We start from the raw sequence: 70,547 nt of genomic DNA, 5'->3' as shown, positions 1-70,547 counted from the left end.
ATTCTCTTTCCCTATCACTTCATTACCTTAGTTCATCTAAGACTCTTTTCCATAGCTGGCCAAACATCCCATTCTCGTTGGGTATCCTATCTAGATCCTAAATTCTCAAGATCTCATCTTTTACGAGACATGACTACTCTGGAGTCTTTCAGAGTACTCCCTCTGCTCCTACTCTTGATTGGAGCTCTTACCTTGTTCGGCTCTCTCGTAGCCGAACAGACTGCCTGGACCGGCTACTTCACATGTAACTTGGTCCTTGTTTAACTATTTGGACCAATGTAACGGTATGTCTCTATCTGTCGAACAGTCAGTTTAAACCAATGACTTCTCATGCCATTGATCCATATCGCCGACCACCGCTCATGGTGATTTTTATCGTGTTTAACCCGTGATCCCTCGTATCACGTGCTTGATTATTACTTTATCTGTTCGGGAATACCTCTCTACAATTGCTCCCCAGCTTTGCTTGTTGTCGCTGTTCGGGGGTTACAGGTAAAGCTAAAATTAGACCTTGAGCTGAGCTCTTTGAGTCCCGTGTAAATATAATACCCAAACCCACTGATGTTTTTTGGCGGTTTTATCATCATGCTGTCTCGAGGAAAGGACTCCACGTGGCGTATTTCATACACTTTGCATTTAATCCATTCTGCCATTTCATAAACGGCGTCAGAACGGCCATCCGTTCGAACCTTTCTTTCCCCGTTACTTTTTATGTAACGGCGCGAGAGGAGACGTTTCGTCTCCATTCCTTTTCACTCTAAACCCCTTAAAGGGATATTTTTTGGGTTTTTCACCCAAAACTCGAATTCCCTCTTTCTCTCTCTAAAACCAGGCGAAATCTACCCACCTCACGTCCGCCATCACCGTCGCCTGCAAACTTCTATTGCGTCCCAGGGAATCTTCATAATATCTTTGTAAGATCCTCATTCTTACTTCATTTTTGCATTCCATTCTGAGATCTCAAAATCTCTAGTTCCTAGGGCTAGTTCATACCCTTTTTTTTATAGCTTTCTTTTGAGTATCTCAATGGCGGATGACAATGAAAACCTTCCTAAACCCAGCAAGTTTAGAAAACTTTGTGAAATTCCTACTGCCATGGCAGCATTTAGGGCAGAATATAACATTCCAAACAACGTGGGCCTCAAACTCGCCCCATTGGGAGCAGATAGGGACGGGGGCTCGTGGTATAGAATGTGTATCCCTATTGTGGGCATCGTCGAAGGTGGGGTCCGATTTTCCCTTCACCCACTACTCCGCCAGATCCTGAACTGGTACCGTCTCACCCCTATGCAAGTTTGAACAAACGTTTTTAGGCTGATAATGGGAGTGGTAGCTCTGAATAGGATTCTGGGGACCCAACTAGGAATTTGGGACATTCAGTGGTGGTATAGCCTCGTGCTAAACCCTGAATACAATACATATTACTTCAAGGTTAGAAGAGCAGAAAAGCGTCTTGTGCTAAATTTGCCTGATTCTGCTCGTGATCACGAGACTGACTTCCTCTACATTACCAAAGCATTCGAGCCACTAGGGGAAGATGGCCAGGTCGTGGGCCTCCATTGCCCCCATATTTGGGGCTACCTACGTATACTCCTGATTTTCTTTTGCTTTTCTCATAGTGTTTCTCCACTGCTTTCCCTTGCATTGTTTGTAAGGCATGCCTGTGCTTTAATCTGTAGCGGATAACGGCAACAAGCGTCCCAGACGTGAACCGAGCTCCGTCCGATCAGCGGAGATCAACAGGGTCTTAAGGTATACAAGTGAACCTGGTACTTTGACAGCTGGTCGGGGTCGTGACGAAAACGTTTTATTGGGCTATGACCCTGCTTATAGAGGGTTTATAGATAGAAGGCTTGCCAACCCGAGTACCAGTGCTGCTTCAACTTCAACTGCTCCCCAGCCGAGGAACTCAAGATCCAGAGCCGACGCGACATTTGCCGGACAGCCAAATGAAGTTCCAATCTCTGAAGGCATCCCCCTCCCCCGCGTTGTTCTCAGAAGGTCCTCCCAACGCCAAGCCAAACAGCCAGCTGTTAACCGTGATACCAGTCAATCATCCTCATCCGGTTACTCCTCATCTCCTCCAAGATCTGGTACGATGTCTCCACAACCTATGGATCTGAGCTCTCTTTTGACTGTGACATCTCGAGGACGTGGAACTGGCCGGGTGGCTTCTACTGGGAACGCTCCTCATGCACCTCGTCGCAACAGAGGAGGTTCTACCCGCTCCTCTTTGTCTACTCGAGGAGCGGATACTGCTCTCGATGTCAGTGACGCCCATCGAGATAAACGTCCTAGATCTGAAGACCCAACTGGTACTGCTTCACAGGCTGATACAAACACCCATCGCCCCCCGTCACCAACTACTCAAGTACTTCCCTAGACATGGGCTCCCTCATTCATTAGGGGAGACCGTCCCGTTCACGTCGGGGACAGTGCTAGTTCGTCAGAAACAGCACTCGCCCTGGCTCAGGGGTTGCTGCTCCCAGTAGATATGCAGAAAGAATCCGGATCCCCACCTGATCGTCTTGTAGCCACTGGTCTCGTCAGTGGTATTAAGGTAACAACAAAAACTTTCCTTCAATCAAGTCTACGACCTTTCTTGTATTATATTTGATCATTAACTCTTTTGGTACTTCTCAGTTTATTCAAAAGATGGTCGTACTGGGCCAAAAACTCCAAGAGATCGAGCAAGAGCGCAACAGGCTTTTGAGAGATAACACAAGGCAGCTTCAAACAATGACAAGGCTGGAGAGAGAGAGAGAGACAAGGCGAAACTGGAAACAACAGGAACCAAGAAAAAGCTTGAAACTGCTGAGGAGAGTCTCAGCCAAGCACTGTCTGAAATTGGTAGTACAAAAAATGCAGCCTATGAAGATGGATACCAGAAAGGCTTTAATGCTACCACCTCCAGCTATGTTGACCAAATGCCTGTAATTCAAGATCAAAAATGGGCTGCGTGTTGGGAAGCGTGCCCGACAAAAGTGGGGGTTGTAGAAGATTCTCCCCTCTGGGAGGATAATGATTTGCCAAGCACCCGTGCTCAGAGCATTCAGGAACCAGCGGAGCATCCAGAGGACAATATCGAACAACAGATCGAAGAATTTGCTGATGCTGAGGAAGATACGCCTACCGATACGCATCCTGTTCAATCACCTGTTCGGGATTCAACCCTTGAACCCATTAACCTAGAGGAGAATGCAACTAAAGGTGATACTACTGCGGAAGTCAGCGCAGAGGTACCAGATGAAACACCTCCGGAGGTCCAGAACCTGGATTAACTTGGTAAGGTTGCGTAAAACACTTTTAAACATTCTGGCCGGTCACTCGTGACCGTGATATCCTAGCCCTGCGTGGCACCAGTACTTTCTATACTTTTGATAACACAGGTATTCGGCCCCTTGCGGCATAACTTTATACATTTTGTTTGGTCCTCACATTTTGCATGTGTTTGGATGCAAACAGGCTTTATCTAAGTGTTTCATACTTAGTTGAATATATGCTTATCTCAAGTTATTCATACTTGTGTATACATAATAGTGCATGTTCTCGTATGCTCCCCAAATTTAAAGAAAGAGCAAGTGTTTTCATACTTAGCAATCCTGTATATCTAAGTGTCCCATACTTTAGTAAACTGTACAAGTGTCTCATACTTTGTATATTCTAAGTGTCCCGTACTTAGTAAACTGTACAAGTGTCTCGTACTTTGTACATTCTAAGTGTCCCGTACTTAGTAAACCATACAAGTGTTTTCATACTCGTACGTGGCATTCGTGCCAGTTCCCTGCTCCCTAATACGAATGGGGGAAAACCAAGCCCGTAGTTCGTATTCTTAGAACAAACACTAAGAATTCAATATTATACTGAAAAAGTGATTTTATTCATAATCTTTGAAACTCAAGGGGGCGTTATTCGTACCCCTTGCAACTAACAAGTAATAAAAACAAAGGAGTTCTACTCGTAACTCCCACACAATCACGATGTGCAGCCCTAAAAGAATGAAGGCCTTTAAACAAAAAACTTCCTCAAATTATGGACATTTCAAGGCCTTGGCACTGGGTTTCCTTCCAAATCTGTCAATCTGTAAGCCCCTATGCCCACAACCTCAATCACTCGATACGGGCCTTCCCAATTAGCCCCTAACTTGCCCTCGTTGGCCACCTTGGTGTTACCGAGCACCTTTCGAAGTACAAGGTCTCCAACATCAAACTCTCGTGGGTGGACATTTTTGTTGTAGCTTTTCGTCATCTACTCCTGATATGAGGCTAAATGAACCAGAGCCCTTTCCCTCATTTCCTCGGCAAGGTCAAGCTCAATTTGAAGCGCCCTGTCGTTGCCCCCACTCTCAACCAATGCAGTTCTATTGGTTGGAAGGCCAATTTTTAGAGGTATAACTGCTTCTGTACCATATGCTAATGAATAGGGGGTCTCTCCCGTAGACCTCTTAGGCGTCGTTCGATGCGCCCATAGTACTAATGGTAATTCATCTGTCCATTTCCCCTTTGCTTTATCCAATTTTTTCTTGATCCCGTCAAGAATGGTTTTGTTAGAAGCTTCTGCCTGCCCGTTACTCTGAGGGTAGGCTGGGGTTGAGTAGTAATTTCGTATCCCGTATTGGGCACAAAAAGCTTTAAACTTTTTCTGAAACTGGGACCCATTGTCTGTAATCAATGAATAAGGGACCCCAAATCGAGTAATAATACCTTTCCATACGAACCTTTCTATCATAGGTCCAGTGATCTTAGCCAATGGTTCTGCCTCAATCCACTTAGTGAAATAATCCGTTGCCACTAACAGAAATTTCCTATTGCCAGTTGCTTTTTGGAGTGGACCCACGATGTCCATTCCCCATTGGGCAAATGGCCAAGGACTTGTCAATGGCACTAAGTCTTCTGCTGGTGTTCGAATCATTGGTGAGAATTTCTGACACTTTTCACAGATTTTTCACATAAACCTTGGCATCTTCTTGCATGTGTGGCCACCAATAACCTTGGGTAATTGCTCGGTGGGCTATGGATCTGCCCCCAGCATGGCTTCCACAGGTTCCCTCATGAATTTCGTGTAGGAATTTTTGCACCATTTTAGGATGCACACAAAGCAAATAGGGACCTGTAAAAGACTTCTTGTACAATTTTCTCTCTGGGGACAGCCAAAACCTAGCAGATTTGGTCCTTATCTTGTGAGCCTCCTTTTTGTCAGAAGAGAGTATTTCATCTCATTAAAACTCCACAATTGGGTCCATCCAACTTGGTCCTTGGTTCATGTCCAAGACCAACTCCACACTTCTCTCAATGCTCGGCTCACTCAGATACTCTATTGCCACCTTCCTTTTAAACTCAGTTGGTACAGCTGCAGCTAACCAAGCTAATGAATTTGCGTGAGCATTCTGTCCAGAACTTGTCTGTTCAATATATACCCTTTCGAAGGTATCAAGCAGATCTTTGGCTGCCTGCACATAGGCCGCCATCTTTTCACTCCGGGTTTCGTATTCCCCGGACAGTTGATTGACCACGAGCTGTGAATCACAATATACCCTAACTCATTTTACTTTCAATGTTCGTGCACTCCTTAATCCAGCTAGGAGTGCCTCGTATTCTGCCACATTATTTGATGCACTGAAACCTAGCCGAACAGACAGCTCCAACATCACTCCATCAGGGGGGAAGAGCACAATCCCAATCCTTGACCCTGTGTTACATGCTGATTCGTCAACAAATAGCCTCCATTCCAGGGGATTCTGTTCGGCTGGGGCCTGGTTCTTCTTTGCTAGAGCCCCTGTTACCTGCTCCTTTCTCGTAGGAGGTAAAGGTGCTACTGCAGGTGAGAATTCTGCCACAAAATCAGCCAACACTTGGCCTTTGATTGCCGTGCGCAGCTGATAATCAATATCGTATTAGCTTAGATCGATGGACCAAGTTGAAATTTTTCCCGAGAAGTCTGCTTTTCGTAGTAGCGACTTCAATGGGAACTTAGTATAAACCATAACTCTATGGCTCTGGAAATAATGTGTCAACTTTCTAGTCACTGTTCTTAACGCCAGAATCAATTTCTCGAGGGGCAGATATCTCGTTTCTGCATCTAACAACGTTTTGCTCACATAATATACAGGGATTTGCTTGGATCCCTTATTTCTTAATAGGACTGCATTTACAGCATGCTCAGAAACAGCTAAGTACAAAACTAAAGACTCACTTGGCTCTGGAGTCGAAAGAAAGGGGGCAGAAGCCAAATACCCCTTCAGATCCTAGAAGGCTTATTGCACTCTGCTCCCCATTTGAATCCTTCTCTTTTCTTTAACAGCTGAAAGAAAGGTCTGCACTTGTCACTTGACCTGCTAATAAATCGATTGAGGGCCGCTGCCATCCCAGTCAACCATTGGACTTCTTTCGCTGTCCTAGGACTCTGTAGATTCTGTAAGGCCTTTATCTGATCAGGGTTTGCCTCAATCCCCCTTATGGTTACAAGGTGGCCTAAGAACTTTCCAGAACTGACTCCAAACGCACACTTCGAGGCGTTGAGCTTCAATTTGTACTTCCTCAAGATTTCATAAGCCTCTTTCAAATCTGCTATATGGCTTTGTCCAGTTTTACTTTTTACCACCATGTCTTCTATGTAAACCTCCATAGTTTTGCTGAGCAATTTTCTGAACATGATGGTTGCCAATCTTTGATATGTTGCCCTTGCATTCTTCAATCCAAAGGGCATGACACTATAACAGTACAACCCTCGTGGTGTAATAAAAGAAGTCTTTTCTTGATCAGGCCCAAACATGGCAATTTGATGATATCCTCGATATGCATTGAGGAAACTCATTCGTTCGTATCTAGCAGTTGCATCAACCAACTGGTCTATCCTTGGAAGAGGGAAGCTGTCCTTCGGGCATGACTTGTTTAAGTCTGTGAAGTCCACACAGACACGCCATTTTCCATTCTTCTTCTTCACAACAACAGTATTGGATAGCCATTCTGGATAGTAAACTTCCCTTATTGCTTTGGCTTCCAACAAACGATCTACCTCTTCAATTACAGCATCAACATGCTGTACGGCTGCCCTTCTTTTCTTTTGCATGACTGGCTTATGTTGTGGATCTACATTCAAGTGATGACAGATAACATCTGCATCCACCTCAGGCATTTCCTCTGGTGTCCAGGCAAATACATCAACGTAAGTCTTTAGGAAACTTATCAATTCAGCCTCTTCCTCTGCTGGCAGTGATTCCCCAATTAAAAAATACCTATCAGGATCAGTCTCGTTGATCTGTATTTTCTTCAAACCCTCAATTACCCTCTTAGTTGGGTCCTTTTCGATATCCTTGATAGTCGGCTGATCCGGGACTTCTACCGTATGGACATGGTGGGCGTTTTGGATTCTCTTTACGATGGACACCAAGCACTGTTGAGCTACCTTTTGGTTACCCTCGATCTTTTCAATCCCATTGGATCCCGGGAATTTTACGATCTGATGGAAGGTGGAAGAGACTGCCCTCATCTTGTGTAACCATGCTCTCCCTATAATCACGTTATAGGAGGATGACACATCCACCACCAGGAAGTCAGTTCGTAGTACCACTGTCCCAGTCCGAACAGGCAAAGTTACCTTTCCTAATGGCCAAACTGCTCCTACTCCGAATCCAACCAAGGGGGTTACTAACTGCATTAAATCTGCTTGAGTCAGTCCCAACTTCTTGAATGCATCGTAATATAGCACCTCGGTGCAACTCCCTGAATCGACCAGGATTCTTTCCATGTCATATTCCCCAACTCGTTGGGTTATGACTAAAGCATCATTGTGAGGTACCTAGACTTCTCCCAGATCCTCATCTGTGAAAACTATGCCCTCGTTGCATGTCTCTTCGTCACGCCCTCTTTTCTTTCCCAACCGCATCACATGTTGGTCATGTTTGATCTGTCTCTCGAGTAATCTCACCTCATTCCTCGTATAAGGCTCGGCCAATCCATGTATCATATAGATTATACCCTTTGGATTCTGCTCGTAATCCAATTCCATTGTTTTTTCTTTATCCTTGGGATCTTCCTAGATAAATTCCTTGAGATAACCTCGCGAGACCAAATCATCAAGGTGCCTTTTAAACATTTCACAATCCTCAGTCATATGGCCCCAATCCTTATTGTAGCTGCAGTGCTGATTCATAGCACGTTTTGTATCTTTATTCCCACCCAGACTTGAAGGCCATTTGAAGTAAGGTTGATTCTTTATTCGATAAAGAATCCTGTAGATGGGTTCCTTCCAGACTGTGTTTATTGAGAAGAAAGACTTGGGATCCGAAGCTTGTTTATCCTTGTACGGCTCTTTCTTTGCCTGCTCATAGTCTTTCCTCTCTCAGTAGGTTTTGGGTTTTGGCTTATCTGCTTTCTTCACAGGCCCCTTTACCTGCTCGGCCGCCACCTCACCATCCTCCCGAAACATGTCATCCTCGTTTCTGGCGTGCTGCTCTATCCGCTCCATTAACTTTGCCAGTGTTTGCACTGGACTCATGTTCAGGGACTTACGCAGCTCCCCCCGAACAGGTAAACCTGTCTTGAATGTGGCTATTGCGTACTCCTCGCTGCAACCTTCAATCTCGTTGAAGGTTTCCCAGTATTTTTTTGCATAGTTCCTGATCGGCTCTTCCTCGCCTTGTTTCATAAAGGAGAGGCTTTCAAAAGTCTTTGGAGCTCTTCTGCTTGTTAAGAACCGTGCAGTGAATTCCTCGGCCAACTGCACCCATGTTCGGATAGAGCGTGAACCCAACTTATGAAACCAGGACAAGGCTACAATCCCCAAACTTGATGGGAACATCTTGCACATAATTACATCGTCTCCCTCATGCATAAACATTGCCTACTGGTAATGCTGTATGTGTGCCACGGGATCAGCATCCGTCTCGTAGAGGATGAACGTTCCGTGTTTCATTCTGCTTGGCAACCTAGCCTCTTGCAGCTTTCTTACGAAAGGGGAGGATGCAATATTCTTAAGTGCTTTCCGTGCTGCTTCTCGTGTAGTCATGGTTTCATCCTCTATTTCCTTACCTTTGTTGGGTCTAGTCCTTTCCCAATCGGAATCAGGTCTCTCGTACCTGTCCCTGTGATGTTTTCTAGTCCTTTCATCCTCAGGGGTAGAGCTTTGGCCCCAGCTCCTCCTTCTTCTTGAGGAAGTCTTTCGCTTTTCTGGTGTTCGGCACCTACTTCTGCTTCTTTCTTTTCGTGGAGAAACTTTATGTCACCTTGGAGTGGGACTTCTGCTTATGCTCCTTCTTCCTCGTGAAGGAGTCTGTTGGTATTTCACCATAGTGTACGTATCTCCTCTGGAATTTCTCCATGAGAGTCCAGAGTCCTCCGGATGTTCTCGGATCCTTTCTAGCTCCCGGATCTCATGCTCTCGTTTTTTGATCAAACGAGCATACTTCTCGATTTCCTGCCTTTTCTTATCGAGGACATCTTCGCTATAGTGCACACTTTTAGAGTGTGCAACTGATTCATCCCTTTGATGGGATTTACTCCTTCTCGTGGATCTCAAGGTTGTCCTTTCCTCTCTGCTCTTAGAGTTTTCATGGACAGTGAGGGGGCGGCCCTTACTTGTGGTCCTCTTGTGTCCACCTTCGGGCTTTTTCGGAGCCGTAAGTGGAGATTTATCCCTTCCTACACCTAGCAGGTTCTTCGGATCGTATGGTGTTGCTGGATCTACTTCCACCATGGTCGTATTTCAAAGGGAACTCTTTCGTTTCCCACAGACGGCGCCAATTGTAGGGGGATGAAAACAATTGATACCTTGAACTGACGTTTAAGGTAGCAATTTGATTGCAAACGGCTTCTCGTGCCTCTTGCCCAGAACCCTAGTTTTGATGCCTGAACCCTAATCTGCAAAATAGACAAGGGGTGAGCGCACCTTTGCCTCTCATGACAAGATCTTAATTTTCTTTTGTGTGCTTGAACTGGCCCTATAAATTTAAAGCAATAGAAGCCGATTCTCACCACACCCAGCGGAGAAACCTCGTAAGTGTTCTTCTCCTTCTTTGTTGCTTGGTCTTTTTTTTGTCTTCGTCTCGTTTCCATTCTCTTTCCCTTTTATTGTTTCTTGTCAGAGAAAGAAAAGAAAACATGCCTTGTATTCTTCTTTGGCAAAGCAACGTGGTCCTCTTTTTTTGACCTTTTCTTTATTAGCTTCCTAAATACCAATGCAAAATCCATGGAGTACACTGTCTTCCCGTAGCACACAACTCAGTCTTCACGTAAAAATAATTTCGCTTTCCTCCGAACTCGTAGCTTATGATCACCAGAACCAATTTGCTTTCTCTGATTTTGGAGGCTTTGTTGATAAAAAATGAGCAAGTCTACAGTTCCCGATCGGGAAATCCTGATCAGAATCCCAACGCCCCGCTGGGAACGCTCCGGCCACCGGACGGCCGATCCGAGCCGTCCAAAAATTCTATAAAAAAAAAACCGAGTGGCCCTGCGCAAGAATAAACGGCATCTGACATGTGTAAGTGGCCGATCCAAGCACTCCATTTTTGTGTTTGGATCGGCCAAAAATGAAGTGTTTGGATCAGCCAAAAATGGAGTGCTTGGATCGGCTACTTACACACATCGGATGCCGTTTATTCTCGCGTACGCCCACTCGATTTTTTTTTTATAGAATTTTTGGACGGCTCGGATCGGCCGTCCGATGGCCAGAGCGTGCCCAGCAGGGCGTCGGGATTCCGATAGGAAACTGTAGACTTTCTGATAAAAAATATTAGGACCTGTGCATCCTTTTTCTCTTTATCTTATCACGACCTTGTTTGCACAAATTTTTGACCGCACATAATTAGGAGCCAAGGAATTAACCCATTAAAATATTGTGTTCCCTTCTGCGGCACGATCAGAGACTTCGCTGGCTATCTAACTTATTTGGAACTGTGATTTCTTTTTTTTTAGGCTGCCATGTTTCTGTTTCGGTGAACTTCGACCGCACAAAACAAACTTTTCCTTTCTAAAGGTACGATTAGGACTCGGGGTTTGGACTTGCGAATGCCTTATCGTTTTTTTTTTTTTCGAACGCCTTTGATTTGCTCACGCATCCTCATTCAGTAAACAACTTGTCTCAATGCAAAAATAATTTCGCTTTTCTGACTTTAAGCCATGCGAGGTCCAAAACATGTGAACCGCATTTTTAGAATCAGAAAATTTTCCGAAACCGAGTAAACCCTTTATTTATTTATTTTTTTGCAGTGAGCAAAACAAAAACGTTGTATTCTCTGGTTTGTATGTTACTGCCGTATTTTTGCACAACAGCTGAATGCTTTCCCACCGTATTTTTGCACACCACCGTATTTTTGCTCACGTTATATGTGCTCTCCGTTCCTTTAATTGGATTAATTTTCCAAAGCTCACCCCTTTTTTTTTATGCCACGAAGTGCACCTTTTCTGTTGTGGCCAAGACTTGAAGAACTGCTCGATTAGGATTTTCAAAATACCGAGTAAATCCTTTTATTTTCTGCGGCAAAAGGTTGTAATAGCTACGCAACTTTTCTCGGAATTTCCGATCATGTACTTGTGTAGACAATAATTTTGCAATAGCAATAGAATAGCTGGCAATTTATTTTGTCCTATACTATTGGGTTTTGCACGGCCACTGCCACAGCTTCTAGTCCCATGAAAGAAAAACACTCTGATATGAACTTGCATGGCCAATAATTTTATAAGAGCAAAGGGCAGTCCTTAAAATGCAGGGAAAATGATGTCTTTGCAAAATCATTACTCATCAGACTAATGCCTCTTCTGTTTCGATTATCACAGTTAATTGAATTTAATTTCCTCTTTTCTTGCAGATACAAAGAATTTGTTGCTTCGTCAGAGAGCTTTTGGGTCTCACTTTTCTGAACAATATTTTCACCTATCTTAATTTTAATAGCCACGCATTGGATTCCTTTATGTTTCTGACCATTGCCTTTTTTTGTTGCAGACTCAGGATTTGTTGCTTCTTTGAGTTTTAAGCTCCGCAGCCATTGTCCGTTCGAGTTTTGAACTCCGCAGCTATTGCGCGCCCTCTTCGAGCTTTAAGGCTTCGTTGCTGTTATTTCTTTGAGCTCTGCTCCGCTGCTTATTCGAGCTCTTCTCCACAACTTCGTAGCCATTGCCTCTTCAAGTGTTAAGGGTCCGCTGCTGTTATTTCTTCGAGCTCTGCTCCGCCGTTTCATCGAGCTTTAAGGCTCCGTTGCTGTTATTTCTTCGAGCTCTGCTCCGCAGCATCTTCGAGCTCTGCTCCGCCGTCTCTTCGAGCACTGCTCCGCGGTTTCTTCGACCTCTGCTCCGTGGCATCTTCGACCTCTGCTTCGCGAAGAGATGGCCTTGTTCAACGATCGTTCGATAAATGATGATCAATTTATATCCATCAATTACGAAGGCGCTGCCCCAGCAACTCAAGTTGACCTCTAGGTTCATGATCCGGCCATTGGAGCTCTTGCAACAGATTGGGATCATTCTCCTGATTCACACCATCTCTCACGATGGTATACTGAATCATCTCGAGAACTATTTGACCATGGGAAGTCCACTTTTATCTCTGACAGTGCACTATTACTGCGATCATCTCTACACAAGAAGAACAATGATTCTGAGCACTTCCTTTTGTTAGGCGATCGAATCATCAACAAAGATGCTAAATGGGGTAACACGACTCCTCAGTTTGGGGAAATTTCCTTCATTGACGGATATTGGGAGTGGTTAGAAGATGTGCTCGCACGGAATAAAGACATGCTAACTAGTGCGAAGATATATGACGGTGTCTTTGCATCCTTATTTACTTATGTTCGCAACACAAACCTTATTCGCTCATTTTGTGAACTTTGGTGTCCCTCAACAAATAGTCTACATGTACCAATCGGAGAAGTGTCTATTTCCCTATGGGACCTACGCCTAACTGGGGGACTTTCAATTGATGGAATCTTCTACGACGAGGTCGTGCCTTCTGCTAGAGAACTCACTGGTGTTGACAAAAAGGATGTGCCACTTCTTCCTCCAAGTTGCAAGTACTTATTTTTGGCGTACCGCAAAATTTATTGTGCAAGCGAGACTTCAAATGTTACTGTGCATGACTGGGTAAAGTTCTGGTTCAAAGAGGAACCCCGTTACAAACAGCCGCCTGCTAGAGTTCCGAAGAAAAGGTTGGGCGAGCCCAGGACATCCAACAATCCAACTGGCTTTATTGGAGAGAAAAAGCCGCGCTCCAAAGATACAGAAAAGGTCTTTGACGACTTGGGTGTTGAGAAGGACATGGAAGAAGAAACCAATTTGACTGCTCTTCTATCTTGTTGGCTATGTGTTTTTGTGCTGCCTAACAAGGAAGTTGATCAAATTCGTCTAGGCGTCTTCAAAGTAGCAAGTATGATGGCTCAAGGAAAGAGGTTTTCTTTGGTAGTACCTGTCCTTGCGAGCATATACCATGGTTTGAGAGAGATCACATCTTCACCTAATCCAAGCAAATGTGGCGCAACGTTTCCCATCCATTATGTTTATGGGTGGCTTGGTCGTTATTATGATAGTTACTTCTTGTCTGCTTCCACAAAATTTGATTGTGGTGCCCGGATGGTGAGACTTGCCGGGGAAAAGAAGGCTAAACATTTTAGCTTTCAAGAAGCTTGTGATCTTTTGAAGAGCATCACGCCATCGACTCTGTCGCTCTTAGCTTTAGGTAAACCACAACAAGGGATTGTCACCGACCATGGAAAGCATTTGGACTCTTGGAATGATTACGTCATTAGTCTCAGATCAAGCTACTTGACTCTTCGTCGTAGTAATGAGCATATTGTTGAGCCATACAGCCCTCACCGACTTGGTAGACAATTTCGATTTTGTCAAGACATTCCTGGAAAGTTAAGAGAAGAACTCTCAACCGGCACTTTGGAAGCAATATACCAACTTTGGGAGTCCTGCACGAGATTAATTAAACACAAGGGCTGAATTTATGATTCCGCCGCATTCATCCGAAGGCCTTGCCACTAAAGAGTATGTCGAGTGGTGGGAAAAATCTTCGAGCAACTTCTGCAAAGATAAGCTTGCATGTGAGAAGCCAAAATCACCTCTTACTGCTCCAAAAGGGAAGAATGTCATCACATTTCGCACAACGAAGTCAAAGTTGGCTAGAGAAGGTACTCCACCTCCTTCAAAATTTAAAGAAAAGGAAGTGACCGAAGTAGTAACTAAAGAAAGTAAGAAGGCTGCAGTAGTCAATCCAAAGACTCCTTTGAGTATTCCAGCGTCTAAACCAAAGCCTATTGTTAGCAAGGCTTTAGAACCAACGGGTGAAACCAAAAAGAGGACTACCGTAGTTCTTTCAGAAGGAAGTAGTTCCGACAAAGGTGAGCGCCATTGGAAGCGTTTGAAAAAGAAAGCAACAGATTCTAATTCGCGATTGAAAGAGAAAGTGATGGTTTCTGATTTGGAGAAATTGGACTTTAATTTGGATGGCGTCCTTGATGATTTGCCAGACACTTCAAACCATGTTAAGGTATTGGGTAAACGAGTAAGCTTTAACCACTGCCTTCTTTTGTTCTTTACTTTATTTACTCTTTAAAGAAGTTTGGAAATTTTCTTTTTCATCAAATGTCTTAATGAGTTATTTCCTTCTACAGTTGGAAAACCAGTTTGCATCAGATGAGCGTGAAGATTCTGTTGATGGTCCAGACCCTTTTGATCTTGCATTGCGACGACAAAAGAATTCTGTATTTGGGGCAAAGGAAATCCGTCCTCCATCTTCTTCCAAGCCTTCTACTTCCAAGCCTCCTATGTTAGGTCGTGCGGCGCCGTCGACTATTACTGCATTTGATACAGTGAGTATGATCAATTGCGGTCGTCTTTTGGCCACGAAGATTTATGATAGCAATATTAAGAGTATCTTGGGAAGAACTCCTTTTGAGAAGCTTACATCTTTGAGACCAAAACTGCAAGTGATTTATGCTGAATTTTCAAAGCTTGAATTGGATTATTCTCCGCTCCAAACTCAAATAGAGAAATATATACAGAATACCACCAACTATGTTTCCATGAGGTCGAATTTTGCTAGCGGTATGACTTCAGAGGCGAAGGAGCGACGATTGGCAAATGTTGATACCAAGAGAGGTCAACTAATAGAGGAGCTAGAACAGTTAGACTTGGAGGCGAAAAAGCTCAGAGAATCGCTCGAAGGGATTGATGCACAAAGATCTCAGAAGTAGCATGTTGCCTCAACTTTACAAGCAGAGCGAGCCATTATAGAAGCGACTGAAGTGATGGAGCCGGCAGACATGGAAGTGGCTAGCAATTTAGAGCAACTTCTGAAGTCTAAGTTGGAAGAGATCCAAAATTTGGCTTGGCTGGACTAGTGCTTATTTTGCTTTCCTTTATAGTATTTCTTTTATTTAGGCTTGTTTAGTTTACTAAATGGATGTTCCATTTTCTTAGCAAACTATGCCTTTGCGTTTATAAAGTTTTAGCATAAGGCAATCACTATATTATTTAAATAAAGTTTTTCTCATACTTTTAGCCATTCACAGTTTATTCTCTTGCAAGCCATGAGTAGCAAAGTTGTGGTTGAATGTTTTTTTTTATTTTTTGGATTGACTGAACTTAAGAAAAATTCTAAAGTTGCCTACGTACCCTCGGAAGGGATCAAGTCAAAACGTAGTTCAAAGGTAAGATGAATCTTTTTTTTTTGAATGACTGAGCTCGAATTCAAGCTGCCTATGTACCCAAAATGGGATCAAGTCAAACGTAGTTCATATTTTGAATTTTATTTTGGGCCGTGCACAATTTTAGCTCATGCGGGCCAGGAGCAACATGCAGTTTAGGCTCATGCGTCATGGAGTAATGCTTGCAAACACTAGAGCTAAGCACATCTTCTCAATTGTAGAATAGTTCAATTCATGAGGCAACATCATTCTACTTAAGTAGTACAAGGCGCCTTCTTTCCCTTCATCGTTCTCTTGGGCAAGCAAGGCCCCCACTGAACGCTCTTGGGCTGCAACATACAAGATTAAAGGCCGTCCATGTAACGACCCTGAATTTTGGTGAATAAAAATTTCGTTAAATATTTGAATTTTATTGAATTACTTATTTTCTTTTATATGGCTATATGTTTTCTTGTTAAGTTTTGTCGTAGTTAGATTTTGGTCTCGACTAGAAACCCTACGTGACCAATTTAGTTAGTTTCCAACCGACTACTTGGAGGAACCGAGCAACCAACTCACCTAGTTACTCGGTGAACCTTTTGGACCTTTTGAACCTTTGCCTTTACCCATTGGTCCATAATGGTTAGGGTAATTTTTGTCCATTGGATAATAAACTTTTTTATTTTAAAAGTACATGTAGTCTTTCAAAATCTTATTTTAAAATAAAAGGTACTTGTACTCTTTTGTCCAATGGTTATTAACCGCAAGGAAAATTATTACCCATTGGGTAATAACCGTTAGGGAAGTTAGTAACCCTTGGGTAATAGAGTCTTTTGACCAAATAAAGTACCGATGTGACTAGGGAATCTTCCAATAAAGTTGATTTGACTAGTCAATCTTTTCAACCCTAGAAAATTACTTATTTATTTCCTTTTATTAATTTGGTTTTATTCTTTGTCCTTTGGACAATGAAAGTTAGGGAAACTATTATCCATTGGATAATAGAAACTCAATTCTTTATATTAAAAGGGTTTTGAACAAAAGTACATGAATAGACTTTTATAATTGCTTTAAAGTACTTTTTGATTATTTTATTATAAAAAGTTTCCTAGTTACTATTGTCCATTGGATAATAAAAGTTATGGTATTTATTATCCATTGGGTAGTAGCCTTATTCTTTCACCAAGTACATGGGCTTATTAAACTAGTCATTTTTCCTTATTGCCCATGTGATGAAGTACCCATATTTTATTATGTAGCCTTTAAAGCCTAATATTCTCCTAAGTACTTTGTTATTATTTTGTATTGGGGTTTTGTACCCAATTGGATTTAATTATTGGGGAGTTGATCTTCCTAGAGTACATTAGTACACTAGCTTATTTTATTTAAAGAGACATGTGCCTTATTGGATTTCTTTAATAAGATTTTGATTTGGAAAATCTTGTACTTTGTACTTTGTATTTATTCTTTCTTGTTTATATGCATATAGATATATATGTAGTACTAGGAGAGAGAGAGAGAGAGAGAGAGAGAGAGAGAGAGAGAGAGAGAGACCCGAGAGAGAGAGAGAGAGAGAGAGAGAGAGAGAGAGAGAGAGGAGGAGGAAGGAGAAAGGAAGATGGGTTGTACCTTGACTTGACTTTCCTACATCTTTCAAGCCCATGGGAGAATCTTTCCCCTAACCAAACTTAACTCCCCATTGGTACTTCCATATTTGTTTATTAACCAAATCTTGTACCATTGTCCCCTTTCTTCCAACAAATCTCCCAAAGATCAAATCCAAGGACTAACCTAGCCTTGCAAGCTACCTATATAGGCCTAAGTCTTTTTATGCCTAATGACAACCTATGATGGACCATTATGACATAATCCTAGCCTTTATTAGCCTTAGACCTTGACTACAAGCTAAACCTAGATTATAATTACCTAGATTCACCTAAAAAGCCTAAGATCTTAGTTGATTACATAGCCTTACACCTAAGATTTGGATTGGACAAGTTATGACTTGGTTGAAAGGTGATTTGATGACTTAATGGAGCAAATCCATGGAGGATTTAGAGAGAGAGAGGGCCGGCCATTAGAGAGGGAGAGGGAGCCAAGGTTTTGCCTATAAATAGCACCCCATGTTTGCCATTCAACTCACACCTTCACCTAGCAACTTCTCTCTCTAGAAAAATCTTGTTCTTTCTTTGTTCTTGTTAGTTCTTTCTTTGTTCTTGAGTTGTTCTTGAGTTCTTCAAGAAACTCAACCTAGGCCGCCACTAAACCGCCACTCGACCACCCTCTCAATCCGAAAGTAGTAGTAGTAATAGTCAAGTAGAAGTTTCGAGAGAAACCTTTCTCTTTCGAAGCTACCGGGAGCATACCGTAGGAAGTTACTCCGCCCGACCACCAACGTACTTTCCGTAGCCGACTACCGACAAGAAGAACGGTAGATTATCCCTATCTACTACTCCTAATTATATGTAGTTCATCCTTACGTACTTATCGTTTGATTAGAAGTAATCGTATTTTGATCTTTAAGATAGTTATGAACATGCGTATATGAGTTGCTTGTATTACTTGTGGTATGTGATAAAGCATAAGTGATTTCACTCCAAAGACGTCCGTACATGTGGCGTTGTGCTTTGAATAAAGCATAAGTGATACACTCCAAAGGCGTCCGTATATGTGGCGTTATGCTATAAGTAGTGATTGAGCGTGTTAAAGTAATATAGAATTGGATGATCTTGTTAGAAAGATACGTGTCCTACCGCGGAGTCTTTGAATGTAAACGAGACACGAGAACCGAGAATGTAGAAACATGACACATAGGGTGTGATTAATGAAAGGAAATGTTTTCCGAGGAAGGAAATATTTTGAAACAACATAATGACCGGTTTTGGGTGGCATTATGTGAGTTGTGTGCGTGCGTAAAAGAAACATTTGAAAAGGTTGAAATGTTTTGGAAACCGCGATGTGGCCGGACGTGGTAGCCCATCGTGTGGATTTTGAAAACCGCAACGTGGCCGGACTTGGTAGCCCGTTGTGTGTATGAAAACTCGTAATGTGGCCGGACTTGGTAGCCCATTGCGTGGATTGTGAAAACCACAATGTGGCCGGACGTGGTAGCCCATTGTGTGGTGTGTGTTTTGTGTGCGTTCCAATGGGAATCCGGGAAAAGCGGAACCATTGTGAGGTTGTGTGTGTTCCAATGGAGATCCGGAATAGCGGAACCATTGTGAGGTTGTGTGTGTTCCAATGGAGATCCGGAATAGCGGAACCATTGTGAGGTTGTGTGTGTTCCAATGGGAATCCGGGAAAAGCGGAACCATTGTGAGGTTGTGTGTGTTCCAATGGAGATCCGAAATAGCGGAACCATTGTGAGGTTGTGTGCGTTCCCATGGGAACCCGGACCGGCGGAACCATGGTGAGGTATGGCTTGGTTATCCGTGGAGAGGAGCCAATGCAATTGTGTGCCAATGGGAACCCGGCGCGGCGGAACCATTGTGAGGATACTCGGGAGACCGGCGCGGCGGAACCGAGGTTGGGTGTGTTAAAAACAAATTTTGAAAACCACAATGTGGCCGGACGTGGTAGCCCATTTTGTGGTGTGTGTTTTGTGTGTGTTCCAATGGGAATCCGGGAAAAGCGGAACCATTGTGAGGTTGTGTGTGTTCCAATGGGAATCCGGGAAAAGCGGAACCATTGTGAGGTTGTGTGTGTTCCAATGGAGATCCGGAATAGCGGAACCATTGTGAGGTTGTGTGTGTTCCAATGGAGATCCGGAATAGCGGAACCATTGTGAGGTTGTGTGTGTTCCAATGGGAATCCGGAAATAGCAGAACCATTGTGAGGTTGTGTGCGTTCCCATGGGAACCCGGACCGGCGGAACCATGGTGAGGTATGGCTTGGTTATCCGCGGAGAAGAGCCAATGGGAACCCGGCGCGGCGGAACCATTGTGAGGATACTCGGGAGACCGGCGCGGCGGAACCGAGGTTGGGTGTGTTAAAAACAAATTTTGGTTTGAAAGGAAATGTTTTGGAAACCGCAATGTGGCCGGACATGGTAGCCCATTGTGTGGAGTGTGTTTTGTGTGTGTTCCAATGGGATCCGGGAAAAACGGAACCATTGTGAGGTTGGGTGTGTAGCTTGGTTATCCGCGGTACGGAGCCAATGCAATATTGTGTGAGTTAAACAAATGATTTTTGAAAGATTGTTTTGTAAGGAAAAATGTTGACACGGTCTACGATGAGTCGCGTAGGAGAAAACTCTGAAATCTTGGACACCAACGATAGTTGATTAACGATTGTGGATGTGTCATTGTTAAGCTGCGTATATATGTATCATGTGGAAATCGATGTGTTATTATTTCCTGTTGTTTTAAGTTATGGGTTAGCGGGTATGGGATTACTCTGCTGAGCTTTGTAGCTCACGGTGTTGCCTTTTGGTGACCCTGACATATTATATCGGTGGCGACGCTGGTATAATGTGTCAGATTTTGTAGATAATCAGGGTTAGCAGATCACCGTGGAGGCTTTGGAGCTGAGGAGCTGGCAAGAATAGAGGAGCTGAGGAGCTGTAGTTAGGAACCCTAGAATCCCCCTCCGTTTATGTAAATATTGAACTCTTGAGAGAGTTTTGTTGTAATAACGAGCCAGACTCCATTTGATTTTATGAATAAAATGTCCTTTTAACGTACCCAAAATTCAGGGCGTTACAGATTTTATCAATAAATTGTTTTCTTAACGTACCCAAAATTCGGGGCGTTACAGTCCAGGTTTAGGAGCAGTGACAACGGGAGGTCTCGTCAAATATGATTTAATACTCTTGAAGGCATTGTTGCATGCTTCGTCCTAATCAAAAGGAGTTCCTTTCTTCATGAGGCGACTCAATGGTTGACATCGTCCAGCCAAATTTGATATGAAGCGACGAAGGTAAGCCAATTGTCCTTGAAGACTCTTCAACTCGTGAATATTCCGTGGTTCAGGCATTTTCAAGATAGCATCAATTTTAGCTTGTTCAATCTCTATGTCGTGGTAGCGCACAATGAACCCAAGAAACTTTCCAGACGTAACCCCAAAAGCGCACTTCAAGGGATTCATCCTAAGTTGGTACCTTCGCAACCGTTCAAACACTTGCCTCAGATCATGAAGATGGTCGACTCGTTTCTTAGTCTTCACAACTAAGTCATCGACGTAACACTCCACATTTTTGTGAAACACATCGTCGAAGATCTTTTGCATTGCCCTTTGGTATGTGGCACCTGCGTTCTTCAAGCCAAAAGGCATAACTTTGTAACAGTAGATGCCTTTTGGTGTATGAAAAGCTGTGAGCTCTTCATCTTGCTGAGCCATGCGAATTTGATTATTTCCAGATGAACCATCCATGAATGATAAGACCTCATGTCCAGTAGTGGCATCAACCATGAGCTCTGGTATAGGGAGTGGAAAGTCATCTTTCGGACATGCGTTGTTCAAATCACGAAAGTCCACACACACTCGGATTTGCCCATTCTTCTTCTTCACTGGGACGATGCTTGAAATCCAAGTAGGGTATTTGACTTCTCGAATGAAACCAGCTTCGATGAGTTTATTGATCTCTACTTCGATTTTAGGGACCAAATCTGGTCGGAAGCGTCTTTGAGATTGCTTGATAGGTCGGACGCCATGCTTTACCGCTAGATGATGGACTACGACTCTTGGGTCTAATCCAGGCATCTCCTTATAACTCCAAGCGAAGACGTCCTTATACTCACGTAAAAGCTCGGTGTATGCAATTTCTTCTTCAAGGGTGAGCAAAGTGCTGATGTAAGTTGGTTGCGGGTCATCTTCAGTCCCTAAATTGATCTTCTTTAGATCGTCGATAGTGGACCTCACTCCTTCTTCTAACTCTGGTGGAGCATCTTCAGCATCTTCTTCTACTTGAATTTCATTACAAGTTGCCGTGATATGGAAGGAAGAAGTGGTAAACTCTTCATCGAGACAACGATCCAATTCCTTATAAGGCACTTTGGTCAGCACCACAGTTTGTCGCCTTACTCTTAGCAATCATCAATTGCCACAATAAGAGTAGTTTGACGCTTCATGCGAGAAGGTATTTTACTCTTCAATTTCTTGTCATCTTTTGACAAAAGAGCAATCCTCCGTTTTGAAACCTTCTCGATGGCACTGCTTGAAACACCCAATCGACTTTGGACAGACTTTCGTGGAGCGTTTGTCGAAGATATCTCATTTGGTAGACCCAATCTACTTTGGATAGACTTGCACGAGATAGAATGTATAGAGCTCTTGCTTTGTGGCCCTAATCTGTCTTGAATGGGTTCTCTCGTGGGAGTTGGTGAGACAACTTCTTCTTGAGGAGTCAATCTGTCAAAGACTGACCTTTTTGATTTCGAAGCACTCAAGCAATCGAAGACCGATGCCTTAGGTGATGAAGTGCATTCTCCTGCCGTAATGTGGTTATTGCTCGATTTCTTTATGAAGATGCGAGCAGGAGCAGGTGCGGTGTATCCAAGGCCTGCTTGAGATTCCTTGATAGAATATCCTTTTTGCTTGAGCATTTTCTAAGTTGGGTTCAAGCCGTGTATCTTTTCGCCAGTCACTTCGGGCAGGAGTCTCCCTAGAGTGGTTGAAGCTTTTGGATTATGTCCAGCCTTTGCAAACAACTTGTAGGCACTGGGATCGAAGCCATTTGTCCTCTGTGAAGGCAAGTATTCATGCTTCACTTGAGGGCCATGTGTGGCACGAATGAATCCTTTCAGGGGTGGAGCAACCTTTGCTTCGTCAAGGTCAGTGACTGGGAGTGTTAATCCTTTCAAGGCCGACTCTTCATTTTTTTGCAACTTTGGTACATAACGAAGTGTTGGCGTGCCTTTCTTCTTTGATGAATCTTCCACGTGATGCTTGCCACCTTGACCATTTTCCTTCTTTGCCTTAGTAAGAATGTTGGTTTTACCAATTTGAAGGTCATTAGCTTCAGAGGGTTTGTAACTTGATGAAGAGGCAGCTGGCACTAATTCTGTCAACACCATGTTTGCCAAATAGAATTTAGCATCAGCAAAATGGGATTCAGCCTCGCTAAAGGGTTTGTCATCGGCTACCACCTTCTTTGTCACACCATCTTTGTAGTACTTGAAGCATTGATGGAGGGTTGATGGGACAATGTCATTCTCATGGAGCCACGGCCGCCCTAGCAATACATTGTAAGAAGTTTTGGCATCAATGACATGGAGCAGTGCGCTTGAAGTCATATCATCGATGACTAGATCCAGACGAATGACGCCAACAGCTCTTTGCCCCCCTTGATTGAATCCTTGGATCATGAGACGACTAGGTGCTAGATCTTCCATAGAGATATCGAGTTCCTTCAGAGTACGAAGAGGCAAGATGTTGACCGCAGATCCACCATCCAGGAGCATCCTATTGACTCTTTGTTCGCATAGGTATCCAGAGACAAAAAATGGACGATTATGTGGAGTTGCGCCAAGCAATAAATCTTCGTCGGAGAGTGTAATAGCTCCAATGCAAGCAGAGCAATCTTTGGCACAAATGGTAGAGCCAAGATGGATTGGAGAGTGCTTATATGTAGGAGGCGACTCTAGTTCTGTCTCTTCAGTTTCTTCACAACTCACAGTATTGCATGAAGCTTCAAAAAGACTGGTGTTGCGAATTGATTCGGGTAAGAAGTCCCATAAAGTAAATGGAGTGCATAGTCTTTGGACAGGGATGTCTTCTTGCAAGTTTGAAGCTATTTTCTTCAGCTTCTTCCTTCTTTGTTGCCTTCTTGTATGCCTCCTTCTGAGACTAGGCTTTGGGGCCACGGATTGAGGATGCTTCGCTCTTGGCTCGCACTTCTTCTTTCTGCGAGTAACAAGGGTCCATACTTCGCCATCCTTGTCATCTACTTTTGCCTTGGCACAGATGCTGCCCTCAAGCTGTTGAACAGAATGACATCGCACTACCTCAATTGGATCGGACAACCCAAATTGAATCTTCACACTCTATGGCGCTTCAAGCTGTTGAGTTTCATCTTGTAGAACAACCACAATTTGATTTGTAGCTACGATTTCTTTTTCTTCCTCCAAGACGATCTTTCCTTGGCTAGCGAGCTCCACTACCTTTTCTTTGAAGACAAAGCATCGTTGGGTTGGGTGACTAACCAAACGATGGTATTTGCAGTAGTTTGGATCATTAACTTTGTTAGCTTCCTCGGGTCACTTCATCTCCGGGCCCTCAATGAGTTTCAGATCTAACAGTTGATCAAACATTGAAGGGACCTCTGAATCGGGGAAAGGATACACCTTTTCTTGCATCTCCTTCAACGTGAGTCTTTTCCTCTCCTTCATTTGCGGCGGAGTGGACCTCTCTACTTGCTTTTCTTTGGGTTTAGTAGAGATCTTGAATGGTGCAGCATTCACAGCCATGGATTCCTTCTTTCCTTCTTTGACTAAAAATTTGACCCCTTTATGAATATCTGGCTTGCTTCCTATGGTATGAGAATCTTGCGCTCTGCGAGAGTCTTGCACCGGTAGCCCTTGCCTTCCATTTGCCGTGATGGTGAGCTCCATGTCATGAGCTCTAGTAGCCAATTCTTTGAAGGTTTTAGGTTGGATTCCTTGAAGAATGTATTGTAGATCCCACTGCATGCCTTTGATGCACATCTCGATTCCAGAAGTTTCAAATAGCCTATCCTTGCAGTTTAGACTCAAGTGCCGCCATCTATTGATGTAATCAATGACAGGCTCATCCTTCCATTGGCAAGCATTCGCAAGCTCGAACATACTAACAATATGGCGAGTGCTATAGAAACAGTTAAGAAATTCTTGTTCCAGCTGCTCCCAACTGTCAATTGTGCCGGGTTCAAGGTCGCAATACCAGTCAAAAGCATTGCCCTTGAGTGTTCGAATAAACTACTTGACGAGGAGATCACCATCAGTCCCAACATTGCTACATGTTTCCACAAAGTGAGCAATGTGTTGCTTCGGATTGCCTTTGCCCTCGAATTGTTGAAACTTTGGTGGCTGGTAGCCAACAGGCATCCTCAAAAGGTCGATCCTTCGAGTATAAGGCTCAGCATAAGTCGAAGAAGACTTCGGTGCCTCCTCGTACTTTTGCTTGGTAGTGCCTAAAATGAAATCCTTCAGCTGGTCCATGGGAATTGAACCATCACCAGAAAGCGAAAATTCTTTTGGTACCTCCTTCTGTTTGTTTGAAGACCCAATTTGACTTGAATCCCCCATAGTTTCTATTTTGTTCTTGAGGAAGGCAATTTCTGAATCGCGTTCTTCTACGGTTTTTGACAATCCCTCAATTGCTTTGGCCAAGGAAGCAACCTGCTCTTCTAGATTGACCGCATTTATCGTCATAACATCCATGATTGAAGAACTGCCAGACTTTGTGAAGGCATTGAGGTTTGACAGAGGAGTGCTACGAGAAGAGGTGGAATCAGAATTGCATGAATAGCCTTCTTCCGTGTTCTTCTGAATTTCTGAAGCAGACTCATGAAGCATGGGAGGATAAACAAAGGGATTCTCAATGATGGTTGCCATGTCTTTTGCTGCCTCCATGGTAGAGACGCCTTCCTTCCCTTTTGGTGAGCTTGTGAAGGTTAGCGATGCTTTCGGTACATCAGCACCAACGGCAGAGTTTGGTTTAGGTAGAAGCAAGGCTTGTGCATATGCTTGAGCTGCGGCCTTTGACTTGCTTCGAGTTATTGGACCACCACTTCTAGCATGAGATCCAGAGCCAGGATTTGCAATGGTTGAAGACTTGAAACGTACAACCTTAGCTTGAAGGGCCTTTGAACTGTTGTTCTTAGGAGCCTTTGAAGCCTTGGAACTGTTCTTCTTAGCGGCCATTGAGAGTTTGCTTGATTTGTTGAAGAGAAGAGATGAGAAGCAGAGATTGTCCCACTGGGCGTGCCAAAATCTATTGAACACAAATTTTGAGTCTGCGAAAAAGACGGAAAAATGTTGAACAAGAGTCAATTTTATTGATGTATGATATTAAGGTTTACAATCTCTGATGTATTTTTTAATCAAAGAAAATAAAGTCTTCTGATTATTCTCTTCGGTTGTTGAAACGAGGGCTTGATGCTTGATCTCGAATCAAACGGCGGAATCTTCTTCGTGATTTGCGAAGAAGTTGATGACTTGGGTTGAATGTTCTTCGAGGCTTTGAGGCTTCGATTCGAAGAACCTTCTTGTTGGATGCACACTTGAAGAATTCTGAAGGACTTGAAGGCTTCGATCTTAGAACTCTGGAGCTTTTGTGCTTCAATGTGCAGATGGAAAAAATATGAGAGGGAACACCTCTATTTATAAGGATTTGGGTGGAGACTCCAACCCTAACCTTCCTTATTAATCTCTTTAATTATTTCCTTTGTTGAAAAAGGAATAATAATTATTTGATAATTACCTTTCCTTTCTTCTTATTTTAGAAAAGGTAATTAGATATAAAGAGATATATTATTATTCACCAATTAGCCTAATTTGATTGGCCGGACTTGATAAAATAATAACTGTGTCATTTTGACACGTGGCACCATTTGATTGGTCCATTTACATGTCTCTGACTTTTGACCACGGACACTTGGCATCACTTGATTAGCTCATCCATAAAACTTTGACTTTGACTTACAAACACTTGGCAACAATTGATTAGCCAATTTGCTTGCCCTAGAAACACGTAGCAATTTGTGATAGGCTAGAATTTTTACATGCCTACAAAGGGAATGGAATGTGAATAGAAATTGAATTAAGAATGGAATAGAATTGGAAAAATTGAAAATGGAATAATCATTCTCATTCTCATATTTGGTTGTCTTAGGAATAGTCATTCTCATCTTCAATGGTATAGTGTGGCAATAGCAATTTTTGGAGTGACAATAGCATTTTTTGGAGTGGCAATAGTAATTTTTGGAGTGGCAATAGTGAATGTTGGAGTGGCACTAGTAATTTTAGTGTGACAAATAAATGGAATAACAATTCCTTAGTTTTTTTGGATGAAATGACAATTCATTTACTAAGGTGAATAGTGATTTCATTTGGAATCATCATTTCATTATTCAATGGTGAACCAAACATTGGAATAAGTAAGTCATTGGAATAATTATTCCATTCCAACCTTGATTCCATCCAACCAAACATACCCTTAGAAACTTGGGGCAACCCGTGAATAATTGAAGTGAGTTTTTTGTTTTTCCTTCCGATAAGAGAGTTAAAGGGACCCACTCAAGTCCCCACTCATCTTTGAGATTTCACATCCAATCACGTGTTTTTACATTTTAACTCAAAATTTTCACTCCAAATTTGTCAACCAAACACAGTGAGTGAGACTTTCGAGGTGTGTTTGAAAGCCTACTTTTTGGGGTTTCATTTTCAGTTTTTTGGATTTCGTCAGAATGTGTTTTGGAATATGAAGGAGTGTTTGAGAGATATGTGCAGAATATATTTGAGAACAGTAGTAGTGTTTGGTAGATGAACGATGAAAATGAATTATGGATTAGTTTTTACTAGATTGCCCTTGGCCTTTTATTGTGTTAAAAGATGTAAAACTTGTAAATAAAGGGAGGAGAAGTAGGTATTTTGATAATTCAACGGAAAATGGGAAAAGGCAAAACGGTGAAAAGGAGCTTGGGAGCTCATTCTCGATTTTTGCTTCTTTTGTCAAAATCAGAGAATGGGTTTTGTGAAATGAGTTTTGAGAATGGAGTAGCCAAACAACAAAAATGCAATAATGAGAATGAGAAAATGCAAAAATGCACCCCCTCATATTTCATTGAGATCCCTAACCTAACAATTTTCAACGGATTTCGGAGGTTTGTCCAAATCCAATGGGATGGTGACTAGTCTATGTACCATCTCTCATAGATGTCATGTCATATTGTCGTTTAATTACTCAAGCCATCAGCCTTTGTCATTCGACCATGGATTTAAATCATGGGTATAATTTTTCCATAAGAAATTAAAAAGAATTGCCTCTTCCCATCCCGGCACAAATTATTATTATTATTATTATTATTATTTTTGGTTTGTTCTTGTTTGCTAAGTTAACATGTTGAATATCCGAGCAATGCCTTTTTAACCTTTGCTTTGTTGTAGCACTACGAGCGAGCGAGGAATTGTCTGGCATCAGAAAGCCGAAATGCCAGCTCAAAAAGCTTAATTCATAGTCATCAATAGCAAAGCAGGCAAAGAAGTCCACCTTGAATTATTGAATTGCTGACCCAACTAATTAGTATACTACTATTTTACTACTACAATAACCAATTGCCAAAGGGGTAATATATACTATAGTGCTTGTCCGTACCTACAACACTACGCACTTTGGTAGTGCCGTAGATACGGGCATTTTGTAATATATTTTTGTTTTTTTATGTCAACGCCAGAAGCCGAACAGTAAGTAAAAAGAACCAATGGCATTTTTGTAATATATTTGTAAGAGTGTGTGTATTTTCTTAAGAGAGTTGGAGGGCACACATTAGCCATTGGATCAAATGAATCTCAGCCCTTATTTCAACTTGTATTTGTGTGGTCTCCACACTCTTGTGTTTTATTAGGTAGATAATCCCCCGTTTCTATATGATATGATATGAAATCTTCACAAAAGAAGACTTGATTTTTATTTTTATTTTCTGCAATATCTTTCTGAAAAGAAACCAGACACACCACCTTCCCAACAATGCATGTGCATTCATGTTGATGAGGCATAGATGACTCATCCACCTAAAAGCTAATCAGCCAACTTACCTCTCTCTTAATTCTCTCTATATAAAAATTTGCTGAATCAGTTGTTTGAAAGATCACTTGCTCTAAGCATTTCCTCAGACCTTGATACCTGATAGTTAGAGGATACACAAGTGGCCTTTAGGAGAATTCAAGGAGTGAAATCTGAATCACTTCGTAGAAATTCATCAAAAATGAACAACCGGGTTCTGGCACAAGTTATGGGAATTCAAGCCACCTCAATGCCGAACAGACTTTTGCAGGACCAATATCATATTCCCTCTTCTTCAAATGGATGTTTGATGCTGAAACACAGTAAGTATATCCAGATATCCAATGACCTATTTCTATTTCGCCATTTAAGTGATTAACGTTGAGACCCGAGCTTAGTAAGCGATTGTGATTAATGTGCAGATAGAGTAGATAGGATGAACAAACCTGGAGGAAAAGCAGAAAGTCTTGCAAATGGCATCCGAGAGCACGGTAACTGTTTCCTTGCAAATTGAGTATGCTAATAGCTAAATTCCAAACGATATGTTTATATATATATATATATATATATGTGTGTGTGTGTGTGTGTGTGTGTGTGTGTAGTCGTATTAAACAGGACAAATTGTCCCGGGTCTAATTCTGTTGTCTGAAAATTGCAGTGAGATTAGGGCCCAAGATCACTGAAACTGTGAAGGGGAAACTGAGCTTGGGGGCTAAAATTCTTAAAGCAGGTGGGATAGAAAAGATTTTCAAGCACCACTTTAGTGTTGGAGAAGGAGAGAAGCTGCTAAAGGCTTCCCAATGCTATTTATCAACAACAGCAGGCCCTATAGCAGGCCTCCTCTTTATCTCCACCCTCAAGGTTGCCTTTTGCAGTGAGAGATCTATCAAATTCTCTACTCCAACTGGCGATTCCGTTAGAATTCGTTACAAGGTGAGTTGATATACACAATTATTCTTTAATCCATATCCTATCAACATCACTGAAGGAAGGATCAAGCGCAAAATACCTAACCACTGTCTATTCTATGCAGGTGCTGATCCCAATAGAGAAAATATTGAAGGCCAATGAAAGCGAAAATGTGAAGAGACCATCACGGAAGTACATGGAAATTGTTACCGTGGATAATTTTGATTTCTGGTTTATGGGATTCCTGAATTATCCAAAAACTTTCAAACATCTTCAGCAGGCAATCTCTCCAGCTCAATGCCTGGCAACTCCACTCATAAGCTAACACTAGACGTACTTGAATTAAAAGGAAAGAAACTGTAATACAAGAATTCTGGAGTTACCATTCTGTACAAATATTGTAAATTGGGTTGCTCTCCTCAAAGTAAAGCTAATGTAATGATGAGTTATATCATTTGTGCTTTTTGACAAAATCAGGATCATGAGTTTGCTGATACGGAATCATTTCCTGAATACCAAAACAAATGATTCCTGGGCAGCAGTGTCTTTTCTCAGAATGTTGTATTTGCCAGATAATGGAAAGATGCTTCTTCTGATCATCTGCGAACCAGAAAATTTGTTATCCACAGAGCATCTAACCATTTTGTTTGTTTATCAGCAGAGCATCCAATAATCAATTCCTTGCTAATATCCCGTCATCGAAAAAATTCCTTGCTAATATTAAGATGGTTTCCATACGCAAGACTGGAAGAGCTGTTTTGAATCAATTTTTGTTTTTGACTCATTGAGCAAAGTGCAAAACAAAAACCTAGCTATTTTTTGGATTCAGAATTTGAGCTTTGCTATGGAAATGAAATTCGAAAAAACCAAATAGGATAATGAAGAGCTCAAAAGATGATGTAAAATTTGCACAGAATGGAAGTGAAAAGTGCAACGATGTGTAGGTACAAGAAGAATCAAGATCGGATAAAGACTTGAGTTACTGAAAATGTGCCAATGAAAGTGCACAACTGACTCATATCTAACGCTACAATTTCTGAAGTTTGAGCTGGTTTGAAACAAACCTGTCTGAGATTTGAAGATATCAGAAGTCAGAATTTTTTATCACACCCAACGAAGCCTAACTAGTATACATAAGCAACGCTAGGAATAAAAATTGCCAAGAGCCCAAAACACAGTCTGAGGAGATGGTTCTACCACATGAAAACCCACAATATTGTTTACAAGCCTAGTACAGCTTTGTGTGTTGAATAATGAAAACTGAACATATAGATCTAAAGCTGAGCTCAAGGTTTGCCACCGGAGGTTAGTCCCATGTAGTCAGTGATTAGTAGGACAGCAGCACCTACCTAGGGTGGCCGGAGCTAGAGTTTGGGGTGTGAGGTCAAGTGATCCCACTGAGGTGGACAAACTGTGGACGTTAGTTCTAATTGTTATTGATTTCCAAACACATTTGACCTCACTATTATATTAGAAAAAAAAATTTGTCCCAAAGACTCCCACTAAAATCACCACATTCGCCCTTTTATCATTGCCAAATGCGACTCTATGGTACTTGATCTCACTGTCCAGAAATTCTGGCACCACCCCGCCACCTTTAGATCCCCGTGTGAGGTACTCCATTGCCGAGTATGACTTGGGCCCTATTGTCCCGCCTCTCCTACCCTTTCTGCTTCCAAAAGAAGAGCTCAACCTTGCCAACGAAATATTATTAATCCCATCATTTCAAAGGGTCTGTTTCGTTCTTTACATGGTTTTGGAGTGCACTCAACTCAAGAAAACCTGAAGTCCTTAACCATTGTAAGGGTTAAGCGTAAATTTTACAATGGGGCAACATGTACACCACTGCTCACCCTAACTTGACGTGGAGAATTGAAATTAAAGAAAGATCCAATTCGTACAGAATATTCTTAGAATAGAAAGAAGCTTCAAGTTGGAAATCTTTTTCTTGTGACTCGAATCTGTGTCACAATGGTTGGGATGTCATATTCGACCGATAAACACTAACCAAATCAAGTGACAATTTCATTTGCATATAATGGAAGAGCTGAAAAGCTATTCAACCGCTTGTGAAAAATGTGCTGATGAGGAGGCAATGATGTGGAGATTATCTCTTCCACTAAAAATAAAATTAGGCATGACTAGACAGGTATCTATCATTCTTTGATTGACCATTGAAAAGCACGGAAGCTTCCCTTAAGACACCAGGACAAGATAAAAAATTAGAGGGGAATTCCAAAAGGATGGTAATCCAGTAAAAAGCATTTGGTTGGTTTCGCTGCCTATCACATTTTGGATTTCAGACGAGCAGTTCCTTTGGCTATCCAATTAAGTAACACTTGATTTCAAATCCAAATCCAAAAATGATTTCTTTTTCCTCTTCACTAAGAAAATGTATATAGAAATTAAAATCTCTGAAACATCATTCATCAAATGTCGACCGAATGAAACTAGGAAACAACTTGAGAAATTAAATTCTTGCTAGCAAACTAGCAATTATGATAATGCATAAAAAAAAACCTCAAAACTGGTGAAGACTCTGGAAACTAGAAAGGAAAAATTCTCCCCCAAAACCTAGCTTAAATTGGAAAACTAAGAAATAACACAACAAACCATTCCTAAAACACTGATCTTCGACTTTTGAAGGCCTAAACGATGGAATTTTACTGAAATCCACTTTTGGTCATCGAAAAACTTTGAGTTTGACTTCTTGGGCTGTTTTCTACTGAATGAGTGCACCTATGCCGTAATCCATTTTTTAAAGATACCAAGATTGCAGTTTTTCTCCCAAAAAAAAAAAGCGGAGGAGGGATATCACTCCATGAACATGGATCCCTATGAGCTTGGCAATGGCATCATTTGGGTATTACCCCTTCTCGAAAATGTTGTTTATTAATTGTACTAAACAAGTTTGGTGTAAGCATGTGCCTATGCCCTTTGTTTGTAGTAGCACTGTGAGATAGAAAGTGATGGCATCAGAAAGATTAAGTGCCAGCTCAAAAAGCTTAATTCACACCTCCGCACGTAGTCAGCATTCCAGTCTTACAAAGCAAGCAAGCAGGCAGGCAATATGTCCTCCTTTCTAGGAATGAATCCTATCAATCGAATGGTTGATATACTGACCCAACTGATTAGACTTATTTTACTTCAATTGACCAATTGCATAAGGGAAACACGTGAGCACGGATAACTCCACTTTTCTTCCCTATCAATCTTTCTTTAAATAACTTTTCTCCAAATCTCGTGCCTTTACTGATGTTGATGAGGCATAGATGACTCATGCTAGCTACGACATAAAAAAGCTAAGGTCCACCAATTTATCTTTCCCCTTTAAATACATTTACTCAATCCATTTTCTGAACCATCTCTCCAACTATCTCCTCACCGTTCACCTTTCGTATCTAACAATCAGAAGAGAGCACTCTACACAATTTTCTTGCAGCAGATAGCAAAACAAAGGAGTTGCAATATATATATATATATATATATATATATATATATATATATATATATAATAATTGGGGCAATTCATCGAATATGAAGAACCAGCATGCAGCACATGCTACGGGAATTTCAGTCACCATAGTAGGATATCGAGTTGAGAGGACACAAAAAAGACTTTTGCAGGGTGGTATTTCTTCTTTATCAAATGGACCTTTGACGGTACAACAGAGTATCTCTACAGTTCTCCATTATTCCAACAATAATGATCAAAATGAAGACCCATATTTAACAATTAATGGATGATTAATGTGCAGATAAAAGAAATACGATGACTGGAGGAAAAGCAGACAGTCTTGTAAATGGCATCCGAGAGCATGGTAACTACTTCCTTGCTCCAAGTAAGCCTGAGAATATCTAGATACAAATTATTAGCATCTAGTATCATATGAACATCTCACTTTGACTCTTTCCCCCCAAGAAAAAAATTCAATAAAGGGCCTTATTCGCTTGTAAATGAGTTTTATTGGGTTTTGTGAAAATTGCAGTGGGATAAGGGCCCAAAATTGCCGAAACTCTGAAGGAGAAACTGAGCTTGGGGGCTAGAATTCTTAAAGCAGGTGGGATAGAAAAAAAAATTCAAGCACCACTTCAGTGTTACAGAAGGAGAGAAGCTGCTAAAGGCTTCCCATTGCTATTTATCGACAACAGCAGGTCCATAGCCGGCATCCTATTTATCTTGCAGTGAGAGATCCATCGAATTCTCTTCTCCAACAGGCGAGTTCATTAGATTTCACTATAAGGTGAGCCAACATCGCTACAGTTACATCAGTCCATGCCTTTAAGGTCCCAAATTAAAGAGGAAATATCTAACCAATATCTACTCTATGCAGGTGTTGCTCCCTGTAGGAAAAATACTGAGAGCCAATGAAAGCCAGAACGTGAAGAGACCATCACAGAAAGTACATAGAAATAGTACAATTTTGATTTCTGGTTTATGGGATTCGTCAATTATCAAAGAACTTTCAAATATCTTCAGCAGGCAATCTCTCAAGCTCAATGCCTGCCAACTCCACTCATATCCTAACACGAGACGTACTTGAAGCAAGGAAAAGTAACTACAAGAATTCTGCAGTTACTGTGATGTACAAATATTGTATTTGGAGTTACAATGCATCAAAGCAAAGCTAATGTAATTCACAAGTTATATCAGTTGTGCAATAGGACATCATTAGTATGATTAGAATTCAATGGTAGTTTGCTCATGCAGATTCATTTCCAGATATGAAACTAATGGTACCTTGGCCACTAGCATCTTTTCCCGGAAAGTACTCTTGCTGTTTCTTCCAATAATCTTTGAAAAGTTTGTTATCCGCACAGAATCTAACCTTTTGTGCTGTGAAGGCCAACAGAGCTTACTACTTAACTACCATTTTGCAGATCTAGTTTAGCCCTTCAATTCTTAAATAGAAATTCCCCGCTAATATTGAGATAGTTGCTATAGGTAAGAGCTGTTTTGAAGTACATCAAATTGTTTTTGACTCATTGAGTTGAACAAACTCATCTCTATTATATTCCATTTAGGTGGCAGTTGTCTCTATTTTCTGGATTCTAAGGGAAAGTGAATTTGAGAAATACCTGATAGGTTAACAAAAAGCTCATCAGATGATTTATCATTTGTACAGAATTGAAGTGATAAGTGCAACAATCGTGCAATTACTCGCAGAATTAATATTCGGATAAAGACTTGAGTAACCACAAGTGTCAATGACATTGCACAACCGGCTCACATGGAAAGCTATAATTACTGAAGTTGGATCAAGCCTTCAGCGTGAGGTCTTGTCTGTAACAAACTTGTCTGGGATTTGAAGATACCAGAACTCAGAATGCTTACAACACCCAACAAATCCAATTAATACGACGCAACGAGTAAAACTAGCAACACATGGTCGAGGCTGCACATTTTGCCCACTATTGTTACCAACCTAGTATGTAACTAAAGCTTTCTGTGTCTAATACTAAAAAATGAAGATAAAGCTTGCCAGAGGAGTTTACTCCCATTTAGTATGGTGACTAGAAGGATAGGGGTTTTGATTCTCTGTGCTGTGCTTAGGGATGAGACAAATACCAATTAATCATAGGCAGCCAACTTGTTGCCACTATGCCCACGTTGGGGTTGCCGCTCAATTCTGTGTTAAGAAAGTGGCTGCCCAGGGAAGAGGAAGGGCTTGGGGAATGAGGTGATCCTACAATAGTCTAAATTTTTGTTGATATTTGGCACATTTGACTCTACATTTATCACATAATTGTCCCAAAGACCCCCACTAAAATTACAAACTTCGCCTTTCTATAATTGTTAAATACGATCTTAGGTACTTGACCTCGCTGTCCATAAACCCAGGCTCCACAACTTGCGCCTTTAGATCCCCACTGTGAAGTACTTCCTTGCAGAATACGTCTTGCCTCCTATTCTTTGGCTCCCTAGTGGGTAAGTATACATCTGGATATGCCCGCGAAGGATGTCGCGTGCTAGTTGGCCACTCCTAAGCTTTCTGCTTCCAAAAGAAGGGCTCAACCTTTCCATATCTTGCCAACGATGTCTGATAACATAGATAGGGAATTTCAAAAGGATGGACCAAGAAAAAGCATTTTGTTGGTTTTTCCTAGCTGACTGAGCTCCTAACAGATTGTGGAATTGTGACTAGTCCAATTAACACTTGACTTCAAACCAATTACAAGAAGAATACTATTCCCTCGAGAATGCACTGTGCATGGAATCAAAAGTCTCGGAAATATCATGACTCAAACATCGACCAAATAGTTATGAGGCCCTAAAGGACGGAATTCTCCAGAATTCGCCTTTGGTCGTGGCAAATTATTGAGTTTGGCTCTTTGGCTGTTTAAAATGGAATAGGAGGGGACCCAACCCAGAGATCACTTACCCAAATTCGTTGTTGGAAGGTTACCAAGAATGCCAGTTTTTCAATCGAAGGGTCAAATCCTTCCATGAACTCATATACTATGAGTATGAGCCCTATAAAAAACTGAGTTGACCTCTTTTCTAAATGTTCAGTTTACTAGAAAAGCTTGTTGTGAGCATGTGCCTATATTATAACATTTGCTTTGTAGTAGCACTAAGGGAGAGGGATGGCAACAGAAAGATAAAATGCCACCTCAGCAAGATAATGCTGACCCAACTAATTAGACTTAGTTTAAGTCAGAATTGACCAATCGCATAAGGGTAACACATAAGCAAGGATAAATCATTGTCAGCTGATTTTTTCCCCTTTAATCACGTTGATGAACAATAGATGAGTCATGCAATTAAAAGAGAGGGATTGCATCAGAAAGATAAAATCTCACTTCAAAAAGCATCAATACACAGTCAGCAAGAGCAAATCAGGCGATATGCTGATTGAAATGCTGACCCAATTAATTAGACTTGTTTTACTTGGATTGACCAACTGCATAAGGGTAACACATAAGCCGGATAAGTCCCCTTTTTCCGCAATCTCTTTTCAAAAGAAACTAAAAACACCACCTGCCCCAACAATGTCTGAGAACTTTTCTCGAAAACTTGTGCCTTTAATCGTGTTGATGAGTAATAGATGACCATGCAACCAAAAAAGGTAAAGATCAACCAACTTAATTTTTTCCCTTTCAATACATTTGCAAAATCCATTGTATGAACAATCTCTCCTACTACCTCCACACAATTTTCTTGCTGCAGATAGCAAAACAAAGGAGATACAAAAAGGAAATCGGGTGCAATTCATCGAATATCAAAAACCGGCTTATGGCTCAAGTTACAGGAATTTCAGTCACCTCAGTTGGATATCCAGCTGAGAGGACACCAACAAGACTGTTGGTGAGTCATATTCCCTCTTCTTCAGATGGAGCTTTGATGGTGAAAGAGAGTAAGTAGCCAAAGGTTCTCCACTACTCCCAATAAATTATCTATAATGGAGACCCGTGTTCAACAAAAAATGGTGATAAAGCATATAAGATGAACAAACTTGGAGGGAGAGCAGACAACCTTGCAAAGTGCATCCGAGAGCGTGGTAACTACTTCCTTGCTTAAGTTGAGCCTGAGAATAAGTTACACTACTTCCTAAAAAATTATCCTGCGTATATTGGTATCTAGAATCATATTAACATCTTAACTGCTACTTTTTCATGCAAGAAATTGGCAGAAAAATAAATACAATAATGATCACAATACACTTGAATAAGAGTCTTATTCGGTTTTGTGAAAACTGCAGTGAGATTAGGACGCAAAATTACTGAAACTCTGAAGGAGAAATTGAGCTTGGTGGCTAAATACTTGAAGCAGGTGGGTAGAGAAATTTTCAACCACCACTTCAGTGTAGAGAGGAGAGAAGCTGCTAAAGGCTTCCCAATGCTATTTATCAATAACAGCAGGTCCTATTGCATGCCTCCTCTTTATCTCCACTGACAAAAATTGCCTTCTGCAGTGAGAGATCCATCAAATTCTCTTCTCCAACCAGCAAGTTTACTTGAAGTCGCTATAAGGTGAGTCGACATCGCTATAGTTACATTATTCCATGCATTTATGGTCTCAAATTAAATGGAAAATATCTAACAAATATCTCCGCCACGCAGGTGTTGATCCAGGTGGGAGAAGTATTGAGAGCCAACAAAAGCCAAAACGTGAAAGAGGCCATCACTGAAGTACATAGAAATACCTACAGCGGACAATTTTAATTTCTGGTTTACCAGATCCCTCAATTATCTAAGAACTTCCAAATATCTTCAGCAGGCAATCTCTCAAGCTCTATGCCCGACAACTCCACTCGTATTGCTAACACTAGACGGACGTGTAACAAGGGATAGGAACTGTACTACAAGAATCTGCAGTCCCTATAAACTACAGATACTTGTAAAATGGACTACTATGCTTCAAAGCAAAGCTAATCTAATGATAAGTCTATTATTAGTGGTTTGTGACAATTATCAGTATCCTTACTATTTAAATTATACCAATGGTAACAGGGCAGCTAGCGTGTTTTCCCAGAAAATTGTATGCCAAATAGTGGAAATGGAAACCATTGAGCTGGTTCTTCCTATCATCTGTGAACCAGAAAATCTGTTATCAGCAAACCATCTAACATTTCGTGGCCAACAGAGCTTACTATTTTAGATCAGTTTCTGGTTTTAGTTTTAACCCCAATTCTTAAATGGGAATTCCTTGCATATTGAGAGAGTTTCTATAGGTAAGAGCCATTTTCAAGTTCATAAGTTTGTTTTTGCTCATTAAGAAAAGCAAACTAATGTCTCATCACATATTAGCTCTGTCTTTCACTTTCTAGGTTGGAGCTTTTGATCGAGAAGCTAAATTGAAAAAAAAAAAAACCTAATGGGAAATGGAACTCAAACATGTAAATATATAATTATAAAAGAACGGAAGTGATAAGTCCAACAATCGTGTATTTTAAGCACTGGCAGATCAGATGATTAAAATTAAACTCTTCAGCCCTACTTGGACAAGAATCAAACAAACACATGGCTAACCACAAGTTTGTATGCAAGTCTTCTAATATCAAACAGGATAATTTCGGGAGAAAATTTGTGGATAGATCAAGCCTTCAGCGCGAGCTTTCATCTTGAACAAACCAGTCCGAGATTTGAAGATACCAGAACGTTGAAAGCATAACACCCAACTAAGCCCAGCTCATACAGACACAAGACCAGTAATAAAGTGCCAAATCACAGACGATAAAATACCTAGTACGGTACCAAAGCTTTGTGATTAATTATCAAACTTTCCATATCTTAGCCAACAAAATATCGACAATCCAATCCTTTCTTAAGTGTCCCCTCTATCTTAATTTTGGAGTGCACTCGACCATAAAATACCTTGAAAGCTTGTGGGCACTCAAATCCAATCTATCCATAGTCTTGCCAATTACAAAATGCTTTCACTTAGCAGGAGTGCCAGGAGATGCCGAGATAGGTTGGCAACCTTTCCTCCCGAGAGCTAACTTTGATTGGTTAATCTGATTAGTTCTTGTGACTCAAATCCACGTTGCCACACTGGAGGCAGATATTGCCATGTTATACAGACCAAATCTAACACATTAACTTCTAAAATTGATTGAAGAGCTGAAAAGTTGTTGAACCACTTGTGAAAAATGTGCTTGACGAGGAGATCATGTGGAGGTTCTCTTTTCCCCTAACAATAAAACTATGCATAAATGATCAAGCGTATATCATTAGGAGATGGGGCATTGAAAAACATTTAAGCTTCATTAATCTTTCTGGCCTAAAAGCCTGTCCCTTAGACCTCAGGATAAGATAAAGGGAATGCTAGACGGTCACCAGGAAAAGCATTTGGTTTGTTTGTCCTAACGCCTAACAGATTGTGGATTTGCGACTAGTCCCTTTGGCTGTCCAGTTAAGTAAAGCTTGAATTCAAACCAATTGCATATAGAATCCTTTGCCCCTCAACCGAGTAGCCAGGAGGCCTTACAACCTTTGTAGTCCAAATGAAACTAGGAAACTTGAGAAAATAAGATTCTTGCTAAGCAAGCTAGCTAATAGAGTAAAACAGAACCTTCTAGACTTAGAGATTAGCGAAATACAAATTCCTAAAATAACAACTTCCCACCTTTGAAAGCCTAAATGCTGGATTTTTGCCAAAATCTGCCCTTTGTTGCAGCAAAGCATCGAGTTTGACTCTTTGGCTGTTTTCAAAAGAAAATGTGGGGACCATCCTGAAGTTCCCTTATCCGAATACCATTGTTGGAAGGTGACCAGAATGACAGTGCTTCTATCAAATGGTCACATCCTTCCATGAACTCATATACTATGAGCTCTACATCAACTGGGTTTGACCTCTTTTCATAAATGTTTAGTTCACTAAACAGGTTTGTTGTGAGCATGTGCCAATGTTATAACCTTTGCTTGGCATTAGCACTAAGAAAGAGGCATGGCATCAGAAAGATAAAATGACACCTCAAAAAGCTTAATTCACTCTACCCCACACACACAGTCAGCATTTTAGAAACATTTTCAAATGTATTTAAGGGTAATGCTGACTCAACCAATTAGAAACATTTTACTCGAATTGACCAATTGCATAAGGGTGACACATAAACAAGGACAAATCCTTTTCTGTAATCTCTTTTCAAAAGAAACTAAAGACACCACCTTCCGCAACAATCTTTGTTTAACCAATTTCCCCCTCCCCCTTTAATCATGTGGATGAGCAATAGATGACTCATGCAACCAAAAAAGGTAAAGGCCAGCCAACTTATTTTTTCCCCTTAAATATATTTGCAAATTCCATTCTTTGAACCATCTCTCCAACTACCTCCACACCTTCACCTTTCATATCTGACACTAAGAGAGCATTATTACAATTTTCTAGCTGCAGATCAACAACCGGCTTATGGCACAAGTTGTGGGAATTTCAGTCACCTCAGTAGGATATCCAGCTGAGAAGACACCAAAAAGACTTCTAGTGAACCGTATTACCTCTTCTTCAACTGGAGCTTTGATGGTGAAAAAGAGTAAGTAGCTAGAGGTTCTCCATTACTCCAACAATAAAAAACTATTTTTACTTCCTACTTTTAAAGGATAAAAAAAGGACTCGTGTTTAACCATTTGGTGATTAATGTGCAGCTAAAGTAGATAGGACTAACAAACTTGGAGGGAAAGCAGGCAATCTTGCAAATGGCATCCGAGAGCATGGTAACTATTTCCTTGCTTCAATTGGGCTCAGAATAGCTAGATACTACAATACAATCAGACTTTTTTCCATCCAACAAAATGCCAGAAAAATTCTTATGAGACTTATTGTATATTGCTATGATTGCAGTGAGATTAGGGCCCAAGATCGCTGAAACTGTAAAGGGCAAATTGAGCTTGGGGACCAAAATTCTCAAAGCAGGTGGAATAGAGAAGCTTTTCAAGCACCACTTTAGTGTTAGAGAAGGAGAGAAGCTGCTAAAGGTTTCCCAGTGCTATTTATCAACAACAGCAGGCCCTATAGCAGGCCTCCTCTTTATCTCCACTGACAAGGTTGCCTTCTGCAGCGAGAGATCCATCATAACCTCTTCTCCAACAGGCGAGCTTAGAATTCACTATAAGGTGGGCCAACATAGCATAGTTACATTACTCCATGCCTTCAAGGTTTTGCTACATGGGAAATAGCTTAACCAATATCTATTCTATGCAGGTGTTGATCCCAATAGGAAAAATACTGAGAGCCAACGAAAGCCAACACATGAAGAGACCATCACAGAAGTACATATACGTAGTTACAGAAGACAATTTTGATTTCTGGTTTATGGGATTCCTGAATTTTCGAAAAACCTTCAAATATCTTCAGCAGGCACTCTCCCAAGATCGATGAGACAGCTTCAGTCACCGCATAACACTAGATACTATTTTGTACAAATTTCTTTACTTAGGGTTGCTATGCTTCAAAGCAAGAGTAGTCTACTAGTACTCCCTCTGTCCCAAAATATTTGTCCGGTCTACAAAACAAGAATGTAAAAATAATTCAAGTTTTGCAAGAAAAATTTAAAATTTTTCCAACAATTTACTAGATCTCGACGAGTCCTTTTAATTTACAAAAGAAGTTTGAATTTTTTCTTAAAAGAAATGCATTATTTTTTAGTCCTCGTTTTGCGAACCGGACAAACATTTTGAGACGGAGGGAGTAATATGTATAGCCAGTTACAGAATATGAAATGCATGGTACCTTGGCAGCTAGCCGCTTTCCCTGGAAAGTTGTATGCTAGTAGTGCAAATGGAATCCATTGAGCTACTTACGTGGACAATCTGTAAATCAGAAAATTTACTATCAACAAGACATCAAAAATTTCTTGCTAGGAAGTGTGATCACAGAAAGAGCTTTCTTAAGATCTTTTACAATGGCAATTCCTTGCTCATATTGAGATGGATTCTTTCAGTAGGCAGTTGTTTCACTGTTCTATGATTTGATTTTTACGCGATGAGAAAAGACCGATCCCAGTACACAAGCAATCAGTTGGCTGATCAACCATTAGCTCTATTGCAGCTTGATCAACAGCAAAATTTACCTTCCCGAGTTTGTTAGTTTGTTTACATTCCAAAGATCGCTTTTCAAAACCAGTACAATGGCCTCACTAAACATTCCCAATTTTTTTTTCTTAAACAAATCTCAAGATTGTTTCAGCTCACACTTATATTGTAAAAATAAGATAGATAGAGATATTGAAAGTTTCTAAACTGTGTAGCAGATTCCAGTTCAGCTTAAGCAGTTGGCTGTCCTCGGTAAATCTGATGAAACGAGTTTCAAGTGTTGAAAACAGAAGCCGCCCAATAAACAAGAGTAAAAAATGCACGAAATGCACCATTTTGAATGATCAGCTTGCTGCAATTTTTCAACTTTTAACTTGTCGACTTGTCAAGCCTTCAGAATGAACTCTAGTCTGTGACAAGCTTCCCTAAGATTTAATGACATCAGAACTTAGAAAGCTCATAACTGATAACAACCAATTACAACTAACTAATATAGACCCCAACACTAGGAATACATTACCAACAGAAAAGAAAAATTACGAGGCGAATGTTGCAACACATTTTTCACCACAAGATTGTTAACCTAGCGTCATACTGTATCTTTCTGTGCATAGAAATCAAAACTGGAACATATAAAAGCTGAGCTCAATGTTTGCCCATCCATTTTGTCACAAAACCTTTCCAGTTCTTGCCAATAAAAAATTCCTAATACCATTCTTGTCAGTGTTCTTTCTAAATTTCGAAATGTACTTGCGTCAACAGAATCCCTAAAATCCTTATCCTTTCACTATATTTTCCATTGACCAAGATATACAGAAAAGGTCACCCTAACTTTGTCACCAGATATCTAAAAGTGGAAATTTCTGGAGTGAAAAATGCAATTCATGAAAATATTCTAACATCTCCGACGTCAAACTAGGAAAGGCAACAAACAATATACATAATTTCTAAGCTATTTTTGCCTGAAACCATGTTTACTTTTTGTTTTACCTATCTTTTAGGTTAGGCGGGTCAAATGAATTGAAAAACAAAATTTGAACCAAATCTATAACACCTATAAATGGTTGAGAGTAATATGTCAGCCCGCCTTTCCACACTACTATTTCTCATGACTCAAATGCATGTCACAGCGTAGTAGGCAAAATGGCAAATAGCACTTCACAAATCGACAGCATTTCATACCTTCAAAATCAAGAAGCAGAAAAGTTTTTTAGGATGTGCAAAAAAAGGTGCTTGTAAGGCAGTGATGTGGAGATTATTTCCCACTAACTTTATGTAGGCATGGATATACTGGTATAGAATCTTGTCATTCTGAGATGGACTATGGAAAAGCATCGACGGTTCTTTAATTTGTCTGGCCCATAACCCTATACCTTAGACGTCAGGATGAGAAAAAGGGAATGCCAAAAGGATGGTAACACTGGAAAAACCATTTATTTGGTTTGTCCTATCAGATAGAGAACTGGTGACTAGTCAGTTTTGCTGTCCAGTTAAGTAACACTTGATTTCAAATCCAATTCAAAAAAGGAAGCCTTATTCCCCTCAGAGTGCAAATCAGCAGAGAATTTATAATTTACTAATATTTGTCTTCCATTGATAAATGAGGCTTCGTAAAAGAAGGCTCTCACTGGAGCTATAAGAAGGGGGTTTACGTGTTTAACGATATGGTTTGACCTAAAACTTTATTGTGTTTTTGCCCCCTGCATTTAGCACGATCTCCAAATCCTTTTCAAGACTTCAAATTCAAACTCACACCAATTTTCATTTCTAGGCGTTTGAATCAAAAAAGATTCAACATATATTTTTCTGGAACCTGATTGCTGCAGAAACCAATTAACTTCAGTCTCAAGTTCCTAGAAATGTAGAGGCCTACCATACCTTTGTACAAATTCAACAGACTTAGGCCTTGTGGTTTTGGTAGTTTAAGAAAATTGCTATTCCCCCCCCCTGACACACCCCCCCCCCCCCGGCCCCACCTCCCTTTTCCCATTCTACCCCTCTCTGTACTCTCTCTCTCTCTCTCTCTCTCTCTCTCTTCTTTCTTTCTTTCTTTTTTTCTTTACCGTTTGGTTTTTTTTTTTTCTTTTTCTTTTCAGTTTCAGTTTCGTTTTTTTTTTTCATTTTATTTTCAGTTTCTTTTTTTTTTTCATTTTATTTCCTTTTCGTTCTTTCCAGTTTGAATTTTTTTCTCTCTTTAATAATAGGTTCAAGTCTAATTTTAGGCTTTGTAAAGTAATTGAGAGAAAAAAAAAGTGTTTTAATTGATCATGTTTATCCGACTGTTTTATTTTTATTTTTTTGACCTTTATAGATTAAAAAATATAGTTACTAAAATAAGTGTTTCAATTTTCAATCCGTTTGAACCGGTGCAAAGTTGTTATTTTTCTGATCATTTCATCCTAAATGGATCTAGTAAATTTTTGGCTCCAAGGCCTTTCAATGGACACCCTAAGAGAGTTTTGAAACTAAATAATGAGTCTTAGGGTATTTGTTGAAAGGCCTTAAACCAAAAAATTCATTATGACCATTTAAAATAAAATAATAATAAAAACGATCTTTGCTCTGATTTAACTGAATTGAAAATTAAAACACTTAATTCTTGAATTATATTTTTAAATATACAAATGGTGTATTTATAGAAATTAAATAAATAAGGTATAAGTAATTAAATAAAAAAATAAATGAAAAAATAGGTGGGACCCGGGGGGCTCAACTGCCCTCATTGGCACAGTAGCCCCTACGAAGCCCCTAAAACGTTTCCGTTTTAGTTATAAAAAAAATAGAAACCAGCCATTTGCAATCCTATGGAGTAGAGACGTGATTTGAAGCAACATACTACTGAATCAGTTAAGAGGATTTATGCTAAATAATAGTTAACAAATTTATTAAATTGTACTATAGTTAAAAAAAAGTAATCCTAAATATAACATTTGTATTTTGGATTAGTATGTCGTTTGCAAAATACATTTCGTAATTAGTTCCCGAACACTAATTGTAATCTTAATTGAAAATAGAATTTGAGTTAACCAAAAAAAAAAAAGAAGGGAGGTAAATGGGAAAAGAAACAAATAAAGAAAATAATTGAAAAAAAAAAAGATTCAAAGTGGAAGGAATAAAAGGAAATAAAGAGAAAAAAAACGAAAAAAAAAAATCCAGCCGAAAAGAAACAAAAAGAAAATAAAGAGAGAAAAAGAAAAAAAAAAGTAAATGGGAGGAGGGAGGGGCAGGAGAAGTAAAATGGGAGGGGGGGAGGGGGTAATATGGGAAATGGGGTGTGGGGCCGGGGGGGGGTGGGGTGTCGGGGGGGGAAAAGCAGCCCTCGTAGTTTAATGCAGTATATCACAGATGACACAATGCCCTAGGCACTATGGCTTGGTTCCAGAATCAGAGGAATAAAGCTTCTCAAAATTAGAAACCAGCCGCTTGCCCAGAGGGATGAGGATTTGGAAAAAAATAAAGTTGTAACTACAACATTCTACCTCTCCCAACTGTACTTTAATCAGGAGCTTGGGCACTGGGTTCCACTTCTTTTCTAAAGTGGTTTTGCATACTTAACAAGTATGTGCGAGCAATCCCACTTAACTTGCTTTGCTTTAGCCCTCCGCGAGCGTGACATCAGAAAGCTAAATGCTAGCTCAAAAGGTTAAACCATACCTTGACACACAGTCAGCAAGAGCAAGCATGCAACGTGTCCTTCTTGAAATGCTACCCCATGCAATAGAAGACTTTACCTATCTTAAATCTCTTTCTAGAAGACAACAGACACATGTTGATGAGGCTTAGATGACTCATGCAGCTAAAAGCTAAGATCAACCAACCTTCCTTCGTCCCTATATATGCATTTACTGAATCCGTTGTTTGAACCATCACTCGCTCAAGCATCTCTTCAGCCTTGACACCTGGCCATTAAAGAGCATTCTAAAAACAGAATCAGATTGAAGCAATTGAAGAATATGAATAACCGGATTCTAGCACAAGGTTTGGGAATTCCAGCAGTGACTCTGGGGACAGCTGTATTAACAGCCCTATTACTAAAGAGTAATCCAGAAACAGCGAAACAATATACATGAAAACTTCCCTCTTAACATCACAAAAAAAAATTCGACCAGCTCAATCACATATCAAGCTGAGAGGACACCAAAAAGGCTTTTACAGGACCACCCAGCTACCCAATACCATGTCAGATCTCTGAAACTGAAACAGAGTCAGTATCTCCAATATTCTCGAAAACGAGTTTTTTCACTTGCCACTTTTCAATGGTTAAACTGCAACAAGCGTGTACGCATTTGATTGTGATTAATGTGCAGATAAAGAAGATATGATGAACAAAGCTGGAGGAAAAGAAGACAACCTTGCAAATGGCATCCGAGATCAGGGTAACTATTTTATAAATTCAAGTGAACAATTATTTCCTTTCTCGAAAGTTATTTACTAGTTTGTTGATGTCCATCGAATTTTTACATCTCAATTTATACTGCTGCCAAGAAGATGGCAGGAAAACAACCAGAAAACTTTTGAATCAAAGATAAAATTAGAATTTGGTTGAAAATATCGAGATTTGCTTGCATTTCCCCTGCCTCCTTAATAATGAAATATGCAAAATTTCCGGTCTTTTTTGGTCTTCTGAAAATTGCAGTGAGATTGGGGCCAAAGATCTCTGAAACTGTCAAGGGGAAATTGAGCTTGGGGGCTAAAATTCTTCAAGCAGGTGGAGTGGAGAAGATTTTCAAGCACCACTTTAATGTTAGAGAGGGAGAGAAGCTGCTAAAGGCTTCTCAATGCTATTTATCAACAACAGCAGGCCCTTTAGCAGGCCTCCTCTTTATCTCCACTGACAAAGTTGCCTTCTGTAGTGAGAGATCCATCAAATTTTCTTCCCCAAGTGGCGAGTTGATTAGAATTCGTTACAAGGTGAGCTAAAATCCATATATAATTATTATGTATACTGCCTCCATGTTGTTAAGGTCTCAAAGTAGGTAATTCTCTATGCAGGTGACAATCCCAGTAGGAAAGGTGTTGAGAGCCAACGAAAGCCAAAACGTAAAGAGACCATCACGGAAGTACATAGAAATAGTTACCGTGGATAATTTTGATTTCTGGTTTATGGGGTTCCTGAACTATCGGAAAACTTTCACATATCTTCAGCAGGCAATTTATCAGATTCAATGACCTACAAATCACTCCAACAGAACTATTTCCCTTCATCCGCTCAGTCAGATGTTTTAGTATCAGAAACCAAACCATACTGAGAGAATTAGTAGTTGCAGTTATGAACAATTTCAATTACTTGGGCTTTGGCATCCTGTGCATCATTTCGCTTCAATTGCATTATGGCAATGCAGAATCATCTCCAGCATATGAAATGAATATTACCTGGCAGCTAGCCTGTTTTCCAGGAGAAGATAGGCAAAAAAGTAAAATGATGAATAGCTTTCCTATTAATAGAGGATTTTTATCCCGGTTGAGTACTAGATTATGATGCACGATATTGTTTCTAGGAAGTTTGATGAAATCGTGAAAGTTGGAGAAACCACAGATACAATCTTGCTAATAAGAAGACTTAACCACACAAGTTTGTGCAAGGGCAGCCAACAAAGTAGTCATAAAGAAAAAGGACAATCAAGTGCAGATGTAAAAACAGAATAGCGAGGAAGTGACAAGTTCAATAAGCACGCAAGAACTATTAGATCACACACATAAATCACTTACAAACTTATCCATTCAACACAGCCTCAATTGGCATAAAATAGTTAAATCTCAAATGCCAGCTGAAATTTCTGAAACAACCAACAAAAAAGTGTAGCACCGCTCACCGGAGGAGAAATGCTTTTACAATTACAAAAAAGACAAAAAAAGGCCAGGCTGAAATAATGTCCCATGGTATGATGATCCAATGAGCACCCCGTTCAGAGTTCAGAAAAACTTCACGTGTCTTTAACATGAATTCCACAACACCAGGCCAGAAAACAGTTGCTTTCAATATATTCCTTAATTTATCTCTCATCATTTAACTGGTTTCTGTTGTGCTTGATAATTTGTAAGGTTGGTGGACACGGTTACTAAGTATTCTCCTTGAACCACAAACTAATCATTTGCCTGCCAATCATCAACCATCCTGCATACCAAACAAAGAAACGATAGTAAGAACTGGTTGGTTGGTTGACGGAAATATTTACAATAATAGAATATAGCTAGAAAACCCAAATTGAAGAGACTTACCTCCAAAACAAAAAAGTCAAAAGAACCTATATTCTCCAGCAACAAATGTGAGAAGAAGATGCACTGACTTTTGGACAAAAATAGACCATGGCTCCAAATCTTGTTTTTCCTTCAAGGGGGTAGCAACCTCTCTTTATGTAAATTAAACAAGTTTCTCCCCCTGAGGTCTCTATCTTCCTGCTTAACTTGTTCATGGTTTAGACAGAAATGCATCGAATAAAATCCTCTGTTGCGGAGTTTAAATCCACAAAACTTACAGGCAAAAAAAAAAAAGCAAAGGATTCTCCCCCCAGCTTCAACCTTAACCGAGGGAGAGGGAGAGGGAGAGAAAAGAGAGACCAGTCACAAAATTGCATTGAGAATCTAAACTATATTTTGCCTCGTTTGGAAGTAGGCACTTGCTAAGTATAATCTCTAATTATGTTTTCATTGTTCTATCCCTCACCATACTAAATGTTCCAGATAAAAGCTTCTTGTACATGACAAAAAAAGGACCAAAAATCTTTGTTTGCAAAGTTGTTTACAAAGACACAGGTTCATATATTCATCCCAGAATCCAGATGAGATCAACATGTGCGAGTAAATTACAAGATTATTTACCAACATAAAACAGATACAGAAAAAAGAGCCAACAATAGTGTACAGACTAATAAACAAATTCTTCTATGTGACAAACATGAAACCAGGTCAACATGTTCCAGAAATCTGAAGCCTATACATAACAAGGACGAGCACATGCCGAAAGTAGCAATATCCCACTGGTTCTTGCACTGAACCAGTATGTTCATTGCCCACCATAGCTGTATAGCATATTATCAGAAGTGAATTCTCGAGGCGTCGGACATCCAAGCTTAGCTTCATAGTAGAATGTCTGGTTCTGTTATACTCCCAGAAAAATTAACTTTACAATGACCGGGAAACTGCAATCCAGCCTCATCGCAACCTGCCTTTGTGACATTCAGGCAAGACCTCACATCAAGGTATTCTAGAGAGTTGCATAAATCCAAAAGTAGGCCTATCCCAGCCACTGTTATTTTTGGACAGTTACTGACCTTCAAAACCTTCAAAACTAACTCAAATCCGTCATTGCCTAATCCCTGAAAAGCAGCATCAGTCACCTCCTCACAGCACCCAATGTCAAGAGCCTCCAGATTTCTGCAGTGAGAGAGGATGCAATTCAATGAAGAGTCGGAAACATTTACACAGCAATTCATCCGAAGGTTCTTGAGACTTTGACCACAAGCAGTGGCCAATAAGTTTATGGACAAATCTGATACATCTCGGCAACCACCAATTATGAGCGTTTCTAGGTTTTTACAGAATTTGGCCAAGGATAATACAGACTCGTCTCCAATTTTATAGCAATCTAACAACTTGAGCGTCTTCAGAGAATATGAACAAGCTTGGGATACACTGGATATCCCCTCATCTCCAACATTACTGCATTTATTGACATCTAAGTACTTTATCTTTTGACAACTGGCAACAAGAAGAATGAGCCCAGAGTCTGTTATGTTGGTGCATCCCTGCAAACCTAAAGCTTCTAGGTTATGACAGTTCTTGGAAAAAGTCCGCAACACTGCATCAGTAACAGATCTGCAACCAGAGAGATGCACGCTTCTTAAGTCACAACAGCCCTCGGCAACAGCTGACAACCCCTTGTCTGTTAGCTTTCTACAGTACGATACATCTAAGAATTGTAGAGAAGAAAGACCGCACCCAATAGCTGCCATTCCAGTATCAGTGATACCTAAAGAACAAGATTAGCACGACCAAAAAGTGAGCAATCAGCATAGAGGTTTTGTTAATTGTCGCATGAAAGGGATAAAAGACTTCTTGACTCAAAGAACTTAAGGATAATGCTCTTTACAAAGGATGCCAAAGTTCAGATCATTTCAAATACTTAAATTTCATGAAACCAGTAACTATGACCTACATGGAATAGGATGCCAAATTTTAGATCATTTCAAAGACTAATTTTCATGAACACCAGAAACCATGACCTACATACAATAAGACGTACAAGAAGCAGCTCTATAACATAGGGACCTCAAATTCATGCAACCCCTTAAATTTTTAGATCAATGCTAATACAAAAATTGCCTCACATTCAACATTTTCCATTTCACTTAGTTATTTTCTGAAGAGAAAGAGATCTGCTACAGTTCACATGGTTTTAATACTCTCAACCTAGCAAGATACCCAAGCCTGCATTGCTCGTAAGATTACAGATACATCCGGAAGAATGATTTCTCATTACCCCAATGCTTTTAATTCCTGTCAAACTGTAATAACTCTAGAACAAACCAATGATCATTCTGCATGAAACTATAAGGAAACATGCAGTAGTTTACCCCTAATGGCCTAGAGAGACATCAAACTCTAGTAATAACCTTGATACACAATTTTTGTATTTCCCAACATAGCATGGAATGTTTATTTTGATAAGCTACAGTGCATAACAAAATGTGAGCGCCTATTTTAAATTAACTTTATTCCCACTTCCAAATAGTAAATTCGAACGAAACGTACTGCTTTTTGAACACTCAATCAAGAGCATAGTAGTATCTTCTTTTTTTTTTCCTTTTTTGCTAAGTCAGAGCATAGTACTATAGTAGTATCACTTTGGCAATCAGCTCACTTAACCCTGAACTCCTTTAAGCCAATTAAAGTTGTTTCTCTGACTTTCTAACCTACGAGAAATGACATCCGAAAGCTTAATAAAAGCGTGAAAAATGCAACATTACACCAAATTCTGGCCAAAAAAAATTCTGTTATCGCAGACGCTCCAAATTTTAAAAGAAAATATCAGCAATTATTCAGAAGCTTCTCACAGATAACTAAATAACTAATATAGAAAACACATACTCCCACATAAGCCATAAGATACCCAACCTCATAAGAGCATCTCCTAAGGTCCTAGCAAAATCAAAAGCAAACCATATTTGTAGTGTCATGTTAGTAAAAGGCATTCCAAGGGATGTACTAAACTCGGTACACCATTTTGGTGCAGCTCTCTTCACTCTTCAATGAAACGTGAGAAATGACTCTTCAGATTACACTACTCATAACAAAGTGGGTCCCTTAAAGTCAAATAACAAGTCACAAACTTAAGATTTGAAGAGTCTCTAGGAGCGCATGTGTCGCAAGTGGCTCCTAACTTGTCAAATGTATCACTAAATCTATATTTGGTTCTCGGAGATGCTCTAACTGTATAAATTATATGCCTTATGAACACCAAAAATCAAAACTAAACAGAAACCCATAGAAAAAACAAAAATTGTGGGGGCTGGTAGTTACTCTTGCAATTCTGAAGGTTGAGGAGACGCAGGCAGGGGAATGCGTTGGCAATGAAGGAGAGATCGGAGTCTGTGACGCCGGGGTAGAAGGAGCGCGACGCGGACTGGGAGAGATCAAGCTCGTGGAGGCGGCTGAATCGGGCGGCCACCTTGCGGAGCATGTGGGGCCCGGCGCGGGCGCAGAGCTTGCGCCTCTCGGAGCTCTGCAAACGGAGCCAACGCTTGCAAACCAGACCGAACACTTCTTTCTCCTTGGCGGTTTCAAGCCTCGATAGTATAGCTCTGAGCTCGTCGTCCCTCAGAGAATCGTTTATGCACACCGATGACGACGACGACGCCATCTTCGGAGGAGGGAAGCCCTACGAGGAGGGAAGATAAGGGTTTGATCCGAAACCCTAATCCTAATCTGCTCTGCTCTTCGCCGTATACCAGCAGGGCAGAGCCGGAGAGCTGAGAAATGGGAACCAACCACGAGTGGTGTTATATACCCGACATACCCCCATGTTATATTCCAATTTACCTAAATACCCCTATTTTGCCTACCTGGAAGGGACCCAGGAATCCTCCGCCCAACAGTTGTTGTAGTGCAGTGCATAGCCATTGATCTTACCAATCAACGGTCCAATCGACGGTCCAGATTAAAAATCAGTTATGACTGGTAATAAATGATTCTTACTGGTCATAATTAAAAATCATATCTCAACCATTCATTGTCAAAATCGATGACCCGTGTGCGCTCTACAGGATGTCTTATAGAGTCATGCACTACAGAATTTTCTTACTTGTAAATTGTACTCCATCCGTTTCAATTTGTTTGTCCTTACTATATGTTTGACATGACACTTTTTAATGTAGATAAGAAAAGGTAAAAGAGTAATGTTGCATAACTTTTTATGTTGACTTTTTAAAATAGACACTAATTTTGGAACATCCATAAAAGGAAATAAGGACCAGCAATTAAGGACAGATGGAGTAATAACAAAACGGTAACCTTCGTCCTCAACATTTTTTTTTTTTTGCCAAAAGTTGAGAGGCCTAATTCATCAAAAGATCCCTATGGAAAAAGATTGAGAGTCTACAGATCAGACATTCCAACAGAAAGAACATCTAAGCGCATAGATGTGTCGCCCTATAAAATGAGAAGAAACCCCCCGAAGGAGGACACACAACCCCCCCCCCCCCCCCCAGGAGGACAAACCTCCCAAAGATATAATTAAAAGGAGGACGAACCCCCCAGTGAGTTGCTCTTGGCGCCTATCGATGGATACTACCGGGTATCCCTGTGGATTTGATATCATTTTCCTTGTTTTGTTGGGGTCGTTCCCCATGCTACCGTCGGTATTACGCTCATTACGGATTCGAGCCTGGAAGTTAAAAAATATTGTTGATTTTATGTCTATGGGATGTTTTATTTTGATTATGCCAGGTTTTATGTTGATGCCACGTTTTATGGTAATTGAGATTATGCTCTGCATGCTTTATTCAAATTATCCCATATTTTCTTATGTAACCTCAGTATATCGTAACTTACTGAATTGGTTTTGTATTTCATAAAACCTTTTCAGGAAATCAGGGTTAAAGAAGGCTTATCCGTTGAGGGTGAAAGATATCAGTTGTCATGGCTAAATAAGGAAATAATGTGTTAATGAGTAGCGTTTGTGTATGCGAGCCACAATTATGTAATTTTTAAAGTTGTAATCGGTGAGCACGCTAGACAACTCTGAATACTTTTTTTTTTTACGGTCCTGAGAGTTTTGAATAAAAAAATGATAATATTTTTTTGTTGTTGTGTGATATCAGGGTGATTTTTAAATCACTGGTCATGTCAGGAATTTCTACCCATCGGATTTGGGTCGTGACAAAAGAGTAAATCAAGTTATAAGTTTTACAATCATTCTAAGTCAAAGAATACCAATGAAATTACAAGTTTATCTCCAAAAGATGATTTACAAAGATAATCGAGTAATTCCTCATGTAAGCTTTCAAAATACTTCATGTCATGCACGCCAAACACTCCACATCAATGCCCTTGATTTGCACCTAAAAAATGAAGGGAAACTACACTAGCCTAGTAGAAAAATCTCTACTACATTTTATATGCAATTAAGATGACTGTGACAGATGTATAATAGAGTTTCAATTAACTAGGGGACATAGATACGATACGAACACCATCCAGGAAAATCAAGGTCCCAACAACACTTTACCGTCCTCACCCAACCCATTATTGTCTCTCAAATTCTTTTTATTCTAAGTATGTCTCATACCTATCCAACTCGTGTGAATTACGCTTCGAAGAGTTTAGGATCCTGTATATCCCCCATTAGTTGTCACTAAAAGCTCGAGAAGTTCTTACTAGGGATGCACCGAGTGGTGGACCAAAAGACATTCCGAGTGCAAAGACCCTGTATACCCACTTCATGTTTCGGGTAGTCAAGACCCTGTATATCCATTTCACGTTCCGGGTGGTTAGACCCCGTACATCCATTTCATGTTCCGGGTGGTTAGACCCCGTATATCCTTTTCATGTTCTGGGTGTTCGGACTCTGTATGTCCGTACCTAACCCTTCGTATACAATTTCAAGATAACGTAATGGTTGTACCCACGTGCCCATTTCAGTTAATGAGTCATACATTTTGCATCACGGACCTCATATTTGTTACTAAGTTTCTTAATGTCATTCGATGGTTCATCTTTTCATTTCCAATTCAATGATTCAGTACTACTTCACTTCAAATGTCTCACAATTATCAATGCAGCCTTTATTATCCATAATGCCATGCTACCATTCACCATTAAACTCAACCAAATGTTTAATCAAAGAAATAACAGGTTCTAATTTAAAAGCAAGCTCAAGTGTTCCCCAAATAATAACAAAGTTAAGTGGACAACCTCTACCTCTAACATGCTTCATGACAGTTGTCAAATTCTCATCCTTCACTTTATATTCTTACAATAGTTCATGATAATCATCCAAACCCATGGTCAATGTGTAATAGTAATTTGAATTCAAAAAGTGTTTATATCTCAGTCGAAGTGAGTCCAAAGGAATGGAGGTGATTAATGAATCATAGGGATACTAGTAATCATGCTTGAAAGTGGTTTAGAGATGTTTAGAATGTGTTAAAAGTGATCAGAAGTCATAACAAATGAAGGGAAAAAAATTTCAGAAATTTTCAGATTGGTACTGGAACTGCCCAAAATGGGGGTTTCGGTACCCAATCTCCAGTGGCCAATTGTCTGTGAGGGGGTACCGAAACTAGCAAAAAAGGGGGTTCCGATACCTAGTTGCATTTCAGTGCAATTTTGATAGCTTTAACAGTTTTCTTCAAGGCTCGATTGGGATGACCAAATGCAACATTTAAGTATAGAGGAACACCAAATCAACTCAATAGCATATGAAAGAGGTGAGAAATCCTTACTTCGAGGTCGAAGAACGAAGCCTAAGCTCAATCAAGCAAGCCCTAGCTCTTGAACCCGGACTCCACCCAAATACTTCTCTTCCAAGCTATTCCCACAAAATCAACGGGTCTAGAGCACTCAAAGATGATAATTATGTGATGGATCTTGGTGGGTACGAGGTGTAAGTGGTCGAGAGAGAGTGAGAGTGTGAGAGAGAGATGTTGCCATGAAAGAGATGGAGAGGAGGGGGAGTGTCGTGTAAGATAACGGAAAGTCTATGGGTACATACATTCATGTACATACACATGTACATACGCACTTTAAATCTATCTCGGATCTTATAAAAATGATCCGAACCGTTCATATTGTTCAAAATAGTTTATTTACGGTCCTTGTAAAAAATCAACTCAACCCGATATCGATAAAGGCATTTACGATACATCCAACTTTGCTTTAGAATTCAGGTCTGGATTCTATAGCAAAAATGGATATTTCATAAACGCCTTTATCGATATCGGGTTGGGTTAATTTTTTACAAAGATCATAAACAAATTATTCTGAACAAAATGAGCGACTCGGATCTTTTTTGTAGGACTTGATACGGATTTAAAGTGCATATGTACGCGATGTATGTACATGAGTGTATGTACCTAAAGCAACACTACTCATAAGATAATGAGGAGGGGAAGATGGTTGTGTGGTTCTCAACACACACACACACACACACACACACACACATATATATAACACATTGTGTGGCCTGTGATCCTTGATCCAAGTTCCTCCTCCGCTGGTTCGCTAATCTCATAACCTTCTTGCTTTGATCTGCACAGTGAACGCATGACTAAGACCTTACCGGGAGTTGCCTGGTAAGGCCCTCCGGTGAGAGGATGAGAATGTGCAAAGGGTAAAGCGAGAGACTAGGATTTTAGTGTATTGTGGTGTGTACCTCTTAGGGTTGTCATCCTTCAATATTTATAAAGTCTCCTTGACTTGATCTCCAAGTACGGACATGTGCCTTGCACGAGCCAAGTGGTGTCATTGTGACGTCACCGAATAGATCTGGTAACCGTTTTGGTGTGAGCTGGCACGTTCCATGTGCGTTCATGATTATCCTTTGACGTAACTGTTTCTGCACGTGGAGAAGCATGCGTCACCATAATTGCTTGGCTGAGCCTATTAAACGACTCACGAGGAAAATATGCCGACGGGATTTCCTCCTTGAAGGTGGCCGAGCCTGAGTTACCTTGTCGCCGAGCTCAGGGTAAATATAGTGTTTGACGGAAGGGTCTTAGCCTAGAGCCGAGCCCCAATTCAAGCACGGCCAAAGATGGACTTCATCTTTGTTATTCAAGACAGATGCGGACAATCATGTTCGGCTTGCTACAATAGCTCCTCAATCTCTTCCGACACCGAACACGTGGTAAGGATTGACGTTGAATTTTGGCCGAACCCGCTGATTGCTGAACGTGAATCAATGATGAGATTTGGCCGAGCCTTGATCATTTTTCCATCAACCGCCACAGGCAAGCACCAATGGAGGGGCGCCAGGTGTACCTCTATGGTTAGGTACGGCTGATGGAGGGACGAATGGTACGCGTGGAGTTCTACAGACCTGTCCTATTATTGCCACGTGTCAAGCGTTGATTGGCCATTGGTTCGGCGATGCAGGGATAGGCGGGAATTTTGAATTCCCAACCCTACCTCTATATAATGTACGTCAATAGGAGAGAGAGAAGCCATAAACTCTTTCTCTCTCTAGAACTCCATACCCAGAGCTTCATCGTGCGTTCCTTCATCTCCCAGTCTCAATCTCGTGCTTGATCTGCTTCTAGGTCTCCTAAAAATCCTCAGGTATGCTTCGGTTTTCATCGTTTTCTACTTTCCCGTAGTTTTTATGCTTCCTTATATTGTTTTTCTGGGTCTTTTGGGGGATTTTTGCTTTGTGTGAATAGTATGCCCTTGGGGATGACCAGTAATGTTCATCCCTATATTCAACCAGTTCTTCCAAGCCCCAACTTTGACGTTGGTTGGGTTTGGCCGACACTGAGTAAGGCCGAGCCCCATGACTCGAATCTCAGAGTTTCCCGAGCACGAGTCTTTATAGAGTGAAAACAGGGTGGGGCAGTAGTAGGGCTGTGTCGGGTGTGCCATATCATTTGTCAGATGACCCGACCCGACCGACACCAGAAATGTAAAAGGAAAAAAAACCCCTAAATTCCACCGGTTCTCACTTCTCAGTTTTGTTCATTCCCAATACGCCATATCTCTCTCTCTCTCTCTCTCTCTCTCTCTCTCTCTCTCTCTCTCTCTCTCTCTCTCTCTCATCTATACATCTCAGTTGTCCAACACCCACCCACCCCAACCTAAACCCCCTCCCCCTTCTCTCTCCGAATCTAATTGACTTCCACACTCTCGATCTCCACTCTAACTGAAAGTCTAAAACCTAGGGTTCCCAAATTTCCACACCAAGATTTCTTCGTTTGCTTCGAAAATCAATAGATCTGCGCATGGATTCCAAGGTTTCGTTGCCGTTCTGGTCTTCTTCTTGATCGACAACGACAATGCTCTATCGACGACGACGGCGCCGTTCTCAGAGGACTACGTCGACTTGTTGAACCAACGGTTTTGAATTTTGATGTGTTTGATCTGTATGTATTTATCTTTTGAAGTTTGATGTGCTTGATTTGTATGTATTTCTCTTTTTAAAGTGAAAGACTGGAAGTGATGTGTTGTTGGATATGGTTTTGTCAATCTCTTTTTCTCCCAACATTTCTGATTTCTATATGAAAGTTTTTTATTTTGGATCCGGCGACCCAACCGAACCCGATAAATCCAACCCGACCAAGTTTCGGTCGGAGCCTGACCAGTGGTTTGGTCGGTTTCGGGTGAACATTCTGATAATCCGACAAAAGTCGGATCGAGTTGGACCCAACCCGAACCCAACCAAACCCGACCCGTGGACAGCCCTAGCTAGTAGGGTAGCCGAGCGTAAGGGGATCCTCGTCTGTCGCTGACGATAAGGTTTCTCATTATTTTCTTGTGTTGATAGGTCTGGCTCACTCAGTCATAGTCATCTCTTTCGACTCTAAGAGCTCAGGGGATGATTCTAGAGATTTGATAATCTAAGAGTATCTGGAAAGGCATAGAAGCCAACGCCAGATCTCTTCGATTGCTTCAAACATGTTAGCCGACACCAGCGACTCAAACGCCGAATGCAACTACGAGTACGGCGGGGACGGGTTCAACACTAAGCCCAAAATTTTGTTCACACCATCAACCCATTCCGAGGCCAAGCCCCAGCTAGGGGCAGAGGCCGAATCCAGGTTCAACCCTCAAGCTGAGGCCACCTCTTCTGCTCGATGTGGGCCTAGCGAAGTTCCATCCGTGGGTAGAGAGGTCGCCGACCTCTATGAAAGGGGTCAAGTCTGCCATTACGCTCACTTTTTTAATGGGGAGCTCGATGAGTATGAAGATTTTTGCCGAGATTATAGTATCCCCAACGACATTGTTGTTAGTCAGGTTGCAAGCAACCGCATTAGGGATGGTAGAGAGCATCACCCCGAGCACATCACGGTCCCTTTGATGGCGATTTGTGAAGCTGGGCTTCGGTTCCCACTTCACCCGTTCTTGAGGGAACTTTTGGCTCGGTTTAGCCCAATTCATCATTACTTCGCCATCAATAGCTACAGGATAGTGATGTCAGTGATTGCATTGAAGGAGCTTCATGGCTTGGAGTTCACCATCGTCGATCTCTTCCATACGTATATAATGTCTAGGCACGGCCAAACTGATTGTCGATACTTGTCAACCCGTAGGGACAAGGAGCCCTTGTTAGACGGATTGCCCGACACCAATAAATGGGTGAATTTCTACGTTGAGGTGAATGGTAATTTTGAATTCGGTGATCAGATCAATCGTAGGTACAAGGTCCCAAAGATCAAAGACTTCAGAGGTAGTTCATTTTCTTTTCATATTGCGGAACCTGATTTTGACCTTGCATGTATTGCGTTCTTGTATTGACTGTAATCCTCCTTTGCAGATCACCAAGCCATAACAAAGACTCAGCAGTCGCTGGCTATTGAAAAACACATAGAGATCCTGCTGTCCTAAGCTGTCAGAGACGCGCCGACGCTGTTTAACTATGTCCCATCGTACAAGGGCAAGCTCAAGAGGAGAGAGAAAGAGGTAGGCGGGCCAAGCAAAAGGGCAGGGGCTTCCAAGAAAGGTGAACATCCAACGTCGAAAGCACATCAGTGGAAGGGGGAGAGCAAAAAGCAAAAGGAGCCGAGAGTGAAATTTCCTACGTTCAAGAAGCCGGCGAAGTTCTGGTTTTGAGAAAGTCAGAAGGAAAGTCTCCCAGTATCAACGTCCCCCTTAAGACCCTCGTACCTGACTTCGGCGGAGACATGTCGAGGAAAAACATTGTTCGCATGAATCTGAGGGACGGTGCTGCGGCTCGGCAGAAGGCAACGGCTTTAGTTGACCCCACGGAGCCTACGAAGAAGAGGCAAAAGGTTACGCACGACTTCTTTCCTACTAAGTCATCGACTCCGCACCCGACTGAGAAAGAAGGAATTGAGTCATCGGCCACAGGTGGCTCAAAGGCCGTTCGAAAGTCTGTGGGTTCGGCCGGTTGAGTTGCTGTGCAGGAGTTTGCACCGTCTTTTGCAATGGCCGAAGGTAGAGTGGTTTCTATTGAAGATAGTGTTAAAATGGAACCTGATCTTGCCGTGACCATGCTCCAAGACCTCGCTTTGCCAAATGACATGAAGAAGGTCCCAAAGGATCTTCAACCGAGCCTGATCCATGCAAGTGCTTACTTAGTTCAGGTATGTCCGAGTCAAACTTCTTTCAAACATCATTCTGCTCGCACTTCCGAGCTTATGTCTTTCACTTTCTGTAGGCTGGACAGGCGTTACTTTGTGCTTACAACAAGGCCGAGCTCACGACAGCGGAGAAGTCGCGTTATCATGACGACTTGAAATCCGAGCGTGAAAAGGTGAAGTCGTTGAAGGTTAGCCTGAGGGCTGCCAAGGCCAAGATTGTGGAGATAGAAAAAAAGAGAAACGAGGCTGCGGACAAGGCGACGAAAGCCGAGCGTGAGCTGGGAAGGGTACAGAGAATGGAGAAGAGAAACATGAAGGAGGTTGATGGGAAAGCCTTCCAGGCAGGCTTCGACCGAGCTGGGGCCGAGTATGTTAGGGATGCTCGGAGGATGGTTAATGAGGCTATCGAAGAACGGATGTCGATTGCTTATCAAACGGGGTATAAAGATGGAGTGAGGGCTGCATGCGGCGTTCTGCAGCTGGAGGCTAATATGAATGTGACCAAGTCGATTCCTGCTGCTGTTGTTCCTGAAGTCGTCATGTCGTACACTGAAGAGGAATGTGCTCCTCTCCCTCCGGAGGAATACCCTGAGAGCGAAAAAGATGTTAAAGACATTTCTGATGCCGAGGGTGAAAACGGGTCTAGTGGACAGAAGACCGATGATGTTGCAGGTGAGGAGCTTGCCGAGGACGTCGAACGTGAACAAGTTGTAGTAGGCCGAGCACAACTGAGATCGCACCAGAGACCACCTCCACTCCTCTGCCACCGTCAGCTGCCGCATGGGGCAGCAAACACACTCCACTAGGCTCGGCGATAGCCGAGACGAGCCGGTTGTCAGTTTTGACTTTGTCCATCTCGTCCGACGACGAGTAGATTTATGTCAAGCTCGGCCATGCGGATGATGTTTGCCTAGCCCGAATACTCTTTGGGCTCGGCTTCCCCTCAAGCTTGGCGACCGACAGGTTCTTCCGGGCTCGGCCACGTGCCCACCCATGTGCAGAGGCGGTTATGCCAAGGGATAATCATGAGCGCACATGGGAGTGCCAGCTCACCCCCAAAAGCGGTTACCAGATCTGTTCGGTGACGTCACGGTAACGTCGCCTGGCATGTAACCCTAAACAGGTACATGCTACTACATACTCACACTCATTGTCTTCTGCCTCCTCTCTCTGCACAATACTTATCCTCTCGCCGGAGGGTCTTGCTGGGACAACCCCCGGCCAGGTCTTAGTCGTGCGCTCCCTGTGCAGGCTAGGAGAAGACTCAATAACCATCAAGCCACCAGCGGAGAAGAAGATCGAGGATCACGGGCCACACAATTGGTGAACCCGACGTGAATCGCTTCTGATTCAAACGGCTCTCACATCCTCCAAATCCCCTCACTCCTCCGTGAAACAACCACCAAATTACTCACAATGGGCGGAGATCAGACGGATGTAGCCATCTCAGGGACCAAAGATGCTAGCAAAAATGTCATCCCCACAACACCCCATGAGAGGAACATGTCAATGTCCCTAGCCCTAGGATCCGATCTCTCACCAGTCGCGGACGATGTAACGGCGGCCTATATCCGTTTGCTACAGCGTCCCGATGACGAACGCGATAACGAGTTGGCTGCGCTAAAGGCGGAGGTGGCCCAAATGAAACAGCATATGCAGCAAGACACCACCCCCGCCGCATCCAGATCTGGTGGAGGAAGGGGTAGGAGAAGGCGAACACCACCTCCACCCCCACCACAAAGGCGTCAGAATGAGGGAGGCCAACGCTGATCCGTAAAAGACCTCCTAGGCTTCACCCCGACACCGGGCGACGCCAAAGAAAAAATCCTTTACAGGCAACCCACCGCATCTAGAACACACCGCTCAAAAGAACACCACGATCGAACCAACACTAGGGATACCGAGTCGTTTACAAGCACATACTCTACTGGCCGCGCAGAATTCTCTCGCACAACGGTTTCCCACCGTAGTCAAGATTCCGTGGACACCAGACGCCATGTATCTGAACGACTCGGGGAAATCCCTGCAGAAAAGTTCGACAATAGCAACCAGGCTCGACGGAACGGAAAAGGCGTGCGCATTAACGAGCCAAACAACGAGACCAAATCCCGTAAGGGCAGAGGAGGGACAGTTGACGATCATCGCTGGGTGACAGCAGATTTACGAGACAAACTCCGGCATCGAAACTACGAAAAGTCTCCAGATAGAGAATCCAAGAGAACAAAGACGGATGAGCACGGCAGGCCGCCACGCCCTGGTTTTGAGCGGCAGCTGAAGGATCTCGGCGTTTCTCCCTTCACACCTCACATAATCAACACGACGGCCGAACCCAACTTCCACCTGCCAAAGTTTACGAAGTTTGATCCTACCACATGCGAAGCCTACACCCACCTTATCCACTTCCGTCAAACAATTGAGCTATGCACCACGAGGGACGAAATCAAATGCAAAGCGTTCCCATCCAGCCTCGGCTCCCTTGGACTCCGGTGGTTCAACAAATTGCCCGCTGGATCCATACGGAACCTGGCCGACCTTGAATGCGCTTTCAATACTCGCTTCATCACCTGGAAGCTGAGGCAAGGCCAGCGAGTGTGTTTGCATACGCGTTGTGTTCGCGGTTAATTTGTGCAATATTGAAATTCTTGAAGTGTGTGATGAGCTTGGTTGCTGTTGCTTGGTATTTCAACATTCGTGGGTCCCGAGCCTCTAGTCCCCAAGCACTTGATTAACTATGAGTTGGGAGTCACGGTAGACAACTAGATCGGCGACATTCATCGCAATTGCGGAGCGTAAGCCAGCAAGGAGGGCTTCGTATTCAGCTTCATTATTGGTAGCGGGGAAGTCAATGCTTAGATAACTTTCATGAAGTGTGCCACAAGGGGAAACTTAGACAACCCCTGCCCCAGCTCCGTTGCTGTTGGAAGCCCCATCGACATGTAGTCGCCAGATGTCGCCTTGAAAAAGTTGCCAAGGCATTGGTGCTTTTGTTGATTCGGCGATAGGTTGAGGAGTAGGAGTGTTGAGAATTTTCGTGTCCTCCGGTGTTAATTCTGCGATGAAGTCAATGAGAATTTGACCCTTGATCGCCGTTCGTGGCTCGAAGCGGATGTCGAAGTTTGCTAATTCGACTGCCCATTTGGGGACCCTGTTGGAGAGATCAGCTTTTCGAAAAAGGCTTTTTAGAGGGTGCTCTGTTAAGACGGTTATGGTGTGGGATTGGAAGTAAGACAGGAGTTTCCTGGCTGCTGAGACGAGAGCGAGTGCCAATTTCTCAAGTGGTAGATAGCGTGTTTGCGCTGGGAGAAGTGTTTTGCTTATGAAGTAGATAGGCATGTCATCTGTGACAACTCGCCATACCAGTGCTAAACTGACTGCGTGGGCGGAGACGGCAAGATACAGATACAAGATCTTGAACTCCTTTGGTTTCACCAGTAGTGGGGCCAAGCTTAAGTATACTTTAAGTTCGCCAAGGCAGAGTCGCAATCCGGAGTCCACTCAAAACTGCCTTCAACTTTTGCCTTTCAAGGCATGGAAGAATGCGTGGCACTTGTCTAAGGATTTGCTAATAAACCGATTTAGAGCCGCTGCCATCCTAGTGAGCCTTTGTACTTCCTTAATTGTTCTTGGTGGGCGCAAGTCTTTTAACGGCGTTGATCTGGTTGGGGTGTCGGCTTCAATACCACGTCGAGTGACCAAGGAATTTCCCCGCGCTCACGCCGAACGCACACTTTTCAGGATTTAGGCGAAGCTTGTGTAGTTTAAGGATTTTAAAGACTTCAGCCAAATCTTGGAGGTGATTAGATTCCTTCTGGCTTTTGACAACGAGGTCGTCGATGTAGGCTTCCACGGTGTGGCCAATTTGTTCGTGCAGCATCTTGAATATGGCTCGGTTGAATGTGGCGCCGGAGTTCTTGAGCCCAAAGGGCATGACTCGGTAGCAGAAGATGCCATATGGTGTGATAAAAGTAGTTTTTTCCATGTTGTCCTGGTCCATGGCTATTTGGTGGTAGCCACGGTAGGCGTCTAAAAAACTTAACCGAGCATGGCCTGCCATTGGGTCCACTAGTTTATCAATCTTGGGGAGTGGGAACCAATCCTTGGACAAGCGTCATTGAGATTGGTATAATCAACGCAGACTCGCCATTTGTCGTTTTTCTTCTTAACGACTACTGTGTTGGACAGCCAGGTTGGGTATTGGACTTCTTGGATGGCGTTGGCTTCCAGCAAACAATTGACTTCTTCCACGACGGCGTCGGCGTGTTCGGCTGCTGAACGCCGTGCCTTCTGGACGATGGGCTTGGCGTCTTTCTTGATGTTAAGAAAGTGACTGATAAAATTGGAGTTGACCCCCGACATCTCGTTTGGGGTCCAAGCAAAAACTTCTATGTTTTTTGAGGTATTGGAACATTTCTTCGCGTTCGTCATTACTGATGGAAGAGCTGATTAAGAAGATACGGGAGCCATCCTCGTTGACGGGCATTTGGATGAGGTCTTCTTGTGCTTTGTCCTCAAAATTTTCGCCGATGTTGTCAATAATTGCCATGTCCAGTATTTCAACGCATTGAACTTGCATGGTTTTGGTGGAATTGTGGACAGCTGAAACGTAATTTTTTTTTGGAGGCGACTTGATCGCCGCGTAGGTCCCAATAAATCGAACGACCTGATAGTAAGTGAAAGCAATGGCCTGCATGCCGTGGAGCCAGGTTCGGCCTAGAATTGTGTTGTATGGGCTCAGCACGTTAACGACAATGAATTCAATGCTCAATGTTTTCGAGCCGACAACGACTGGTAGGAAGATTCATCCGAGTGGTCAAACAGGTGCTCCGTTGAATCCGATTGTAGACACCCCAATATGGGCTTCCAGATTAGTTTACTTATGGTTTTTGATTCCCCAATGATGAAATGGATCAAGAACACCCCAAGAATGATTGCATGTTTGAGCTTTGAGTGTTTGCAAAGCCCTTGAACATAACCTAGCCTAAGTCACTTCAAAAGAGCCAAAAACCCTATTGGCACGCATTGGTTGAGAGCTTACGCGCGTAGATCAACTTGACAAGTGTTGGTCAATGGTCAAAGCTTGACCATTGACCAACGCGTGAGTAGGTGGTACACCCGCGCCAGGGCGCAACCATTCCACGCCGGGGCGCACCATCGCCCGCCAGACTAAAACCATCGCACGATGGTCAAACTGCCAGGTGGTGGTCAACAGTCAAAGCTTGACCGTTGACCATCGCGCGCCAGGGCACACCATCGCGCACCGAACTGACTCCATCGCGCGATGGTCCAAGCTGTCCCCATCACCTTTATCAGCTAGGAAGCTTAGCCACCAAGCAAAAGCTAGCCTCGTGGACTGGCTGAGCTCCTCTCCTTGCACCAACCAGATTCACCTCCCTCTCTCCCTATAAATACCCCTATTCTTGTTCCATAAAAAAGGTTCAAAAAATTTCAAGAAGGATTACACACCATTTTCACACCTCAACCAAGAACATAGCTTGTTCTTCCTCTTCCATCACATAACCATTCAAACACCTCATTCAAGTTTCAAACCTCAAAGCTCAATCATCCGTTCAAACTTAATCTAGGTATAGCATACCTACTGTTTTCCTGTTCTGATCCCTGAGGAGGGCTGGCAGGGCCAAGGCTGGTAATTAATACCTGTCCTGGTCCTAAAGCTGGCAAGGTTTCAAAAACCGTCGAGGTAAGAACCAACGAGCGATGGACCCACTCACGCACGCGACTATCTTAGTCATTGCGCGATGGTCCTCGTGGGGATTGGTGTCCTACTGTTTTATGTTGTATTTTGTATATAGATCACTCTGCAAGCATGTAAAAAACCAGTTTATTGCTTTCCTTAGTATAAATTGCTAGCTTTGTAGTTAATTTACATTTCTGCTATTTTGGAGTACCCCTGGGATCATTCTGGACATGTACCAGAACCCAGAAACGTGTAAACCAAACACTGGTTAAAAGGGCTCAGACCATCGCGCGCTAGGGCGCGAGCATCGCGTGCCAGGGCGCACCCTCGCACGACAGACTGACTCCATCGCGCGCCAGACTGCCTCCGACCAGTGAGTGGCCTTGCACGGGTAGCTCGACCTTAGGCCATTATTTTGTCCCCACACTATTTATGGGGTGTTTTATTAATTTGTAGGGCTTTACAGCCTTTAAACTGTATATGATGCTGCTTATAATTGCGTGGTTTGTCCTGGGTGTGCATTGATCATTCTAGAGCCCAGAGGGTTTGAGAATAAGAGCTGTGGGTTTGAGCTCACTGGCACGCGCGTGTTTTGGAGTTGCGTGCACAGGGGTCAACAGCATGCAATGATTTGTTCAGTGCATGCTGGTTTCTTCCTGCGCAAGTCACTCCAAAATAGGGGCCTCCCAGTTTGTTTAAACTCCCACAGCAGTCTGTTCTCATCCTATACTAACTGCTCATCCATGCTATCATTCAGATCTTGCAAACATGTTACAGCTTTAATCCCCATTAAACTGTTCCCCCGCCCTAATTGGCTAAAGAATTAATTAATCAAACAGAATCGCAAACGTTTTCACAAATGCTAAGTAGAGACCGATCTCCAGATTGGGCGAGAGGGGTGCCATAAAACTCTTCCCCTCTCGTAACCTAGCTCCCGAACCCAGATATGGTTATGACGGACTGGTGCCTTCACCTTTTTCAAATCAAACAACGTAGCGAGCATTTCAAAGTTCGGCTCCTTGGGTGTCGGACCTTCAAACCCAAGTGGCGACTTTGCGTTTAGCGCTCGTCTGCCAAAAAACGCGCTCATCGATCCGCTTTTTTTAGGGCACGCTGCCCACACCGATGAGAGGTACTTCGACAGGTTGCAACACTGATTCTGGTAGATCAAGTTTTTTGAACAGGTCATAGTACATGACCTCTGCCGAGCTTCCTTGATCGATGAGGATGCACTTGACGTCATGGACTCCAATTTGGACAGTCACAACGAGGGTGTCGGAGTGTGGGGTTTGCACACGCTCGAGGTCGCGCTCAGTGAAAGTTATTGTTCATTTAGGCAATTCTTCTGGACGTGGACGTTTGGATCCAAGTCCTATAGCTAGTACCTGCTTGGAAGTGGATGCGCGATCGAGATCGGTGCGAAGGTTTGTTTCAGACTCCTTCGTCATGGGACCATGGATAATGTGTATCATCAGCCGTGGTTCATTTGGGTTGGGATTTCCGACAGGTTGACGGGTGGGTGTTTTGGTTCGATCAATGTATTGGTCAAGATGGCCTTGGGTTGCCAAACGCTCTAACAGTGCCTTGTACGGGCCGCATGGCGTTGTGTAGTGGCCGAGCTCGTTATGATAAGAGCACTTTTTCCTTGGGTTCTGATATTCTTGGCCAGTGTCTATGCCGAGCTTCCCTATTGGCCACTCGAACCATGGTTGCCTCATTATCTCTTTTAGGAAAGATCAGATGGGCTCTTTGAAGTACGTGGTTTCAGCCACGTAATCGTGCACCTTTGGCGGGCATTTCTTTCCTTCCTTGATGTTGTTGACGTGTTTCTTTTGCTGAGACTGATGGGTTATGATTGGCGCTGGCAGCTGGGACGTGGCCGTTGGAAGTAGGGTAGTTGGGTTTGGTATTCCCTGAGCCGCTCGGTCTGCGTAAAATTCTTCAAGAGCGCAGAATTGCTCTACGATGTGCATTAACTCGCCCATGCCATGGGGTGGGCGGATAGCAATTTCGTCCAAGATCTTGCAGCCAGTTTCCAAACCATTTTTGAAGGTTCGTGCAGCCCAGTACTCGTCGATTCCAGGGATTTCGTTGAACAATTGCCAGTATCGTTCGGCATACCGCCTAAGTGTTTCAGATGGGAGCTTCCTCATCTGGGATAATGACTCAGGCTCCTTGGCGGTCCTGTTGCTTGTGATGAAGCGAGTGTTGAAGGCACGTTCAAGGTCGGCCAAATTCCGTATAGATCCAGCGGGCAGTTTGTTGAACCACTAAAGTCCAAGGGAGCTGAGGCTGGATGGGAATGCCTTGCATTTGATCTCGTCTTTTGTGGTGCACAGTTCAATTGTTTGACAAAAATGAATCAGGTGGGTGTAAGCTTCGCAAGTGGATGGACCGAACTTTGTAAACTTCGGCAAGTGGAAGTTGGGTTTGGCTGTTGTATTGATTATGTGGGATGTGAACGGCGAGATGCCGAGATCCTTCAGTTGCCGTTCGAAACCAAGGCATGGCTGTTTGTCGTGGCCATCTGTCTTCGCTCTTTTGGAATCTCTGTCAGTGGGTTTTTCGTGATCTCTGTGTCGAAGCTTGTCGCGCAAATCTGTTGTCCTCTAAGGGCTTTCGACAAATTTCTCTTTGTCCCGGCGGGTCTTGGTGTCATTATTCGGCCCTTTGATCCATATGCCGTTCCCGTTCCGCCGAGCCTGATTTTCATTACCCAAGTTTTCTGGTGGGATCTCCCCGAGACTTTCGGAGACATGGCGCCGGGTCTCCACAGAATCTTGGCTACAGTGGGAAACTGTTGTGCGAGAGAACTCCGCCCGACTGGTCGAGTATGTGCTCGTGAATGACTCGGTATCTCTTGTGTTGGTTCGATCATGGTGGCTCTTTGAGCGATGTGTTCCAGATGTTGTAGGCCGCTTGTAAAGGATTATCTCCCTTGCATCGCCCGTGTCTGGAGTGAAACCAAGGCGATCTTTGACGGAGCCATGATGGCCTGCTTCGTGAGCACGCTCTAGTGGTGGTGGCAGGGGTGGTGGAGGTGGTGTTTGCCTTCGTTGCCTCCCACCTCTAGCAAATCTGGATGTGGCATGAATGGTGTCTTGCTGCATTTGTTGTTTCATTTGGGCCACTTCTGCCCTCAGAGCCGCCAACTCATTGTCTCTCTCGTCATCGCGACGCTGTAGCAAGCGGATGTAGGCCGCCATTACGTCATCCGCTGCTGGGGAGAGTCCGAAGCTAGGGGGAAGTGAGATGGACATGTGCCTCTCCGAGAGCGGTGGAAGAATCGTGTTTCCACCGACGTCTTTTACCCCTAAGATAGCGACATCCGTTAGATCTCTGCCCATGGTGGATGGAACTGTGGTTGTTGTTGGGAGGAGGGGGTGGATTGAAGGAGATTGGAGCCGTTTGAATCAGAAGTTTGGTTCACGTCGAGTTCACCAATTGTGTGGCCCGTGATCCTTGATCCAAGTTCCTCCTCCGCTGGTTTGCTAATCTCCTAACATTCGCGCTCTAACCTGCACAGTGATTGCACGACTAAGACCTGACCGGGGGTTGCCCGGCAAGGCCCTCCGACGAGAGGATGAGAATGTGCAGAGAGTAAAGTGAGAGACTAGGATTTTAGTGTTTTGTGGCGTGTACCTCTTAGGGTTGTCATCTTTCAATATTTATAGAGTCTCCTTGACTTGATCTCCAAGTACAGGCATGTGCCTTACACGAGCCAAGTGGTGTCATTGTGACGTCACCGAATAGATCTGGTAACCGTTTTGGTGTGAGCTGGCACGTTCCATGTGTGCTCATGATTATCCTTTGGAGTAACCGCTTCTGCACGTGGAGAAGCATGCGTCACCATAATTGGCCGAGCCCATGCTTGGCTCAGCCTATTAAACGACTCGCGAAGAGAATACACCAACGGGATTTCCTCCCTGAAGGTGGCCGAGCCTGAGCTACCTTGTCGCCGAGCTCAGGGTAAATATAGTGTTTGACGAAAGGGTCTCGGCCTAGAGCCGAGCCCCAATTCAAGCATGGCCAAAGATGGACTTCGTCTTTGTTATTCAGGACAGATGCGGACAGTCATGTTCGGCCTGCTACACACATATAATGCACAATCACACCTCTATTTATTATTGCATCAAACCAACTCCCAAACTATCATTCCACCACACATTAACCCCAAAATAGATTTTCCACATCCTTTCTTACATTAAAGCATAACTCAACATTTAAAATTATTATGCAACAAAATTTTAAAATCACGGGTCTCTGCATATTTGACCCCAAAAATGCTAGATTATTTGAAGCTTTTTTTGCTTATTTTATAAGTTGTTCAAACATAAATGGACAAAAGAATCGAATCCCTTTTTCATTAATTACATAACAAATAAGCTATTCTTAAAAAAACATTAACAGCGATCTTAGACATTAAATTAATAAAAAATTGTTCGACAATTTATTTCAATTAATTTGGATATGAGCAAAATTGTATACTATTAAGGTCTCATAAATTGTTATACCAACATGAAAGCTAAAACTCCCATTATGTGTATGAGTAAAAGTGAAATTATGATAGTAAATATCTATTCATAAATAAATAATAGCTAAATCTCATGTGAAAGTAAACCTGTGATTTTTTGATAAAGGAATTGATAGAATTAGAAAAATATAGTTTAAAGATTTAGAGTGAAAACTGTAATAAGTAAAGATTTTAGTATTTAGTTCTAGATTATGTAGAACTTACAATAGGGGCCCCTTATTACTAAACTAGGGGCGACTATTTGCAGCCCCGTATTTTCTCCCTTAGCCCACTACTTCACATAGCCCATTTCTAATATTTAAAAAAAAAATTCTCCATATAACCCATTAAATGTACCTGATCTTCCCATTATATCATTCCCCTCTCAAAAAATACACTTTAACTCTCACCCTACCCACAGCCACCACCTCCACCTCCATAGCCACCACCGCCACTCCTGCCAGAACACCACCGCTGCACCACCGCCTCTCTTCAAGGTGTCATTCTCTCTCTCTCTCTCTCTCTCTCTCTCTCTCTCTCTCTGAGTATATACATACATGTATGTATGTATACATACAATAATAGCAATTAGATCACTTTTGGTAACATGTCGAAAATATGTACAAAATTCGGTAACCAACTGTCGAATTATGTATACGAAAATCATACATAACATTTCAGTAAATAGCTGTTAAAAACAAGATTATATTTCGGTAACTAGATGTCGAAAATATGTTCAACCTTCGGTAAACAACTGCCGAACTACTATATACGAAAATCATACATACATTTCGGTAAATAGCTGTTGAAAACAAGATTATATTTCGGTAACTACATGTCGGAAATGCATACAACAAAAACAAGAAACATATATTTCGGTAATTAGAT

At 42.1% G+C, this 70,547-nt stretch overlaps 4 protein-coding genes, 2 long non-coding RNA genes and 2 pseudogenes across 8 annotated transcripts; 5 read left to right on the top strand and 3 right to left on the bottom strand.

Annotated features, from left to right (window-relative positions):
- Positions 1-28,217: 28,217 nt before the first annotated feature.
- On the top strand, positions 28,218-29,684 carry LOC131309755 (GEM-like protein 7). Its single transcript, XM_058336360.1, has 4 exons — positions 28,218-28,644; positions 28,744-28,812; positions 28,980-29,254; positions 29,355-29,684. The coding sequence occupies exons 1-4, from the start codon at positions 28,524-28,526 to the stop codon at positions 29,553-29,555; spliced, it is 666 nt and encodes a 221-aa protein (XP_058192343.1). The 5' UTR covers positions 28,218-28,523; the 3' UTR covers positions 29,556-29,684.
- A 2,071-nt stretch (positions 29,685-31,755) lies between these two features.
- Positions 31,756-33,952, top strand: LOC131309757 (GEM-like protein 4; annotated as a pseudogene).
- On the bottom strand, positions 33,902-36,618 carry LOC131309759 (uncharacterized). Its single transcript, XR_009194995.1, has 3 exons — positions 36,497-36,618; positions 34,310-35,271; positions 33,902-34,025 (listed from the first exon to the last, which is right to left on the bottom strand). It is a non-coding gene; the product is annotated as an uncharacterized LOC131309759 (long non-coding RNA).
- Positions 36,619-36,632: 14 nt separating this feature from the next.
- Positions 36,633-38,672, top strand: LOC131309754 (GEM-like protein 7; annotated as a pseudogene).
- Positions 38,673-39,949: 1,277 nt separating this feature from the next.
- Positions 39,950-41,529, top strand: LOC131309756 (GEM-like protein 4). 2 transcript variants are annotated; one of them, XR_009194994.1, is made up of 5 exons: positions 39,950-40,203; positions 40,316-40,384; positions 40,512-40,783; positions 40,872-41,140; positions 41,355-41,529. XR_009194994.1 is itself a non-coding variant. In XM_058336361.1 (4 exons), exons 1-4 carry the CDS (start codon positions 40,083-40,085, stop codon positions 41,046-41,048), a joined length of 639 nt encoding a protein of 212 aa, XP_058192344.1. In that variant the 5' UTR covers positions 39,950-40,082; the 3' UTR covers positions 41,049-41,529. The 2 variants fall into 2 exon arrangements, 1 of the variants encoding a protein (XP_058192344.1); XM_058336361.1 differs by having other exon boundaries at positions 40,872-41,529.
- Positions 40,361-45,761, bottom strand: LOC131309760 (uncharacterized). 2 transcript variants are annotated; one of them, XR_009194997.1, is made up of 3 exons: positions 45,356-45,761; positions 41,400-41,479; positions 40,361-41,172 (listed from the first exon to the last, which is right to left on the bottom strand). It is a non-coding gene; the product is annotated as an uncharacterized LOC131309760 (long non-coding RNA). The 2 variants fall into 2 exon arrangements; XR_009194996.1 differs by lacking the exon at positions 45,356-45,761 and having other exon boundaries at positions 41,400-41,522.
- On the top strand, positions 45,761-47,141 carry LOC131309758 (GEM-like protein 4). The gene is made up of 4 exons (XM_058336363.1): positions 45,761-45,905; positions 46,009-46,077; positions 46,338-46,612; positions 46,694-47,141. The coding sequence occupies exons 2-4, from the start codon at positions 46,020-46,022 to the stop codon at positions 46,868-46,870; spliced, it is 510 nt and encodes a 169-aa protein (XP_058192346.1). The 5' UTR covers positions 45,761-45,905; positions 46,009-46,019; the 3' UTR covers positions 46,871-47,141.
- A 1,298-nt stretch (positions 47,142-48,439) lies between these two features.
- Positions 48,440-51,683, bottom strand: LOC131309753 (uncharacterized). The gene is made up of 2 exons (XM_058336358.1): positions 51,221-51,683; positions 48,440-49,670 (listed from the first exon to the last, which is right to left on the bottom strand). The coding sequence occupies exons 1-2, from the start codon at positions 51,558-51,560 to the stop codon at positions 48,778-48,780; spliced, it is 1,233 nt and encodes a 410-aa protein (XP_058192341.1). The 5' UTR covers positions 51,561-51,683; the 3' UTR covers positions 48,440-48,777.
- Positions 51,684-70,547: the final 18,864 nt, after the last annotated feature.

This window comes from Rhododendron vialii, chromosome 12a (assembly GCF_030253575.1).
Source record: "Rhododendron vialii isolate Sample 1 chromosome 12a, ASM3025357v1".
In the NCBI taxonomy this organism is placed as follows: Eukaryota; Viridiplantae; Streptophyta; class Magnoliopsida; order Ericales; family Ericaceae; genus Rhododendron; species Rhododendron vialii.
The sequence above is the reverse complement of the archived record's forward strand: the minus strand, read 5'-3'. Positions and strand labels throughout refer to the sequence as shown.

Excerpts from the sequence above, each read along its gene's own strand:
- LOC131309756 (XM_058336361.1), top strand. The coding sequence starts at position 40,083 with ATGGCACAAGTTGTGGGAATTTCAGTCACCTCAGTAGGATATCCAGCT. Across the intron at positions 40,204-40,315 it reads AGCTTTGATGGTGAAAAAGA|CTAAAGTAGATAGGACTAAC; the intron begins GTAAGTAGCTAG and ends ATTAATGTGCAG. Across the intron at positions 40,385-40,511 it reads AAATGGCATCCGAGAGCATG|TGAGATTAGGGCCCAAGATC; the intron begins GTAACTATTTCC and ends CTATGATTGCAG.
- LOC131309753 (XM_058336358.1), bottom strand. The coding sequence starts at position 51,560 with ATGGCGTCGTCGTCGTCATCGGTGTGCATAAACGATTCTCTGAGGGAC. Across the intron at positions 49,671-51,220 it reads CAACCTTCAGAATTGCAAGA|GTATCACTGATACTGGAATG; the intron begins GTAACTACCAGC and ends CTTGTTCTTTAG.
- LOC131309755 (XM_058336360.1), top strand. The coding sequence starts at position 28,524 with ATGAACAACCGGGTTCTGGCACAAGTTATGGGAATTCAAGCCACCTCA. Across the intron at positions 28,813-28,979 it reads AAATGGCATCCGAGAGCACG|TGAGATTAGGGCCCAAGATC; the intron begins GTAACTGTTTCC and ends TGAAAATTGCAG. Across the intron at positions 29,255-29,354 it reads CCGTTAGAATTCGTTACAAG|GTGCTGATCCCAATAGAGAA; the intron begins GTGAGTTGATAT and ends TATTCTATGCAG.
- LOC131309758 (XM_058336363.1), top strand. The coding sequence starts at position 46,020 with ATGATGAACAAAGCTGGAGGAAAAGAAGACAACCTTGCAAATGGCATC. Across the intron at positions 46,078-46,337 it reads AAATGGCATCCGAGATCAGG|TGAGATTGGGGCCAAAGATC; the intron begins GTAACTATTTTA and ends TGAAAATTGCAG. Across the intron at positions 46,613-46,693 it reads TGATTAGAATTCGTTACAAG|GTGACAATCCCAGTAGGAAA; the intron begins GTGAGCTAAAAT and ends TTCTCTATGCAG.